This window comes from Panulirus ornatus, chromosome 17, assembly GCF_036320965.1.
Source record: "Panulirus ornatus isolate Po-2019 chromosome 17, ASM3632096v1, whole genome shotgun sequence".
Taxonomy (NCBI): Eukaryota; Metazoa; Arthropoda; class Malacostraca; order Decapoda; family Palinuridae; genus Panulirus; species Panulirus ornatus.
In genome coordinates this window covers 17,615,827-17,687,915 of record NC_092240.1, presented here as the reverse complement: position 1 = coordinate 17,687,915, position 72,089 = coordinate 17,615,827, and the positions used below count along the sequence as shown (strand labels likewise).

Here is a 72,089-nt window from a genome sequence, read left to right as displayed (position 1 = left end):
ATATATATATATATATATATATATATGCTAACGTGAATTTTTAAACCATGTTAACTTTCGTTAGGTGGACCCCCTGCCCAACCTTCAGGACACGGTGAATAGCGTCAGTCGTCCCCAGATCGTAGGAGGGATCGTATACGTTTATGTTGTGTGTGACATGTGATGATCCTCGTGAAATTAAACTGGGAAACAGTGTTGACACTGACGATACAGTTGTGTTCTGACGCGAGGCGAGTGTCAGTTATTGCTATTTCAGTGTGTCGCTATATCACGGCAAGATTATTGTGCGATTCATATCTAACCAAAACATTAAGAGAGTAACATGTCCGTAACTCAGATATGTTTCCAGCGAGGCAACGATGTATTTCCGGTACGAAAATCAAGTGATAAGTGTGTTTGTTAATTTAATGAACTTGACTAGGTCGGGAAAATGTTAATATTACGTGTAACGCGTCAATGATAGTGAAAATTCGTGGAAATATTTATCATTGTAATATATCGTGACCAATGAACAGAATGTGGAAAATTGGCAAAAATGAGTGATTAGTGAAATATGTAGAACTGTGATGTATAGCAATAATAAATGGCCTTGGCTTGAGTACGATACAACCATCAGAAAGTATGCATGTTCCTGAGATGTGTAGTGTTACCTGAAAAATTGGTGAAGTGATCGTGACTCGTGATTCGTGAATGATGGTTTTCAGGGCCCTTACACCAGTCGGCCGGGGAAAGGTAAGTAACAATTATAACTTAATCAGCTTGTGTGATCAATATTATAACTGTTTATCAGCTTGTGTGATCATAATGTTTCAACTCATTGTAATGCATCAAGTGTTTGACCATCAGCTTTCCACTAATTGAAAAGGTGTTGTGTTGAATGGTGTTTTGTTTTGTTGTTTCAACTAACTGGTTGCAGGTGACATGGTGAGTGCTGTTTGGCCATTTTCAAATATTTACAAACTGATATGTCAATTTCTGTTCGGCCTTAATGTTTCTTCTAATGATTTGTGATATGTCGAGTGTTGTATGGCCATAATGTTTTCACAAATTGTAGGTGATATGTCGAGTGCTGTGCGGTCATGATTTTACCAACTACAGGTGACATGTCGATAGATGTTTGGTCATTTTCATCTAATTATCTTGTAATATGTTGGCTGCTGTTTGGTTACTTTTAACTATCTAACTGAGTGGTGTGATGAGTGTTGTTTGACCATTTTAATATTCTAGGGTGATATATCGGGTGCTGTTTGGATACAAAAAGCTTATCATGTACGTAGAGTGCTATTTGGCCATCGTTTCAACCGTATTTCGTTTACATGTTCAAATTTGCTGGTCATGTCTCAGGAAATGATAGGTCATACGAGAACAAAAGACCAAAGGAAACTACTTAAGGCCTGTTAGCCCATCTAAGGTAGCTCCTGTGTACACTCGGCCACTGTAAACATACTCGAAGCAACGCAGTCGGCACCCGGGGTCTTAGCCTCACCCTGCACGTCCGTCAGTGTGGCCGGGTTATTAATATTTAGATACTCATGTAAAAGGCTCGGATACTCTCTAGATTATATTCATGACAGTTTAGGTTTTTATTTGAATTCCGAAACAATAAGGGTTCAATCAGAACTGCATAACTTAAGGCTGTCATTCGCTCTGTAGCCTAACGTAAGTATTTTGAGATTACGAAATGCGTTATTTAGTACTGATAGTATGAGGCGAGAGACCTGTACTAATGATAAGTTTATCCAGATCTCATGTGGATTAAACTATCGGGTTAACAAATTTCCTTGAACTCGGATACATGAAAAAGGCCAACACATCACAAAGTTTCTGAATCTTGGTCAAAATCAGGTTAAAATCGATATGGCCATGATAAAAGTAGTCAAGATATGGGAACTGGTGTGGGTAGAGTTGGAGGTTTGAGTAGACGCTTGTAAACAAGTTTATCTACTCACAGTGCAGATGGATACCTAAAATAAACATTATTGGGAATTTAAAAAATACACTCAAAAGTACCAAGATCGAGGAGAGGTAGTTGGTCTCTCCGACAGTTGTTACATTTCCAGCTTAGCTTTAGCTACAAATCCGTACTGCTAACTGTATGAATTAAGCAAGAAGACGAGCAAAAAAAACAGATCATCAGATAAAAGAACCATGTGGAATGGAAAATTGACAAGATCTTTTACAACAGTTTATGGGCGAAAGTATCAAACCCAGATAAGAACATTTCATATCCACTGATATGGTATGAAACATGTAGTGATTTCGTATCTAGTTCAATTTTAAGTGCCTTGGCAAGTGAAAGTATGTCCAAGTGTAGTGACATGCCACATAGATTTCAGAGATCCATTGAAAATCTCGAAATATATTCATATCGCAGTCAGATAAGAGTAGTCTTTGTAATTTGAATACAGTGGACTGCAAGCGTAAACTTCAGAATCTTTTAAATGGCAGTGAAACTTGAAAGATTAACATCCAGTAGTAATAAAGACCTTAAACTTTCGACTCAACCAATTTTTGAATGAGCAACAGGACATTCTGAAGTCAGTAAGGATGATTAATCCCTCTCTACCTTATATATATGGCCTCCCTAAAACTCACAATGTTCAAGGAAAGATTGCTCCATCGCATGTTGTTGATAGCTTAGAAAATTTTGTAATTAAATTGCCTGGTCATAAACTCTATTTTTATGTGAATTTCCTTTTCACTAAAGTCTCCATTGATGAAACCGTCACATCCCTAAGGAGGAAATTACTTGATCTTAGTCTTGCCTTGCCCCTGCCCATAAAGACTTCTATTGACTTTATAGAGCTTTGTGTTTCCAATAATGTTTTCCAAGATGATGAAGGTAATATTTATAGAAAAAAATTTGGTCTTGCCGTGCAAAATCCTCTTAGTCCCATCCTCGGTAACCTGTTCAAGGAATACTTTGAGACTGATATTCTGACTTTATTCGGTAATCCTTATAGGCATTTTCCCAAGACTGTGATGTTTTCCTTTAATGATTTAGATAACATCCACCTCTCCAAATTCAAGATTTAGTGGGAAAACGAAGGCAACCTGCCGTTTCTTGATGTGTTGTTAAGTAGGAAATCTGATCATTTGTCCTTTTAAGATCTGTAAAAATGTCTAGTTATGTGTATGTTAAGAGCATTACGGATATGTGATTCCATTAGTCTGGTAGACGAATGTCGTCATATAAGACGTATCTTTAGGAAGTTATGTTGTACGAAGTGGTTTGTTAATAAGGTTTACTGGAAAGCTAGGAAAACATTCTACGCATCTATAAACGAAAATGTGAAAAATGATGTTAGGTCCAAATGTTTAGTGTTGCACTATTCTCCTAACTTAGCCAATGTAAGAGGTACTAAAAACAGTGCTTTTAATGTTGCCTTCCAGTACAATAACACTGCTAGTAATACCTTGATTAAAAGTAGGTCAAATAATCAAAAATTGGTATTGTTTACACCATCAAGTGTAAGGCTTACGCCATCAAATGTAAGGCATGTAAAGATGTACACATTGGCCAGACCGGCAAAACTATAACTGAGAGATGCTATTGGCACCATCAATCATTACTTAGGGATGACCCCAAAAACGCGATCGTTAAACATTGTCATGGAAACGATCACCCTGTAGACCTTAACGTTAAGCCCGGTCACATTGTACCCAAGTTCTTTTTATGCTACCCGTAACGTCATGGCATCTGTCTGAATTTCTAATACTAAGAACTTTAATTTGCCCCATGGCACCTTTAAAGCCCATCCTGTTATCAACCAAATCATCATGAAAGAATTTGCAAGAAACCATAACATAAATAATCGAACACATCTTGTTACCCAGGCCAACCCTCTCCGCACAACCCCACTTAACCACATGTTACCCCAACTTCCCCATTCAACGGTCAATGTCGGTCAGGCTTGTGCGTTGTCCAGAATGAGAGATGAGACGGTATTTTTGTGGCGGTGACGGGATTTAAAAAGCTTCATGAATTATTGGCACCTGATGAGGCGGATTGTCTCCGTGAAATGTGTGCCACTTGTATAGAAAAATCATGTCATCATATATATATATATGGGACCTCCGCAGTGTAACTTAATATTACAGACGGTTTCGTATTCTGGTTGCTGTAGTTGGTCCACAGTTCATCCTACCCTTAGGGTTGGTCGATAAATTTGGTATCTGACTTGGATATATATATATATATATATATATATATATATATATATATATACACACACGAACAAAGTACGTAGGAACGCGCACCTTCATAGAACATACAACCCTCCAACAGCCAGGAACCCGGGACCCCTGTGCAGCAGGCGGGAATGTTACCGCTAGGCTATGGGCCGGGCCCATAGCCTAGCGGTAGATTCCCACCCTGTTGCACAGGGGTCCCGGGTTCGATCGTGGCTGTTGGAAGGTTGTATATATATATATATATATATATATATATATATATATATATATATATATATATATATTCAAATATTTTTTTATCAAACTATTCGCCATTTCCCGCGTTAGCGAGGTAGCGTTAAGAACAGAGGACTGAGCCTTTGAGGGCTCACTTGGCCCCCTTCTCTGTTCCTTCTTTTGGAAAATTAAAAACGAGAGGGGAGGATTTCCAGCCCCCCGCTCCCTCCCCTTTTAGCCGCCTTCTACGACACGCAAGAAATACGTGGGAAGTATTATTTCTTCCCTATCCCCAGGGATATATGGACATTTCCCTCTTGAATCGCAAAAAAATGTACGAAATGACTGGGATATTGTAACCTGAACTTCACAGGGTTGAGTAGAGTTCGACGTCTTAAATGTGCGACACCTGACCTAGATCAGGTTCAGATGTCCCATGGTGAAAAGAAAAAATCTATGAATTGTTGCATAGAATGAGTGTAAACTTGTTATTTGGTGTTGTGTGCAAAATGTAATCTGTTCTGTCATCATACTTGCTTTTCAGAGGAATTATCAGTTGTATAATCGCTGACTATTTTATGGTTATCCTGTCTAGCTCAGACAATCAGGAAGAGAGGGAAGGGCTTGCAAGGTGATGCAGAGGGTAAGAATGAACGAACGAAAGGGGATGAATACGTTGGAATATATAACAAGGCAACATAGTTTAGGTCTGGTTTAAGAATCGCAGGCTAACATCCTAATCGAACACCACTTGACCTATTCTAGGCTAGGTTGTAGTTTTTTAGACTAATAAGATGAACAGCAATCATACCTTATTCAGAGGGATACCGTTTGGCGCTTCATACGTGTAATTGTCATCCACCAAAGATGTGTGTTTTTCCTCGTAATGTACATATATTTATGGGTATTCAATACTTACTACACTGATACTATTTGATTATGGTATATTCGTTATGTGAAATTGTCTCTTCTTAAATATCAAAGCTCGTCACGTTACTTCGAACGTGTCATACCCAGCATCCACTTTGACAAAGTACGCAATGGCACAGACGGTCACATAACTTCATAAGCAGTTGCTGGTCAAAGTTCATTTTGTAAGCTAGAATGAAAATAAAAAAAAAAAGTAAAACTTTACAGAAGTATGTCCTACAACATTTAAGCCGTTTTCTGTACATCCAAAACACATTCGTTTTCTCTCCTGGACTGAAATAGCATATCCAATTGCTGACTGATGAGTTTATTTGGCAAAATACATATAATTGAATAATTGAAATAGTCCGACAGGACTTTGCTGCTGAGTTTATTTGGCAAAATACATATAATTGAATAATTAAAATAGTCCGACAGACTTTGCGGCTGAAAAAAGTCGAATGAACAGTTGTGCGATCACATGATAAGTGAACTAAAAGCGGTCCTTGGCACAAGGTATGAAACAATGAGTACAGTATGATTAACAATGATAACTACAAGAATATTTCAAAACCCATTTTACAGGTTAACAGTGCCCTCAGAAAGTTTCATTGCTGCATAATGCAAAGGAAGTGTTCTGCAGAATGATGAAGCATTGATAAGGATATTCATGAGTGAATATAAAAGATCCAGTGCAAGCTCTGGAAATGCTCGAGGCTGATATAGAAAAGGAATCCGATGCGTCTGACAAAGCTAAGGAATAAAATCAAGGCTTTATATGTCACTGTAAAGTTTTCTAAATGTCAGTTCTTGAAGAGCCGGCTCCATGAGTACATCACAGGAAAGGGATCTCTGTTACTAATCTTTACAGCTAAAAGATGGGGTTTCGGAGCCACTTTGCTCTTTTCGGCCCACACCTCAAGGAACCAGTGGAGTGATCTCGTCTCTACAGACCTGGCGGCATTATGGTCACACGGCAGAAGACGAGACTTGTGGCTCTGCTGGCTCCATTTTGACGTTAGCCCGCAGGAGGACTACGCCCAGCTGCGGCTGGGTGATGGCGTGGATGATAACTGCGGAGAGGGCGAGGAGGGCCAGGGAGACCAGCAGGAGCGCCGCCACGCCCAGACGCCGTTGTCACTCCCTCAGGCGCGCAGCTCGGGCCAGACGTCTGCGTCGCTCCCTCAGTAACTCGTCATAATGAACGTCTGCTGGAGGTACCCCTCGTGATGCGTGACTGTAACATGGGAAGAGTGGCCGGTACTATACATATACATGTACAATTTCAAACAGTGCATACTGGAAAAGCCAGCACTTGCGATCAGTATGTCCCCCGACATACCTGAGATATCTTTGTGCCAAGACCCATCAAGATCCAATAGAGAATGTAGCAGTAACTTAGTATTTCATGCACTCTACTTAAACCAGTATGGATTAATAACAAAAATGTATTTTGTGAATTTAGACATGTTAAAAGGAATGAAAAGGATCAGTTTGCAAATATATCATTAGCATTAATGTCTTCCACCCTCTTGCACAGTGACCAAATAATAGTGGTGATAATCGGTGGTAGATTTTTGAATTGCATGGTGTTTGACATTTGACCCCTTAAATTCATTTCAAAGACCTGGATGGAAAAATAAAAATTGGAACAGACATATGCTTCAGAAGTTTCAAGACTGTCTTTCTAAGAATAAAAGAATCTTGATGTGCAGTTGGTTTTTATAAGAAGAAACGTTTTGGATCAGTATGTCTCCCTCCCTGTAGGGAAGACATAGATGCATGGTACATAATCATTAGATGATCAACATGGCCTGCAGAAGAGGCATTAAAAAGAAAACTTTCTTTTTCTTTCTTTAGAGGGAGTACAAAACACTCGGATGGAATAATGAGACTGTCAGGTTCTCATGCTGAGCACCAGAACGGGGGATAACGGTGTCAGGGATCCTGGCTACCTACCCATGGGCAGAGGAGTGCGGGGAGTGAAGGCCGGAGGGTCGGGACGCCATCAGCGTCCTGGGGGTCTTCACCAGGCCTGGCGAACCCTGAAGAATAAACAGTTTGTCACCACTAGGGACCGGCACAGCAGCTTAGTTAATATTACTTAGATGACATAACTTCAGGAAGGCATTTGACCTGATTTTTTTTTTTTTTTTGTACAGTTTTGTTATTACGTACCGTCTAGTACTCTCGTGGAATATAAAATTAATATGCTGTGGTCAGCACCATCTTAATGCTATCTCTGACGATGAGAGTTAGTTGTGGTATTTAAATGTGGTCTTGTTAACGATGTAGGAAATATCTCTAAATTTACCTTAAGTATTTTTGTTGAAAAATATTGTGTATTATACCTTTCATTATATTATTATTTAGCCTGACTCACGTGAACACCTTTGGAATACTAATGATTTAATACAACAGCGCGAGAACCACAGCTGAGAAAAACTAAACCGCACCGATAATTTTAGAACATTTCTAATGAACTGACAAGATGAAAACAAAGTTCAGAGAATATATTAAAGACGGTCGTTTTAGAATTACTCCTTGAAGCAGCTGTGCTTGTGTGTGTGTGTATGTGTGTGTGTGTGTGTGTGTGTGTGTGTGTGCGCTCGTGATGAGATCGTCTTCTGTGTGAATATCAGTGTCATGAATCCAAAGCTTCAGTCCCTTTCTAATGCTTTCAGTTTCACGTTCCTCCTCGATCTTCCGGAAACCCTCAGCTTCCCCCTCCCTATACCCTCACACTTCACGTTCCCCTTACTCATACTTCATCTCTCCCCATCCCCCCTACCCGTTGCCGTAGCTACCCTTACCCTTAGGACCTCCGGGACAGAGGTGGGTGAGCCCTTGATTGAAGATGATCCGGTGGAGTACCCAGTGTCTTGCCTCCACCTGCCCGCCGTGCTACCCTCTCTGCTCACAATCGCCTCCACCTTCTCATCTTCCCTCGTTTTCATTTCTTCCCCGCCACTCCGGTAGGAGGGTGTGTCTTCCTCCCACTCGTTCCATTCGTTGCTGCCCTGAGAGATCTGCTGCAAGAGTAGGTCCATGTACCTGAGAAGGCGAGTTGTCATTTAAGCTGTCCACGTCGGAGTGATTGTGATAATGTTAGGGTGTATTGATTACACGAGAGAGAGAGAGAGAGAGAGAGAGAGAGAGAGAGAGAGAGAGAGAGAGAGAGAGAGAGAATTTTACCCATTACAAAAGATGGAAAATGTGCACTGGTATACAACCACTCACACCCCCGTTAGTGTCACCCACCGTGGCCGCCCCTGCAGCGCCCTTAGCTCGTACTCCAGCAGCTTCGTTGTTGTCCTCGATGTGTTATCGAGCTCCTCGTCATTGTCTTCCACCGAGAGTGACCCAGCAGGAGTAGTCTCTTGATGCCCAGGTGGGGTCAGGTCAAGGGAGGTCAGGTCGCTGACGCTACGCTGTTGATCCTGCCCAGGTTGTCATGTAAACAAGACAAACAAAATAATTAGAACATATTTATTTGAAAATGCTTTCAGACATTTATGAAATGAGACACAGCTGTTCCGCGTGGTGGTGGTGGTGGTGTTGGTGGTGCAAAACTGTAAATGATCATTCAGGATGACAGAGCTGCTGCTCTGATGATGATTCCATTATGATGTGATTCAGTCGCAGGAAGTCACTGAGAGTGGCTCGAACTCTGACACCCTGAGGACAGTTACGTGACCGGTGAAATACGTAACAAGTTTTGGCGTACTTCCGCTCGCTGCTGTTCCGTTTACGATTGCCTCACGATCGTCTCAAGTGGAAGAGTAGTCTAAGGCTTCCAGCGATTTATGCATAGCTTTTCTATGATTGTTGTAGTGTACCACCTACCTGAGTGTTCCAGGATGGGTCGTGACGCTGTAGGAGAGCGAGGAAGGGTCGACCAGGGGAGGTGGTTGGAGGATGTTTGCTCTGGGAATGTGGCAGCTGCCGCTTTGACATCTCTCGTTCCGCCCAGACTGCATAAGAACAGGAGACGATTGGGTTGCTGGGGTCGTTAGCAGATTCTGTGCAAGGCATAGTTAAGGATGCTTCCTCCCTTCTCCTCTCGCTCTCTACAATCCCTCTTTCTTCCCTCCCTAACACTTTACTCATATTTTTGTCAAAGAAAATGACGATCCTAAAATCTGAAAAATGTTGCTACTCACCTCCATCACCTTCCAGCACGTCGATGACCGCTATCTTCGATCCCACTTCCTTGACGTCCTCGCCTGTGTAGTATCTTTCTCTCTCACTTCTCTTCATTCTGTCCCGCATTATTCTTGCACTCCTTCTCTCTGATGATACCCTCACCTTCGCAAGAGGTCTGGACGTTGACCGTCGGCGCTCGACCTGACGAATTTCACAACGTAAACAAACCACCAGCTGACGCACAGTCAGTCATTCAGATATAAATGTGTTACTTCTCAGATTCAGTACGTTACAGGGACCGGTAGTCATCTGACTGCACATGAATGTGTAAACCTTTCAGTTTAACGGTATAAACTCTGGGTATAATGGCTGGGCCTTGAACCTAACCCTCAAGAGTCAAGTCACAGGTCAGACCACCATATCCGAGTAGTAACGTCGTACTCAGAGGTCGTGCTGTCGTACATAAGAGTCATACCGTCTTACTGAATGGGGAAGATCTCATTTCGAAGTCAGTTTGTTTTGCGAATCCAGAATCAGACGTGTGGGATTCATGATCAGAAGTACGTTGAACTGAGGAGAATCAGGTGTGTATTGAATATAGTATCATAAGTGTGGAAAATACTGCTGGCTATTGTATTAACATTATTATATCAAAATAGCATTTTCACAGGCACAGGATACTGTAATGACTGTTACGATGTGGTCACAAGCCTGAATTCAAACCATGATGCCTCGTATCTGTCATCGAGACCTACAATAAGTGCCCATCTAGGATTCACCATACAAACTAGTAAGGTAAACAGACAACGGACTTCATCAGTAAGACTGCAGACGAACGCACGTCGAGGAAGCACCTCTTGTCTCGAGGACATGTGAAAATGTGTTACACTTAGTTGGATGCCAGCGAGGCTGGACGCTGTCACTGAATTACAGAAGATTAATCTGGGGACTAATGGGGTCGTAGGGCAACAGTCGTAACAGGGACCCAGTAAAACTTTGCCTGTCAAAAATCGCTATTGAGTTACCACGGCCATACTAATGTAATTGGATTCTGGGCATTTAGCATATCTGGCTTAAAAAGTACTTGACTGATAAACGTGATATTTACAAGTGTAGATATATTCACTTAGGCCAGCAATTATGTAAGCCACATAGCCAAGTCGTTATAATGTGAATTATCAGTGGGATAACCACACCGTCGAGTTTAGCACACCAGTTTACCTTGGCGACGCACTGTAACTCCGGCGGTGGACTCGGCTTAAATATAGCCTGCGTTACGTTACCTAACTCACTGACGGGTGTGATGGCCTACCCTTCAAGACACGAGACAACTGGTCGTGGCTTGTAAGTGGCTCGTCGTGTCTGTAGAAGATTCCTCGTATTTGTAGACAGCGTAAACGACGCCTGTAACTACACACCGGCCTCTAGGCAGTTTGTTGCTCTTGACGGCATCTGCAGACAGCACGTCGACGGCGGTCTGTAAATGTAGGCACCCTTTTGCTTTAGGAGCTGTAGCCAAAACAGAACCACAAGACACAGTGGAGGACGCACTGGGGCAAGCAGTGCAGGAGGGTGACCAAAGCCGGTCCTTGCCGCGGTTGGTTGGTTGAGCTTTATGCCTATAAGTTGTCAAGGTTATTAAGACCGTCAGTAACGTTATAAACACCTACCGACTAATGTTTAACACTTCAGGTGTTACGAGATATTCCCAAGCCCAAAACATTCTATTTGTATACACGATCGGGAATACTCGCGGCTTCTGTATATATATATATATATATATATATATATATATACGAATAAAGTGCATATGAACGCGCACCTTCACAGAGCATACCAGGCCCATAGCCTAACGGTTAGCATTCCTGCCTCTTGCACCGCGGTCCCGGGTTCGATCCTAGCTGTTGGAGGTTTGTATGTGATATATATATATATATGATCACGTAATTTATCACTCGTGCCAGAACTAATCACAGAAATTTTTGGTTGGTCACATGATTTTAGTCACGTACACCAGTACAAAGATGTGCGCTATACCTCACAACGAGGAAATGCACCAACATTGACACTTGCGAAGTATAAGTACATAGTAGGCTACTTGGACGAGCCATTCACTCTAGTCTAAAGCATCATTGATTACCGTTTTAGGGTGAATAAGGTGCAGGTATCAACTTGGTAACATGGGAAATGACAGTGAACGTAAAAATAAGAAAAATATTTACCAGGATTAGTATTGGATAAACGCATTGAATTTGTTGCCAGGCCAGGGAGGATATAGATTCTGGACTAAAAGCCGCATATACAGGTATGGTTAAGTGTGTTGTATGTTACATAATGTGTCCGTGTGTTGGAAATGTGGTCGGCATAAAGTAATGGTTGTGTGTAAAAACGTTACAGAAGGAGAAATAACAATGAAGAGTGACATTGTGGAATACTAGATCTACTGGGGGACCGACATCCAAGTCTTGCTTCGTACCTGGACGACCACCAGACGGTAGAACTGGAGGCAGATGACCAGGGTGTTCTTGGCCGTGAAGAAAATGTTCATGTACGAGACGAGGCGGTAGTGCAGGATGAGCAAGAGCCGGAACACCAGGAAGGGCGCGTCCTGTAGGATGATGTCCAGTAGGACTCCGAACACGGTCAAGTCGCAGTCCTCGCAGGGGGCACGACAGGATCCACAGGGAGATGACTTCTGGCCGGTAATGCAGCTGCAGCAGGAGTCATTACGGTCATCACTACAGCAGACACAGCAGCACTGGTCGACGTCTCCGCTTCTGCTGTCAGCACAGCTCACAGCAGGATCATGAGGACCGTTCTCCTGGCGCTTCTGTACGGTGATGGAACGTTGCATGTATGTTTACTATCAGAGACGAACGAAAGAAGATATTAACAAATAAACCGATATAGACACCTTCAGGTTCGCAAACTTAAGCTCAGGCGCACAAAAACTAACGCGCACACACACACACACACACACACACACTCAAAATTGAACAAACTGAAGTAGCACATGTACACACACACACACACACACACACACACACACACACACACACATACACCGATGTAAACATACACAGACACCTTGGTAACAAGCTGTAAAATACAAATCCATCATATATACTTAGGTTAGAATATGCATAGTTTACTTTCGTTCTTATGTAACCATAAAGTCCTCACCACTTTTATCTGTCGGAACTTGTCTAATCTGGTTGTTTTTAATAGACTGTTATTATTTACCACGGTATCTCACATACAACTACATGTATACAGATTTAGTATAACTGTTCAAAATTATAGATGAACTTGGACAACCAAGAACCAAGTTTTATTTCTTTCTTAAGGATCATCAAGAAGATCTGCGTGCGTCTTGCCGAGAGCTTATGAATACAGTAGTTAAGTTCAACTGATGCTTACCGATAATTAAACAAGATATATAGAGATCTAAAGGTGTTTCAAATGAGTTCAGTGCTTCGTGTGGACATATACGTACACTGATTTCCGCATACATTCGTAAACATTCATTTTCTGATGTACACCCACAAACTGGTTTGTATGTCTACACAAACACACACACACACGTTCATGCACACATACACACATTGACTCGATTATACTCGCATTGATTCGCACATAAGCACAGACTGTCAAACACACAAGAGGGACTCGTGAGCGCGCAGGAACACTGAACTTGTGCAGGAATATATTAACTTGTGCACGCTCACTGAGACTTGCCCTGGAGCACATACTGCCAGACGAGAGAATGTGCACACACACAGACTTTCAGGTAGGGCGATGGCACACACAGACTGGAGGTCTGGGCCGATTATACACGACATTGTCAAGCAATGCACAGACATATAGTTACGCAAGCGCAGACATAGGCTGAGAGATAAGCACCACTTAATGTAAATACATAGGATTGTTGATAACTGTTATATCAACCCACTGGGGTCTCACTAAGACCTTTTGTGACCTCTGTGATCCTTTAGCGTTATTACTGCTTACAGGATGAGCATGGAGTGCTCAGGAAACTAGCCGGTGTTACCGGCACAGATCAGTCAACCAGTGTGCAACAGAACCCAACCGTGTCCTTCACCTTTGCGGCAGATCTCAGTTGTATCCGTAACATGTGCAGTAGGTCTCAATCTTGTCCCTTACCTGTGCAGCAGATCTCAGCCGTATCCCTCACCTGTGCTACAGATCTCAGCCATGTCTCACACTTGTGCAGCAGATATCCGCTGTATCCCTCACCTGTGAAGCAGATCTCGGCTATGGTCCTCACCTGTGCAGCAGGCCATATCCGTGTTCCCCACCTACACATCACTGGCTCACCTGTGGCGACGTAATGATAACAGTGAACTGCAAGAGGCTCCACGACCAGATAGCTAGCACCAGCAGCACCAACACCTCCTTGTCGGCGATCTTCTCGTCCTTGAAAGAGTCGAAGAACTCGATAATGTCCGCCGCTGTGCCGATGTAGACCAGGAGCAGCTGGGAGAGCTGCTCGCGAGTCAGGTCACCCAGGGGCAGGAGCCAGCGACCCAGGATGAGCGCCAGCATCAGGAATTGCTCCAGCACCGCCACCCACGTAGCCTCCGTTACCCCTCCTGGCAAACCCAGCTGCCAGGGAGAAGCGGACGCTTTCAGAGTTTCCGACTTATGTTTCTTTGGTTTGTATAATGTCCAGCGTGAGACGAAGGAAATAAGAGACAGGGAGAAACGTAGTCTAAGAGTTAAGAGCCACATACAAGGTGGCAGGCAAATAGTTAAAAGCTGTATACAAGCAGGCAGGCATTAAGCTTGGAGCTGAGACGTACAAAGAGGTAGATTGGGGAGCAGATTGATTAAAGAGCTAAAGATATTTAGGCTACATTGGTGGCAGCAACACGGGAGTTATGTGTTACAGAAAAAGAGCTAAATATTAAGAGATCAGGCAGAGCTTTGAGTTAAAATTTTAGATGCAGAGAAGAAGCTACATGAGACTGAGGAGAACAGTGAAAAAGGTAAGAGTTTGGAGCTACAGGAAAGAGGGTTATGTCATAAGAACCATATACAAACACACAGGGTAAGAGAGTTATATACAAATACGCAGGGTAAGAGTTAAGAGTTACAGGAAAGCAGGGAGGGGTCGAATTACGGGCAGAAGGTAAAAGTCGAGTTAAGGGCAGGCAGGCAAGGATGGAGTTTCAGTCTCTGATGACGGCGACATTGAAGAAGGCCACAAGTGATGTCTACAAGTATTCACGTTAACAGAAATACTGCAGGTCAAACCACTGGAGGAGCGCATAGTGAAATTTGTAACACTTGAGGAGCATCACAGTCAAACTGGCAACACCAGAGGAGCACCACAGTCAAACTGGCACACCGGAGGAGCACCACAGTCATTATGGTATCGTGTATGAAAAAACATGCCTAGTTCCCAAGCTTTATGTGCCACTGTTACATGAGAGATTGTGAACTGGTATTACTTTAAATGGAGTATAAAAGTATTTCAGAAATGAAATTTACTACTTGGTTATTGTTTGAAAAATTCACCGCATAATAAGAACGAAAGATAACGAATAAAAGAGTGAAAATATTTCATATAAAACTTTTTCTTGTTTCACTGAAATGATAATATGTTTCTCCAGAGGTGAGGCCTACATTTTTTTTTTTTTATCAACGATGATTTGAATATGTCTGACAACCTGTGAAAAGACCCAGGAAAACTCGCCCCAAGTTCCGCCAGGGAGGCAGTAAGGTTGAGGATCGACTGGTGCGCGCCAGGAAGAGTTGATGTTTGTTGTGCGTCAGGGAAGGTTGCTATCATGTCCAGAGCTGCCTGGCGGGAGGTGGTGTTGGTGGTGTTGATATGGCGGGTGGACATCCTCTTGTAAAACTTATCCAGCTCTAGGAGCCAGATGGCCGGTACGACAGAGGTCAGGTAGAAGAACACGCTCGGGCAAAACCTGGTCAGGGATAGCCAATGAAGACACTTGGAACTAAGTAAGAGACTCGTTATTAACCGTACTCTTACAACCATAACAATGACCATCTTAAAAAAATGCAAATATTTAACATGGTTAACTTAAAGGATTTAGTTTAGGAAAGTCTTCAACTTGTGAATATATTTCTGGGTAATCTGCTTGCATACTGAAGTAGCGCTAAGAACTGACGAAGAAAGGCCTCCTCTGCTCACATCCATTGTCTTGCTGTCATGTTGTGTACTGCACCGAAACCACAGCGCCCTACCCATATCCAGCCCCACAAATCTCTCCATGGTTTACTCCGCACACTTCACATTCCCTCGTTCAGTTCATTGACAGCAAGTCGACCCTTGTATACCACATCGTTCATATTAACTATATCCCATGCATGCCTTTGACAATGAACGCCCACTTCCATATGAAATACAATATTCTCCGAAAGCAGGATTCGAACCGCTGCTATTTGTGTAGAAGCCGGGTATGCTAACATGACAAGGCTGTGGCGCCCATGACGTCTTGGTTAATTTGCGCAGCTTCCACATAAGTGACAAAGTTCGTATCATACTGTAGGCATATATATATATATATATATATATATATATATATATATATATATATATATATATATATATAACATATACATATCCTGGGGATAGGGGAGAAAGAATACTTCCCATGTATTCACCGCGTGTTGTAGAAAGCGGCTAAAAGGGAAGGGAGCGGGGGCTGGAAATCCTTCCCTCTCTTCTTTCTTTTTTTAATTTTCCAAAAGAAGGAACAGAGAAGGGGGCCAGGTGAGGATATTCCCTCAAAAGTCCAGTCCTTGTTCTTAACGCTACCTCGCTAACGCGGGAAATGGCGAATAGTATGAAAGAAAAAAAAAAAAAAATATATATATATATATATATATATATATATATATATATATATATATATATATATATATATATATTCTTTTTTTCTTTTCTTTTAAACTATTTGCCATTTCCCGCGTTAGCGAGGTAGCGTTAAGAACAGAGGACTGGGCCTTTGTGGGAATATCCTCACCTGGCCCCCTCTGTTCCTTCTTTTGGAAAAAAAAAAAAAAAGGCAGCAAATATGGATGTATAAATGTGTATATATGTATATGTCTGTGTATGTATATGTATGTATACGGTGAAATGTATAGGTATGTATATGTGCTTGTGTGGGCGTTTATGTATATACCTATGTATGTGGGTGGGTTGGGCCAGTCTTTCGTCTGTTTCCTTACGCTACCTCGCTAACTCGGGAGACAGCAACTAAGTATATTAAATAAAATGAATGAATATATATATATATATTTCTTTCTTTCATACTATTCGCCATTTCCCGCATTAGCAAGGTAGCGTTAGGAACAGAGGACTGGGCCTTTGAGGGAATATCCTCACCTGGCCCCCTTCTCTGTTCCTTCTTTTGGAAAATTAAAAAAAAACGAGAGGGGAAGATTTCCAGCCACCCGCTCCCTCCCCTTTTAGTCGCCTTCTACAACATGCAAGGAATACATGGGAAGTATTCTTTCTCCCCTATCCCCAGGGATATATATATATATATATATATATATATATATATATATATATATATATATATATATATATATATATATATATATATATATATATATATATAGTGTGGAATTCGAGGTGAGCTTGATTGAGGTATACAACTAGCTGTGTCATTTTGGTTAACGTGAAAAAGTGCCTCAGTTTTTAAGCATAGAACTGCCACCTTTTATAGACGTAGAAATGAAAATCCACCAATATATTGTTTCTCCTGGCAGGAATGATTCAGTAGATGACACAGAAACAGGTGAGACAGTCAGATTATGGCTGACATGAAGTGATATTGAAAAGATATTTGTTGTTCTGGAAACATCGACAGTGGCGGGGAGGGACAGGACGAGCCCAGGCCAGCCAGCCAGCCATGATGGTCACATCTATAAAAACTTCAATAAAAGGTTGCGCGACAACGGTTGGCTAGGCTGTAAAACCGTTATTAGTTGCCATTTATCTGATGTTAACGTTATGTTACCTTATTATTTAGAAACTATTGTCGCAGTGATCAGAAATTTATGTTACTTAGTGATGTATAATCTTGAGTGTAAGGTAGACGAGATAATTCTGTTTTGCATGTGGTAATTATATTTATCCGCTGTAGAGGAAGATAAGTATATCAGTTTTCTAGGTAATTATTGCCAGTGTCCTGTGTAAGATAAGAAAAAAAAAGATATAGTATATTTAAGCGAATACGACCCTTAATGTAAACGCGGCTTAAATTGTAGATCCAATTTGTTCAGTATTCAACTTACATGTGTGATGCACACTCGTGTGGTGCTCAACGCCTCCTCGATAGTTATCCATAAAAGGCTAATAACACATGAGTTGTTCAAATTGTTTGCTGATCTGAGCAACAATGAAAAGATCATTTGACGAAGTTTAGTTGAATATCGAATCTGAAATGCTTACAGACGTTAAGCATGCTTTCTCCTAAGCCTGTAATTCATTAAGTTATCCTGGGATCGCTATGTAGAAGTATGATTATGAGTGTACTGTATGATGGGAGTTTTAAAACGATAGGAATATCCCCCTCGTATTGGATACACGATATTACCTTCTTAAATGAATACGATAGGGAAAGTTAGAGAAAAGAAAAAACTGAAGAAGTGAAACAAAATAGGAGAATTAAGATATGATAAAAATGAAATTGATAGTAATGAATAGAGGAGAGATAGGATTAAGAAAAAATCAAGGAAAAATACAGAAAAAGATACGAGCAATGTAATATATAAAAGGATAAAGGAATTAAAGGTGGAAGTGAAAAAGATGAATGGTAATAATAGTGGATAAAAAACGCAGAAAAATACCGACCTAATGATATTAAAAGAACAAATTTGGACAAAAGTCAAAGAAGAAATAGGAGAAATATGTAAACTGAAGATTATAAGAAAAGTTTGAAAGAACTGGGAACGTTTAAAAGATGAAACAAAAGAAAATGTATGTACAATAAACTAATAAAGACTAGATAAGATAGTTAAAAATGTAAAGGATTTTGAAACAAAATCTTGGGAGTAAAATTGGAAGGTTAAAGAAACAGGACAAGAAGCAGAGATAATTGACAGAAATGAAATCGGAAAAAAATCTGAGAAAATAAGTTAAAAAAGATCAGTATAAGAATGTGATATTGGAAAAAGAAAATCTCAGACCAGCACATGGCCACTCACCACTTCCAATCTTGGTTTTGCCTGATGACCAAAGTAAACAGTGCCTCTAACATCAGCACCAGCAGTGACACTGTCAGGTACCAGTAGCGCGGCTCCTCCGTCGTCACCACCACTTGCCAAATGGCCAGGAACCCGTGGCAGCCGAAGATCATCCTCGTCAGGATGGCCTTCAAGATAATCAGGCAGCCCATGGCTTCCACCAAGAACGATCCTGTAGGGTTATGTTGCCGCACGTCGTTTAAGATTTAGACGCAAGTTAGAGTGTAGGAGAGAGGCCAGTATGAAGAGGTCTGTCTGGGACCTACAGATTAACAAGTTCTTTGTGGGTCTTCAAAAGTTCTCAAACACTAGCGTGAGCTGCCGCGATTTTAGTACTGTACAGCTATACTCCCGTTGCCAAGACATGGTGTAGAACTCAACGCTCTTGAGGAATTTTGCAGCTGCATCTCTTCCTTTTCCCTTCGGTTTCAAAGTGCGAATCCTAATATTGCACTACTAGTAGAAGGGCATTTTTGTACCATGTGAAGAATGGTATGTGTTTCACCCTCTCTGCGCTGGATTAAAATATACAAGTATGAAAAAAGAATTCTGTACATGCAGAGACAAATACTAAGTATGAGAATACCCGAGTTGTCAGGTGTCCATATCTTAACATGAGTTCAACGTTCCACTGTGTCTTAAAATCATTATACATGGAAACTTAGATTTCCACAGTAACTTAATATCATGGGTTAAGACAAGAGGTTATCACAACTCACCTGGGCGTCCACAGTAACTGAGATGTGTAATGATATAAGCGGTACCATCCACATTACATGATATATGTAAACCCTACCCCAGCACTCAAGGATCCATGGTGAAGACACAGAACTCCTATTATGGAGCAGGTAATAGGTGTCCTGTACCGACGCTGACCCAAGACTGTCCGAGCTGTAAACGCCGCAGCCACCAATCACCACCAAGTCACGCCCACTGCCTTTCCCGCACAAACACACACACACACACACACACACACACACACAGATGCAGACACAAAGATGCGTGCACACACAGACAAATACACATGTTGCACACACACTAGCATACAGACCATAGACACAACGAGAAACATACATAACCTACACTGTAAAGTGCACAGGGCAAGCGCAGTATATCGACACAGACAGCAACCTTTTAGAATATATATCACAATGGGGAGGTGATAACAAGTAGTGGTGATGTGAGAAGGAGATGGAGTGAGTATTTTGAAGGTTTGTTGAATGTGTTTGATGATAGAGTGGCAGATATAGGGTGTTTTGGTCGAGGTGGTGTGCAAAGTGAGAGGGTTAGGGAAGATGATTTGGTAAACAGAGAAGAGGTAGTAAAAGCTTTGCGGAAGATGAAAGCCGGCAAGGCAGCAGGTTTGGATGGTATTGCAGTGGAATTTATTAAAAAAGGGGGTGACTGTATTGTTGACTGGTTGGTAAGGTTAGTTAATGTATGAATGACTCATGGTGAGGTGCCTGAGGATTGGCGGAATGCGTGCATAGTGCCATTGTACAAAGGCAAAGGGGATAAGAGTGAGTGCTCAAATTACAGAGGTATAAGTTTGTTGAGTATTCCTGGTAAATTATATGGGAGGATATTGATTGAGAGGGTGAAGGCATGTACAGTGCATCAGATTGGGGAAGAGCAGTGTGGTTTCAGAAGTGGTAGAGGATGTGTGGATCAGGTGTTTGCTTTGAAGAATGTATGTGAGAAATACTTAGAAAAGCAAATGGATTTGTATGTAGCATTAATGGATCTGGAGAAGGCATATGATAGAGTTGATAGAGATGCTCTGTGGAAGGTATTAAGAATATATGGTGTGGGAGGCAAGTTGTTAGAAGCAGTGAAAAGTTTTTATCGAGGATGTAAGGCATGTGTACGTGTAGGAAGAGAGGAAAGTGATTGGTTCTCAGTGAAAGTAGGTTTGCGGCAGGGGTGTGTGATGTCTCCATGGTTGTTTAATTTGTTTATGGATGTGGTTGTTAGGGAGGTGAATGCAAGAGTTTTGGAAAGAGGGGCAAGTATGAAGTCTGTTGGGGATGAGAGAGCTTGGGAAGTGAGTCAGTTGTTGTTCGCTGATGATACAGCGCTGGTGGCTGATTCATGTGAGAAACTGCAGAAGCTGGTGACTGAGTTTGGTAAAGTGTTTGATGATAGAGTGGCAGATATAGGGTGTTTTGGTCGAGGTGGTGTGCAAAGTGAGAGGGTTAGGGAAGATGATTTGGTAAACAGAGAAGAGGTAGTAAAAGCTTTGCGGAAGATGAAAGCCGGCAAGGCAGCAGGTTTGGATGGTATTGCAGTGGAATTTATTAAAAAAGGGGGTGACTGTATTGTTGACTGGTTGGTAAGGTTAGTTAATGTATGAATGACTCATGGTGAGGTGCCTGAGGATTGGCGGAATGCGTGCATAGTGCCATTGTACAAAGGCAAAGGGGATAAGAGTGAGTGCTCAAATTACAGAGGTATAAGTTTGTTGAGTATTCCTGGTAAATTATATGGGAGGATATTGATTGAGAGGGTGAAGGCATGTACAGTGCATCAGATTGGGGAAGAGCAGTGTGGTTTCAGAAGTGGTAGAGGATGTGTGGATCAGGTGTTTGCTTTGAAGAATGTATGTGAGAAATACTTAGAAAAGCAAATGGATTTGTATGTAGCATTAATGGATCTGGAGAAGGCATATGATAGAGTTGATAGAGATGCTCTGTGGAAGGTATTAAGAATATATGGTGTGGGAGGCAAGTTGTTAGAAGCAGTGAAAAGTTTTTATCGAGGATGTAAGGCATGTGTACGTGTAGGAAGAGAGGAAAGTGATTGGTTCTCAGTGAAAGTAGGTTTGCGGCAGGGGTGTGTGATGTCTCCATGGTTGTTTAATTTGTTTATGGATGTGGTTGTTAGGGAGGTGAATGCAAGAGTTTTGGAAAGAGGGGCAAGTATGAAGTCTGTTGGGGATGAGAGAGCTTGGGAAGTGAGTCAGTTGTTGTTCGCTGATGATACAGCGCTGGTGGCTGATTCATGTGAGAAACTGCAGAAGCTGGTGACTGAGTTTGGTAAAGTGTGTGAAAGAAGAAAGTTAAGAGTAAATGTGAATAAGAGCAAGGTTATTAGGTACAGTAGGGTTGAGGGTCAAGTCAATTGGGAGGTGAGTTTGAATGAAGAAAAACTGGAGGAAGTGAAGTGTTTTAGATATCTGGGAGTGGATCTGGCAGCGGATGGAACCATGGAAGCGGAAGTGGATCATAGGGTGGGGGGAGGGGGCGAAAATTCTGGGAGCCTTGAAGAATGTGTGGAAGTCGAGAACATTATTTCGGAAAGCAAAAATGGGTATGTTTGAAGGAATAGTGGTTCCAACAATGTTGTATGGTTGCGAGACGTGGGCTATGGATAGAGTTGTGCGCAGGAGGATGGATGTGCTGGAAATGAGATGTTTGAGGACAATATGTGGTGTGAGGTGGTTTGATCGATTAAGTAACGTAAGGGTAAGAGAGATGTGTGGAAATAAAAAGAGCGTGGTTGAGAGAGCAGAAGAGGGTGTTTTGAAATGGTTCGGGCACATGGAGAGAATGAGTGAGGAAAGATTGACCAAGAGAATATATGTGTCGGAGGTGGAGGGAACGAGGAGAAGAGGGAGACCAAATTGGAGGTGGAAAGATGGAGTGAAAAAGATTTTGTGTGATCGGGGCCTGAACATGCAGGAGGGTGAAAGGAGGGCAAGGAATAGAGTGAATTGGAGCGATGTGGTATACCGGGGTTGACGTGCTGTCAGTGGATTGAATCAAGGCATGTGAGACGTCTGGGGTAAACCATGGAATGCTGTGTAGTTATGTATATTTGCGTGTGTGGACGTATGTATATACATGTGTATGGGGGTGGGTTGGGCCATTTCTTTCGTCTGTTTCCTTGCGCTACCTCGCAAACGCGGGAGACAGCGACAAAGCAAAAAAGAAAAAAAAAAAATCACCTATGAATTGTCTTTGTAAGACATCCTCAGTACAATGTACCGTTACGCCACATATTTACCATCCATAAAGATCCGTACACATTAATGTAGAGTTCCATTGCCCTACAGTATAGGTCGAGCTTCAGAATCCCGTGCCTTTTGAGTACAGAAAATCTCCAGTCCTGTAGAATAGCACATCAATGTTCCCGTCAGCTTGGATCGTGAGTGTTCCAAGTCTGCTTCGTTTGTTTACCGGGCCTTTGCGACGAATACACACATACGATCGTTGTAAGCGTGAACACATGGATGAAAATATCGTGCATTTCTCAGGTATTTTCCTCTTATTTTCATAACTCCGGCCTGTATATCGTCATTTAAAATCATTGTGAGTGATAGTGCTAAGTGTATTGTTGCAAAGAGGAATCACATTGCTTAACATTTTGCAGAAAGTGGAAACATTGAAAAAAAACTATATTATATAGGTTCGTGTCAATGAGTCACCTGAGAATTATTATGGTATTGGTAACAATACAGTTGATGATATCAAATGGAAGCGTCACATGAGTATCATGGTGTTACTATGACGTTTGATTAAGATATCAAGAGGAAGCGTGAAAAGCTTTTAAGCTTCTACACTGACAGTGTATCAAAATGAACCAGTTATAATCATAAATCAGTACGCTAGAACGTTAGAGCTTGACATATTTTGTATGAGTGGTTTTTGGTTAGTATTCTTGACCCTGACGCATTCACAGACCACCCAGGGTCCAATATACTTAGCTCCGAATCCTAGTCGCCGCAGTGGGTCTACAGTTCATCCAGCTGTTCATCCTCCTGAAAAGGCTATTCAATAAATTGGGGACCTGGCTTAGGCTAGGATATATGATTGCCCGTGCTCTCCCAGCTAGCATTACAAGACAAATAATGTTGCAGTGAAGGTGTACCTATTTCTGAGTCATTTTGTGTAAAAAGGCTAAATAGTTCTTAAAAAATTTAGACATATGCCTTTTGACACTTAGGTTGGTTGAACTGATGTATGAATTTAAGTTTCGCCATAGCATTAGCTACTTCAAACTTTAACGAGATACTTTCAATAGAAAATGAGGCCACTGAAAAAGTACGTTGATTTTTCTGAGTTGGTGAATGATGAGAATATATATAATGAACAAAACAAAGTACGACGCCTATGACACCGTTTTTTCTTACACTGGTGTGTCTTACTGGGAAGCACGCTTGCTGCAGTATTTGGCGTGAAGTAGAGAGTTACTACGCTTCTATGTGCAAACGTGGCTGGAGCACAAGTGTATTTCGTTTGTGGTAGGCAAGAGTGATCATCTTTGTGAACTGAAAGAAACAGCGGCGTTGCGTGTTATTTACAGCGATGATGAACGGGCCCAGATACTAGGCAACTGACCGCTGAGTGGCGTAGGAAGTCCTTTTGTGGTAGAGGTTCGGCTAGGCAGTAAGATTGTTCTTTTCGATAGTTATTCTGCCCATTAATGTGTTACAGAGTACGAATGTTGTAGCAGTATTCCTTCCCCCAACTGTACTTCACTGATACCGTCCATGAATGAAATAATAATTTGCTGCATGAAGATCTGTTGCTGGAAGGAAGGATTTCATGTATAGTGTATATAATGAGTCATCTGCTGATGAGATCAGTACTTTCAGGAAAGAATTCAACATCAAGAAATACGCTTGCTTTTTATCCTGGCCTAGCAGTCAATTGTTGACCCGGTCGGCACTAACCAGTGCATGGAGCAAGTTAGATCTGATTTTAATGGTCAGTGATTCACGAGGGCGACGACAGTATGAAGGGTTCATTCTTACACGTGGGCAAAGGAAACATTTAACCCCCCCCAACCAATTTTAGAAGGTCCATAGGAACCCAGTGGCAGGACGCAACACAAAACATGTGCCCTTTGACTATAACAATGACAAACCAAGTAAGCTCTCAGCTGTTGGGGAAAGTTGGGTGAGGTTTTCATTGGTTCCTTTGATTTCTGAAAGTGTTTCACATAATTAACCCTCATCAATGGAAACCGTTCTAAACTTTCCCAGGCAGCCGATGTTTATCTCAATTTTCACTGTTATGATTGATATGTATTTAACGTCTGTTGCGTCATGCCAGAGAACCAGAGGGAATGAATGAGATTACTTTTTCTTGATTAGAAGCGGATCTTTTAGTGCTGCTTATCCCTACGATTATATTTACGCTGCAGCCTCTTTCATGATCCGGTGACACTGATTCCTATGAAGGAATTAGCAACTATTAGGATATGACTAGTTAGGGTCCTCATCACTGAATGATTTTTACGTTGATAACCAATTGTTTACCAGGAATCACTGCTTGTGGCCAATTGATATATTTAGCAACTTGCTGGGCTGAATTTAGAGGATATTTTGTGGAAATGTACAATATGTTATTCATAAATAATGGCAATATTTTCACTCGTAAGAGGTATCACGGTGGTGGTGGCAGTTGTGCTGTACACTAAGTGAGGACCATGTATGGTATGCAGTCTGTGCTGTGCTCGGGGATCCGTAAGCTGTAGGTTGGAGTTAATCACGGTTTACACAACACATACATCCACCTAAAAGAGCACACTTGTGTTATTGATTGATATGATAATACCACATAACATTTAGTGTCTCTGTTTCGCCCGTGCATTATATTTTTTGATGGATGTGCTTAGAGCTAACTGATGCTACGTCTCCTTGGATTTTTCATTAGGAATATCAAAGGATATAGGAGAGAGATTTCGTATGCATACCTTTTTTTTTTTTTTAAGGGTTATCTATTTAAGTTAGTGTTAGCAATCTCATGATATAGTTTTCTGTGAGATACAATTTTTATAGAAAAAGATATCGTAGAAGATGTATGAGTAACTTAACAAGAAGCATTGTCATGTACTAATGAATTCAGAGTTGAGAAAAATCTGTTACACACCGTGTAAGATCATGAATGTGTGTTGTGTAGTAACTCCACCACTCTCTCTTTCTCCTTGTTTCGATTGTTCTCACAAGACACTTGCTGTGAGGACTTGCAACTGATGTTTTTTAATCAGTGTCCTGTTATGTACTTTGATTTCCATAGAAATGCATGAAGGTAGGGGTTTTAGAATTGACGAAAAGAATCCGTCAAGATCTACAGAGAACGGCAAAGTTAAGCTGTAGTATAGTACTGAAAATCGCCATCGCTTTTCCAAAGATGAGATGACATGAGAGCGTCACTCAGACTTGAAATGTTTAAGGTTTATAGCTTGTTTACATGATAGTTATCGTCACATCTAAGACTGGAATTTCCAGAGATCATCCAGTGCCCTGTTTTGTTCAGTGTGAAAGGGTAATTAAATGGTCAACACCATACTTAACAAATTTGATAGCACCTTACTTATCCTAAAAAAGTAAAGCACAAATTAGGAATTGAACTCCAAATGTATGAAAACTAAACAGTCTGGCCACCGTTCAAATGAGTCTGTGAGTCACAGATAAACTTGGACTTCATAGTTGTCACCCCGACTGAATCTACACTCATACATGCTCCCAGCTGTCTGTAAGGGATATATATATATATATATATATATATATATATATATATATATATATATATATATATATATATATATATATATATATATATATATAGAGAGAGAGAGAGAGAGAGAGAGAGAGGCCAGACCGGAAAAACTGCAACGGAAAGATGTTATTGGCACCATCACGCAATACGTAGGGATGACCAAAAAAATGCGGTCGCTAAACACTTTCGTGAAACCGATCACCCCATAGACCTTGAAAATCCCGTTATTCTACACCCCTTAGCTCACTATGCCACACATAACGTCATTGTCTTAATTGCTAATACTAAGAACTTTGATTTGTCTCCAGGATAATATTTAAAGCCCATCCTATCATTAACCAAATCATTATGAGAGAATTGACAAAATACGAAAACAAAGAAATTGTTCAAGACACCCAGCTACCCAGGTCAATCCCCGCCACGTTACCCCTCTTGATCACTGTCCCTTTAAACGGTTACTGCTGGTCAAGACAGACAGTGTGTTGTCTGTACTGGTAGACGCTCGACGGCGGTACTTCATTGTGATGTTAGGATTTAAATAACCTTGTTAATTACCGGCACCTGATGAGGTGGATTGTCTCCATAAAACCCGTCGTGCCACATGTAAAGAAAAAATTACATTTTAGATAAAATTATATGAACTACTGAAGTGCGATTACACCTTCATAACTTTCATCACGGACTAGTGCGATCATCATTATCTATCTATCTATCTATCCGTGTATCTATCTATCTATTTATTTATTTATCTATCTATCTATCCATCTATCTATCTATCTATCTATCTATCTGTATATATATATATATATATATATATATATATATATATATTGGAAAGGATCACAATTTTGCGCGTGATCATGTATATTACTATTCCCATTCATTTTCCCCGTGGACTCATAGGAATATATATATATATATATATATATATATATATATATATATATATATATATATATATATATATATTCATTTTATTTATTATACTTTGTCGCTGTCTCTCGCGTTAGGAAACAAACGAAAGAATGTCCGAACCCACACACATACACATGTATATACATACACGCCCTCACACGCATATATACATACCTATACATCTCAACGTATACATACATATACATACACAGACATAAACATATATACACATGTACATATACATGCTGCCCTCCGCCATTCCCGTCGCCACCCCGCCAAACATGAAATGGCACCCCCTTCCCCCCGTACGCGCGCGAGGTAGCGCTAGGAAAAGACAACAAAGGCCACATTCGTTCGCACTCAGTCACTAGCTGTCATGCGTAATGCAGCGAAACCACAGCTCCCTTTCCACATCCAGGGCCCACAAAACTTTCCATGGTTTACCCCAGACACTTCACATGCCCAGGTTCAATCCATTGACAGCACGTCAACCCCGGTATACCACATTGTTCCAGTTCACTCTATTCCTTGCACTCCTTTCACCCTCCTTCATGTTCAGGCCCCGATCGCTCAAAATCTCTTTCACTCCGTCCTCTCACCTCCAAATTGGTCTCCCACTTCTCCTCGTACCTTCCACCTCTGACACATATATCCTCTTTGTCAATCTCTCTCTCTCTCTCTCTCTCTCTCTCTCTCTCTCTCTCTCTCTCTCTCTCTCTCTCTCTCTCTCTCTCTCTCTCTCTCTCTCTCTCTTCTATACTATGTGGTGATATCTATATCATGATATTTGCTTCCATAAGTAAAAAGTGCCATTTTTTTGTGTAGAAATAAAGTGTGACGCATTGCCCCCACTTGCCGTTCTGTTTACAATGCTGAATTATTCACATAAATTGCTTGGTCTCTGGTGTTGTTCGCACTCAGCTGCTGATCTGTTATTCTTTCCATTGTAACTGTTTCTACATGCATAATCCACCCGTCTTTCCTGACATCCAATAAAATGGAAGGTAAAGTCACCAGCCCACGTCATTGTCGGGTCAGGTTTCCCTTTATCCAGCGGCCTTCGAGCCACAGTGTTCTCTCAGCGGCACGAAACAACCGGAGAAAAGAATACTAAGTGGCTGCACATGAGAGATTGTAAGTAGTAGTCATAAGTATAGGGGAAAATACTGTGATATTTATCGATCTACGACATATTGTGTGCAGAGGTTTCATGTAATTTTGTATATGTCGTGTATCTTTTGTTGATCCAATACTTCTGGATGTTTACGTTTTTAGAAAGCCTTTACTGCTCGATTGAAATTTCCTGTTGGCCTAATTGGCTCTCATTTTTTTTTTCCTGGTGAACAGCAGTACAGTGTAATCCTTTCAAAATTTTGTCAACTTTTGAGAGAAATACGTCATAGCCGCGTCTGCCCACCGAAGGTCGGCTTACCTGGCTGATGACAATGATAATTATGATAATACAAGATAATAATGATAATATGATAATACAAGATAATACCACAAAAGGAGGAGACGAGAAACTGGAAGGTCGGTGTAGTGAGGAGAGGTGACCATACAGACGAACTGAAGAAAGATACATGTAAAGTTTGCAGGTAACTAAGGAGGGGCAAGTGACGTCGGTCGTGAATTTCAAGCCAGGTCTTTATCATGTCTTTTCTCTCAAATGTATCTTCGGTGCTGTGCTTTCCACTCATCTAACTTGTAGATCATGCCACCAGATGTTGACAATCCTGGTGGAGAAAAAGATGTTTCACCTCATGCGAAGTAAGGCGCTTTCCCAAGCGGCTATATCCATTGCTACAAGAAAAATCAGACAGGTGTAGCCTTTTCAAAGAGTTCCTAGATCGAGATGATCAAAGCCGCGGGTCATTTTGAACGTGTGTATCAAATCCTCTCGTCACCTTCTATTATCTAAGTTCGTGAAGTCTTTGTTGTTTTGTTGGCTCTAAAACGATGTGTTTCTCAGTTCGGGAATCACTTTGGTAGCTCGCACATGTACACTCTCTCTCTCTCTCTCTCTCTCTCTCTCTCTCTCTCTCTCTCTCTCTCTCCATTCTTGTCTGTGTATTTTTTCAAGTAGGATGACCAAAGCTGAATACAGTATTTAAAGTGGGGGACGAACCACTGAATTGTCATGAATGAGGATGATTGTCGTACGTCCTAATGTCCCACCTGTGAATCGAAGACTGTGGTTCTCATTTCCCACTTGGCTTTAAGTCATCAGTAATGATCACACGTAAAATGTTTTCCTCATTTCCCTTTTTGTTGCTCAAGAGAATTCATATTGTAGCTTGCCTTCTCGTTTTGACTAACGTTGTGTAAAACTTTGCACTTATTGATCCTGGAATACATTTGCCACGTGTGAACCCAGTCCACTAATTTGTCATTTTATTTTTGAGCTTATATTATACTTTACCACCGTTTCCCGCTCTCCCGATGTAGCGCCAGGAACAGACGTCTGAAACAACGGCCTCATTTTCTCACATGCACTCTCTAGCTGCAATGTAGTTTCATGTAATTTGTGTTATGCAGAGATGGATGATGAAATGACGTTCTTGGATAATCATATGTGAATAAGGCAGCAGCATCAGCCACTCTGAAGACGAGTGTGGTCGACGGGGAAGTGTGTTGTTCATGTCAGAATGTTGGGTCACGTGGTACTGTGTGTGTGTGTGTGCGTGCGAGACGCAGGAGTGTGTGGGGACGTACAGTTATAGTGATGTGTGAGGTACATCGATACAGAGAACCAAGGCCCAAGCGAGATGCTCTGGCCTTAACACCACTTAAAGATAGGGAGAGTCCGCACTGGGCCTCCTACCACAGAGCTGATGAATGTGTATTTGATTAATACCAGATACATTACTAAGGAAAATATGTTTTATGCATTAGCCCGTTACAAGTGGCTTGAGAACCAGTTGGTCAAGCTTATAGACGTTACAGGTGGCTTGAGAACCAGGTGGTCAAGCTTATAGACGTAAGTCGGTCTTGTATTAACTCACTCAGTCTTTCGTCGTAAAATGACTAAAGGAACTTCTCGGAAGTTTATGAAAACAGTGTAGGGCTCTCCAGATTATCTGTGATTACACACCATCACACACTGACCACACACACAGCCAGTCATCATCTGGTCGGTTGATCCCTTTCGCACCACATGAGAGCTTTGTTGACAGGATTAATCAAGAGGCGTTTTCTGGTAAGATTGATCCAGAGTGGCTTCTGCGGCTTACTGCCGCGTGCTCAGAGTGTGCACTTGATGACGCATTCTGTCGCATCACATTCTTTGGTTTCAGTGTTGAACATTGTATCGTGAGGACACAGGAAGCCTGACATGGTGGGCGGTGTACACATGTAGAACCTGTGACAGTCAAAAGGATCTATGATCAGCTGGCCATCGTACGTACAGTGAGGTACACAAGGATCACAGTAGTCGTAACAGAGAGTGATGTCCGCTTGACAGAAGCCCGTCATGAAGTCGTAATACGTGTTTGGAGGGCAGTTCTCCTCCAAGAAATGACCGTCTTTAGAGTCCTTAGACAGACAGATGTAGTATTTGTTGCAGTCCTGGGGATGAGGCTGGAGGGTGCCAGGGTTGGTCCCGTCACAGTCGGGGACGCAGGGGTCACACAGCGGGGAGCAGAAGCCTTGTGGGGCGCCGGTTATGGAGTCGCAGCGAGGCACAGTGTGATCCGTGTTGAAGTACTGGTTATCCGGGCAGGGAACTGGTTCATCAGATGGTATCACCTCGCCTGTAATGGAGTCATCATATCAGATACCTTCAAACTATAGTTTTGTTCAGTTGTCTGCCTTACGGTACACATGTATCAGACACCTTCAAACTATAGTTTTGTTCAGTTGTCTGCCTTATGGTATACATATAGAGGATGTGATCACGATAAAGCCATAACTTAAGTACCATTGACCAGGAGGCAGACGTAGTACTTGGTGCAGTCGGTGGGGTCCCTCACGCTGGTCCCAGGGTCGGCGTTGGTGCAGTCCGGGGCGCAGATCTCCACGCTGGGATGTATCTGTGAACATGGGCATGTGAGAATTACAAGCCGGGATAGAGAGAGAGAGAGAGAGAGAGAGAGAGAGAGAGAGAGAGAGAGAGAGAGAGAGAGAGAGAGAGACCTACTAAGAGATTATGCCATTCGATTCTATGGCGTATTTTTTTCCTCTTAGATTCTGATATTAATTCATCCATCTTTGACATAAAGCAGAAGTGAACTATCCTGTGTTGTTTATAAGAGAATCGATGCAGTATTTACAGATTACAGAGTGATCATGTCGATCTCATATTGCTGAAAATCTACGAAGTTCTGAGATTGTCGTAAAACCGAAAATGGCGTTGGTCAGGTAACCCTGGACAAGACGTGATCACGTGGTGGTTCATTGGTGACGCCCTCAGGAAGTTCAAGTCTCATCCAACCGGTGGGACCAAAGGCTGAGAAGTGTGGTGGTGTGAGGCTGAGTGAGGTGTGTGTAGGACACCTGAGGTGTGAGTGTTCAGTGTCTTCGGGATGGAAGTTGCACCTTGATTGTAAGGTGTCTTGTGATGTGTTGAAATGGCGTTTGTAATGACAGTGAAATGGGAGGTGTACAGAGTACAGATGAGGAAGTGTAACTCGGACGTGCCTGAGGAATGTAGTTTCATATCGTTTAATGTCTGGTGGAGCGGAGTTCAAGACCAGGTTGGGAGGGCTGTTGTTTAGCGCTTCTCGAATCATTACTGCTTGTCTGTTTTGTCATCTCATGTTTGCTGGGGGAGGGGAGACGAGTCAGGCCCTGTGCAACAAATGTGTGTCTGTTCCTGAGCCCTTGACGGAACGTGACCTCTTGGTGCTGAACTCGGATCTATATCGAGAGGTGGAAGTTTGAGGATAAGGGTAGAGTACTCACTGGCATTTGCTACGAGACAGCGAGGCTTCTCCACGAGAAGGCAAAATATGTGATGTCTTTCGGATCTGAACTCCTGTCGTTTTTCAGGAAACTTGACAACCTTTACTGGCTGTACGAGGACCATGTGCGACTGTCTGTATGTAGTGACCAAATTAGATAAAGACAGCAGTGTCAATAGTCATCTATCCGGAAGGGTCCCATAATTTTATCTAAGTCGATTGAAATAATTCAAAGAAAGTACTACGAAAAATATAGCACGGAAATTATATGGGTAATTTTCCTTTAAAACATCATAATTTAACCCTCTAAGGGATAAGGATTAAAATGATCCACTTGATTTTCTAAGTCCTCCATAACGTTCAGAGGCAAACAGCGAGAGGTTATCATAATTTCAGAAAACAATGAAATTACATAAACCTACCTACTGCCATATGAAATATATTTGTTCTCTGCAATACACACTTTTGATACTAGTGTGGTACATTTTGATACTAGTGTGGTACATTTTGATACTAGTGTGGTACATTTTGATACTAGTGTGGTACATTTTGATACTAGTGTGGTACATTTTGATACTAGTGTGGTACATTTTGATACTAGTGTGGTACATTTTGATACTAGTGTGGTGCATTTTGATACTAGTGTGGTACATTTTGATACTAGTGTGGTACGTTTTGGTCCACCTGATAAAAACTGTATCACTATTACGTCATGTTTGTTTATATGAAAGACCCAGACAATGTCTCCCTAGTAACTATAAATCATGCAGATATTGTCTCTGTTAGCGGATGATCAGCAGAACATGTGTGACGCCTCACGATAAACTACTGATAATGTTTACCTAACTTAACCTATAAAGATATAGCAAACATGGAGTTACGTAAACATTTTCATATTCAGAATTATCGAATGGATCTTACTGTCTCAAGATGAAAACAGTAACGCCTTCCGAAATGACAGACCAAACGTAATTAGTTCCGAACCACTTCAATAACAGCATCCTCTCTCTTCACAACAAAAAAGGGGTTTTAAGTCTCTTTGAATTAGGTCGTTTGGAGTGAAGTTAGGTGTACCAGGAGGAGGTGTAGAGTGTGTGGTGTCTGGTACAAGCGCACAGGTCATACAACTACTCACCGCCAGAGCCAAGAGGAGCAGGAGGGTGTGAGTGGTGGCCGGAGCCGTCATGATGGTGTTCCTGGTGACGCGGGGTGAGCTGTGGCCATCGTCTTATATTACCAAGCTATGTATTGCCTCCTGCTCTCGCCCTGTGGCTCCCGAGGTCTGGTTCCCACCACCGTCGCACATGTTGCGTCACACGTCTTGCTGGACGCAACCCTGGGAATGCCAGGCTGGCGTCGCTGTGTGAAGGTGTTCAACGGTTTTTTAGTGCGGGGTTATGGAGTGTCAGTTGATACATCAGGCAAGTGTGTCATCTATCAGTTTATGGTTTAGCAAGTGTGTCATCTATCAGTTTATGGTTTAGCAAGTGTGTCATCTATCAGTTTATGGTTTAGCAAGTGTGTCATCCATCAGTTTATGGTCTAGCAAGTGTGTTATCTATCAGTTTATGGTCTAGGTGTACCATGAATGTGTATTACTACACTATATCAGACTCACGTGAGAGTCTACCTGTCAGTGTACCGTTCAGAAATATGTTTCAGGTGTTGTGTCGTCTGGGTCCCTCACGTGGGCCAAGTGTCTCTTCGGGCGTCCAGGGAAGTGGCACCAGGAGTTCGTAGGCGATCATGTCATATCCTTATCTGTTATCATGCTAATTCCTTGCTTCTGCCACTCCAATATTCCTCACTCGTTTCTTATCCATACTTGCATTTCGTTCGTATTTCTGCAAGTGCATACGAGCGATGACTACATCCATCGAACGTTACTTCAAACCCACAGTGGAGAGACTTGACCTGAAGACTGGGATGTGTCTTGCTCCACCTGTTTACGGCACTGTGGTGATGGTCAACACTGGGAATGAGTCAAGATTATGTTTTGGGTTATTTGTCGTGACACAGAAATTATCCGGGCAAAGTTATATCATCCGATTAATACATGACGATGTTGATGAATATTTATACGAGAGAGAGAGAGAGAGAGAGAGAGAGAGAGAGAGAGAGAGAGAGAGAGAGAGAGAGAGAGAGAGAGAGATAATAGATACAGCTGTGGTCAGGTAAGGTCACACATGTACAATGACTGGGAGAACCGTGAGAAAGTTGGCAGCCAGAGGTGAGGAGCCACAGAGCCTGCAGGGGTGATGGTGGTGGTGTCCGTGGGCCCTGAGCTGCATCGTCACCCACCACACAGGGGACCCACGTTAACAACGCTACCCATGAAACCCATGGCGCTGGCTGGCATGGTAAGAAATAACCAGGAACAAATACCCTTGGTTGGGTTCCTGCTGCCTCGGCTCACACGGACCTTCTGGTCAATGCTTCCCTCTCCTTCCTGGTAACATGAGATGGTATGTTGGGGGAAAGACATGACGGTATCCTGAGCGAGGGTATTTAAGTTCACAGTGTACACGACTTACACCGAATATTGAATGTATGAATACGGCTCTGTGGAGTAATAGAGTTATCTGGTAAACGATAACATTGTGTATTATGTGCTCTTGCCTATAAGGTGTTTAGCTTAGAAGTGTAACGGTTTAGGAGGTTACTTTGGGTCTTGTATATATGTATGTATATATATATATATATATATATATATATATATATATATACAAATATATATTTCTTTTCCCCCTACTATTCGCCATTTCCCGCGTTAGCTAGGTAGCGCTAAGAACAGAGAACTGGGCCTTTGAGGGATTATCCCCACTTGGCCCACCTTCTCGGCTCCTTCTTTTGGAAAATTGTATAGAGGGGGACGGATTTCCAGCCCTCCGCTTTTAGTCGCCTTCTACAACACGCAGGGAATATATATATATATATATATATATATATATATATATATATATATATATATATATATATATATATATATATATATTCCCTACGTGTTGTAGAAGTTCGCTGATGATACAGCGCTGGTGGCTGATTCATGTGAGAAACTGCAGAAGCTGGTGACTGAGTTTAGAAAAGTGTGTGGAAGAAGAAAGTTAAGACTAAATGTGAATAAGAGCAAGGTTATTAGGTACAGTAGGGTTGAGGGTCAAGTCAATTGGGAGGTGAGTTTGAATGGAGAAAAACTGGAGGAAGTGAAGTGTTTTAGATATCTGGGAGTGGATCTGGCAGCGGATGGAACCATGGAAGCGGAAGTGGATCATAGGGTGGGGGAGGGGGCGAAAATCCTGGGAGCCTTGAAGAATGTGTGGAAGTCGAGAACATTATCTCGGAAAGCAAAAATGGGTATGTTTGAAGGAATAGTGGTTCCAACAATGTTGTATGGTTGCGAGGCGTGGGCTATGGATAGAGTGGTGCGCAGGAGGATGGATGTGCTGGAAATGAGATGTTTGAGGACAATGTGTGGTATGAGGTGGTTTGATCGAGTGAGTAACGTAAGGGTAAGAGAGATGTGTGGAAATAAAAAGAGCGTGGTTGAGAGAGCAGAAGAGGGTGTTTTGAAGTGGTTTGGGCACATGGAGAGGATGAGTGAGGAAAGATTGACCAAGAGGATATATGTGTCGGAGGTGGAGGGAACAAGGAGAAGAGGGAGACCAAATTGGAGGTGGAAAGATGGAGTGAAAAAGATTTTGTGTGATCGGGGCCTGAACATGCAGGAGGGTGAAAGGAGGGCAAGGAATAGAGTGAATTGGAGCGATGTGGTATACCGGGGTTGACGTGCTGTCAGTGGATTGAAGCAGGGCATGTGAAGCGTCTGGGGTAAACCATGGAAAGCTGTGTAGGTATGTATATTTGCGTGTGTGGACGTATATATATACATGTGTATGGGGGGGGGGGGCCATTTCTTTCGTCTGTTTCCTTGCGCTACCTCGCAAACGCGGGGAGACAGCGACAAAGCAAAAAAAAAAAAAGAATATATATATATATATATATATATATATATATATACACACATGAATCTCTCTCTCTCTCTCTCTCTCTCTCTCTCTCTCTCTCTCTCTCTCTCTCTCTCTCTCTCTCTATATATATATATATATATATATATATATATATACGTGTATGTATGAATATGTGTGTGTGAATGTAGGTGTTACCGGACTCCACCTAACAGTGTTTACACCGTAAGCGAGGTGTTACCCTTGGCATGGATACATTACCATCAGCGGAGGGAGGGAAGAACACTCTCGTCGAGAATCCCATCACTTCCCTGCTCCTGCGTGGAATGCAGCTGTAGAGGCCACATAAAGCGGGTCCTGGCGTAGTGTGATGTGTGTATCATACGACTCCAGAACCCCTTTAATGGGGCTCCTGCAGAAGAGACCCCTGCGGCACGCCACTGACAATAAGCACAACCCATTTCGAGAAGGCCCCCGTGAGGTTCTTCCTTTGTTCCTTAGCACTAAGATGATTGATCTGTCTGTTGGAACAGTCATCCCCTTATTCGTGTTAGAAGATCCAGCATGTTTACCAGTCTCTCTCGTGGCACAATATCAAATGTCTGGCTCTTTAAATACAGACTGTATCCACCCTGCCTTTTCTTTTGTCTACGACAGAGCTCAGTCTCTCATGAAAATCTAATATGTTTGTTACGCAAGACCTTTCCCTGATACAACATCTCTCACTTCGGTAATTTCTTCTTTTACAGAAAGTCATCCATTTGCTTTCTGATTATTTTTTCCAGTACCTTGCAGACCACACTTGTCAGGGGGCCAGTCTTTAGTTCAGTGACTTCCCATTCTTCTTTTGATTACATTTCAAGCGCTATTGTGAAGTGTACCTGCTCACATATCTTTAGCTCAAATGGAAGAATTTCGTCAGGCTCATGAGTCGTACTTTATAGGCCCGGATCCTTTAGTATTCGGTTTCTGCCTTCTGTAGATATTTCGATGCTATCCAACAACTCTTCTCCATTCCATGTGACAGGTGTTGGGGCCATAGCCTGGAAAACACCTTTGAACTTGTTAATAAGTTCCACACACATTATTTCATCATCCTACATAACTTTTTTACTTAAATCCGTTAGCCTGGTTAGCTGTTCTCTAACTTACAATTTACTCCTGATGAATTTATGGAAAAGTTGATAATTTTCCTTTGCCTTGTCCTCAGTATTATTTTCAGAGTTAAGTTGTTCCTCCTTCCTTATCCTGCTGCAGTAGCTCCTTGCTCTCTTAAACCTTATAGATACTGGCTGTCTGCAGAGTTGCCTGTATCACTGTCAGAGCGCATCGCGAACCTTCGCTTTTAAGCATCTTTTGTTGAACCAATCCTTCCTCTTTCTCAACCTTCCTTCTGTGTCTGAGGCTAAATCGTCCAGCATCACAGACATCCTCGAAGGCACCCAGTGATCTCATCTGTTGCTGTTTGGGATAAAGGCCCCCATGTTCGTACTCCAGTGTAAACTTCGCATAGGCTTCTGCCAAAAAGGCCCAGTTTCCAGGCTACTGAACTCCATTTCCCTGTTTACGTAAACTTACAAATTGTTGAAATTGTGTAGTTTCCTCGTGGTGTTTGGTCTCAATTTTGCATTTATTTTGTCCCCATTTACAGCATAATCCTGAAGCATTACATGATCACATTTCCCCATTTTTCCTCAATTTTCATGTGAGGTGAAAAGCTATAGTTAATGATGGCGTGTCATTCCCTCTTATCCTGTTGTGTTCACTGACGTGCCGGTGTAGGAAGGTTTCCTGTATACACTGTACGAGCTTGCGCCTTCATGACTCTCCATCCTTATGAGGATCCCAATTTCTCTTTATGATTAAGATCCCCACTTGCCAGAACTTTGTAAGTTCTGAGAAGCACGTGTTTTACACCTTCATGTATCAACCTGATAGCTCCTTCTTTGTATATTCGTTCTGCTTTGTTGAGAGAGTCTTCGGAGACTTGTATGTTATCAACAGCACTATGCACTTCTCTACTACGCTTACCCTTCCTAGTATATATCGTTTGAATAGGCCATCTTCCGGTATTTTCTGAAACTTAAAGTGTTCATATTAAGAAGACCAATCCTCTTCCTCTGTTGTCATCTGTTTCCTCTCCCTTGCTACCACGTATACCCTTGGGAAGAGCAGGTGTGTGATCTCGTCTCTCTTGGAAGTTTTTGTTTCCTTAACTCCAACAATATCAGGCGAGATTTTTCTCATCTTTGAATTCCAGCTCTTTACCATTTACTTCCGGTTCAGCAGCATTAATCAATGCTGCTCTCGTCTAACATTTCCATCAATTGACATGCCTGAGGTCTCTGCGGCTCTGGACGTGTCGTTTTGTTCTCTTGCTTCATTTGGTGTCGTCTTTTCTTGTGTCTGGCTGTATATTCTCTCTCTCTCTCTCTCTCTCTCTCTCTCTCTCTCTCTCTCTCTCTCTCTCTCTCTCTCTCTCTCTCTCTCTCTCGGGGTATCGGCCTCTGACGAAGACACTACGAAATTTTTCCTTGTCTCTAGCTTTTCGTGCCTCCTTAAGTAACTTCTGTTTTCATTACTCGCATTCAGATGTGACCATTACTTGATCGTCTCATCATGTGAGTGTATGATCCACCAGTTCTTCTTATTTCCTCCGTGACGAAAACTGCACTTTGCATCAGCATTCCTTCTTTCTTCATCCTTTTATCTTAATTTCAGGTATGGTCTTCTTCTACTTCAAAAATTGTCAGAGATTTTCGTCCGCCATCCTACCTCCTGTTGCACTGATCCACCTCATCTCGGGTGAGACCCAGCTCTGTATCAGATCCAGCCATTGTTGACACGCCAACCTCCATCTTTCTAATTATCCGTGAAATCTCCATTCTTTCCCATGAGTATTGATCCTGTATACTGTGCACTGTCCTAAACCTTGCACATCTGCTGGACCATTGATATCCACGATTATTTTGATGCCCTGTCTCTGTCTTTTTCGCAATGTACCCAGGTCCTTTTTTCCGCCATTGCGGTCCTTCTTATTGCTCTGGCTGTGTTTGACGTTCCCAGACACTGTTCCTGCTCCCCCTACCCGCTCACTGTTAGTGATAGTCTCTGAACTCTGTGTTATGGGCATTTCCTGTTGTTGATCGGTTAGCTGGATATCCAGTAAATACCCATGTGACCCATCTTGATTTTCAGTCATCATCCCTTCCGTGGCTATATTTCTGTTAAATACCTTATTATGAACTAGTTCCGCGGTCGTGCCCTTTAACTAAATGTATCAAATTCTTAACTTCTTCTTCGTCTGATGACACACATCCCGTTCTTTGATTGAGTATCTGTGTCTTTGTCTCCTCCTCCAACTGTGTTAACCTCTGATCCTCTTTCCAAATATTTCTTCTGTTAATTCCTCCAGTCTTATGGTTTCTGTTGACTTATCCCTTATTACTTTGCCTTGTCGCCTGCCTGTGGATGTGTTTACCACCGGACTGTTCAGGTTACACGTCTGATTCATTTATATAAGACAACAACCACGCAACCACGACGGAATTTTTGCCTCACTTATCTGTGTGTGTGTGTGTGTGTGTGTGTGTGGTGGATAGCAGGGCTCAGCCTAGCCAGAGCTAACCAACTGGCTTGTATATCTTTCCATGCCCTTGCTTATGGTTCGATTATTGTCTTATTCATACAGTACTAAAGGTCTTCGAGTTGGTCCCTCAGACTATGAATAACGTGTTGTAGGTTGTCGTCTTACTGGCCCCTAAATAATTAATTTTTCTCTTTATTTGTTGAGCTTGGCAACTCTCCTCACATTCTGACGATATCAAGAAATGTGTGTGATTAATGTTTAGGATTATTGTCAGTGTGTTACGGTAATTTGTGCTACCGTGTTGCTAACCCTGTATTATGTACCGTCTCTACTGCTATGTGTACACACACACACACACACACACACACACACACACACACACACACACACACACAAACCATCTTAAGCCAGGTTTTCATAGTCTCCAGATGGAAGGATGAACACTTGGGTTGGGTTTGGGCTGACTGCCGCTCCCGGGATTCGAACCCCTACTGGGCGGTTCCATGCTGTCTCATGCTCAGTAACGCTCACAGCTACCCTGTGAAGGCCTGTGTGTGTGTGTGTGTGTGTGTGTGTGTGTGTGTGTGTCAATAGTTAACCTTAGGCCTCAGTCGTATCCATTAGGTCTAAGGTCATTAAGATCAAGGAAGAGGTGATGAGGGTGTAGCAATAGTTACCTTAGATACTGACGATGAGGGTGTAGTGATGATCGCCTTTACAGTGAAGATGAGGGTGTAGTGATAGATCGCCTTTACAGTGAAGATGAGGGTGTAGGGTAGCTTAGGAAAAATACGGTTATGTGAAGATGAGGGGTACAGTGAAGGAAAGAATAGTGAACATAGCTTATTGATGATAAAGGTATTGTGATGATGAGGGCGTGGTGGAAAAGATTGTAGTGATTCTAGCTTCGTAAAGACAGGAAGTAGTGAAGGTAAGGACGTAATGGATAGAAGAGGGTAATGAAGATTATGGTTCAGCTCACTTGTCGACGAAGTTCCTCAGTAACGCGTTATCACAGCCAGTCGTACGTACCCAAAGGAGGGGACCTACGTGTTTGAATGGAGTGTGAAGTGTTATGGAAGCCAGGCGCCTCTTTTATACCTCGCTGATACTATCATCATCAAGGTCATACAGGAGTCTCTCATTGGTTTATAAAACCCAGTTGCGGAACAGAGCAGATTGTATAGAATTACATGCAAGACATACTGAACATACATTCACTAAATCTTTGGTCAGAAGACCAGTTTTATGATCTAAGCAGTTCACCTGAGTTTCGTTCGTACACATGGCCAAGTGGTGCTTTTTCGACTGGCTTCTGGTCACCCTACTACTACAGATTTATCACCGCGTCTTCCTCCGCCGCCTCCGCAGGTAATATAGCATTCTGATGCATCACATATGTTGGTTTTTATGTTAAACATTTTCTCATGAGGACACAGGAAGACTGACATGGTGGGCGGTGTGCACTGATAGAACCTGTGACAGTCTAAAGGATCTATGATCAGCTGGCCATCGTACGTACAGTGAGGTACACAAGGATCACAGTAGTCGTAACAGAGGGTAAGGTCCTCTTGACATATTCCCGACATGAAGTCGAAGTAGGAACCTGAAGGACAGTCCTGTTCCAAGAAATGACCGTCTTTAGAGTCTTTAGACAGACAGATGTAGTATTTGTTGCAGTCCTGGGGATGAGGCTGGAGGGTGCCAGGGTTGGTCCCGTCACAGTCGGGGACGCAGGGGTCACACAGCGGGGAGCAGAAGCCTTGTGGGGCGCCGTTTATGGAGTCGCAGCGAGGCACAGTGTGATCCGTGTTGAAGTACTGGTTATCCGGGCAGGGAACTGGTTCATCAGATGGTATCACCTCGCCTGTAATGGAGTCATCATATCAGACACCTTCAAACTATAGTTTTGTTCAGTTGTCTGCCTTATGGTATACATATATCAGATACCTTCAAACTATAGTTTTGTTCAGTTGTCTGCCTTATGGTATACATATAGAGGATGTGATCACGATAAAGCCATAACTTAAGTACCATTGACCAGGAGGCAGACGTAGTACTTGGTGCAGTCGGTGGGGTCCCTCACGCTGGTCCCAGGGTCGGCGTTGGTGCAGTCCGGGGCGCAGATCTCCACGCTGGGATGTATCTGTGAACATGGGCATGTGAGAATTACAAGCCGGGATAAAGAGAGAGAGAGAGAGAGAGAGAGAGAGAGAGAGAGAGAGAGAGAGAGAGAGAGAGAGAGAGAGAGAGAGAGAGAGAGAGAGAGAGAGTAATTAGAACTGAAATTCATTTTCAAAATTAGGATATGCCTCTAAGTAGAAAATCTGAAATCGCTTCATCCTTCCTTTACACGGAGTAGAGAAGTCAGATATCATCCGTTATTTGCAGAAGAAATGAAACAATCTGACACAGTAGCGGCCTCTCCCACGAGCTTTCCATCTCTGTGAGACCTTCCTCCTTTTCTATTCACTACACCAACATTCGTGGTCTCTCTAGTAACCTCTCCTCAGTTGAACACCATTTGGTTTGCACCTCTCCTAATATCTTGCTTCTCTCTCAGACACAATTGTCAAATGATGTTCTCACTAGTCCCTTTTTCATATCTTACCATAACCTCCAGTCACGAGTCCGGTTCAAAGGTGGTGTTTGTGCTTATTCCAACATCAACACATCTGTTACACGCCTCGAGAACTTTGAGTCCCTAAATTTTATGTTATGTGGCTCAAGGTCTGTTCCCCTACTACCACACTTTTCCTCTGTTTCGCTTGTGGCTCTCCTAATTCTGCAAGTTTTATATCTTTCATGGACCATCTAAACTCCTGCCATGATACTGTGAAATCCACTCACCCGTAAGCCAAAATCCTCCACCTCGGGGATTTCAACGTTCACCATAGGGAATGGTTGAATTCCTCCCATACGAATGGTAGAGGGATTGAAGCCCTCGCGTTCTCCATTCTCAGTGATCCAGAACAACTTATCTCCCACCATACTCATATTGCCGACCCCTGTTATCATTCTCTTAATATTCTGGATTTGTTTTTAACCTCTGATCCATCTCCCTGTAAGTGCATAAGCTCTCCCCGATGCCCCTAATTTGTTCAACTGATACACTCTCATAAATGTATCTATTGTAACAGTAGCCCCTTCTAAGCGTAAATATTGGCACCTCAACAAAGCTGACTGGAATATCTTACAAAAATTCTTTTCTGACTTTCCTTAGGTAAAATAATGTCTGTTATGTAGTGATGCTTCTGTCTCCGCCAAACGCATAGCAGAGTCTTGCGGGAACGCCAGCATTTATCCCCTCTTCCTCCAAGACGACCTCATCTTCTAATCCATGGTTCAACCGTTCCTGTTCTGAGGCCATTCAAGCAAGGGATCAGGCATATCGTGCTTGGAAAAATTCCTCTTCTTCCGATTCCCTTTCAGCTTTGTCACTGCCCGTAATCACTGCAAGCACATTTTCAGTGAGGCAAAGCGTTCCTTTATTCAAAGGAAGTGCGAAAACCTCTCATCGTCATCCACTCACAGGTCTTTCTGGTCTTTAGCTAAAGGCCTCCCTAACAACTTCTGTCGCTCTTCCTTTCCTTCACTTTTCCGTTCCTGTAGACAAAGCAACTCTGGTTCCCGTTTCTCCTCTGTCCGAAAAGCGCTTCCCTTTCAGGCCACAAGCAAGGCTTATGGTCCCGATGACATCCATCCCCATGCACTGAAATTGTGTGCTTCTAAATTTGCACCTGTGCTTGCTCGTCTGTTCCGTTTCTGTTTAAAGACCAGAACTTCTCCTTCTTCCCGGAAGCATGTGTTGATACATCCAATCCCTAAAAAGGGTGACCGTTCTAACACCTCGAATTGTCGTCCTGTTACTTTGACATCCATCATTTCCAAAGTCTGAATCCATCCTCAACTCCCATATCCTTAGACATCTTGAATCTCACAGTCTTCTCCCTGATAACCAGTAAGGCTTTCGTTAGGCGAGTTCCACTGCTGATATTCTTTCCTATGTATTAATGTCTGGTCATCATCCCTGAAAGATTTTGGGGAGTCGTATGTGGTTGCCCGTGACATACTCAAAGTTTTTGGCAGGGTGTGGCAGGGTTGTGGTGGGTTGATCGTGTAAGGAACGATAGTGCAGGGGAAAGTTACAGTAATAGGCTGGATATGGTTGAGAGAGCTGAAGAGGGTGCGTTGAGATGGACTGGACACGATGGAGGGGATAAGAACTCAAGAGGCAACATTGGTCATCATAGACTGTCCTGTCACGACAAGCAGGCTAGATCATCTGTACACTATAGAACATTTCTACAAAATATAAAATGCGAGGAAGCGAAGTTAGATGTACCAGGAGGAGGTGTAGAGTGTGTGGTGTCTGGTACAAGCGCACAGGTAATACAACTACTCACCGCCAGAGCCAAGAGGAGCAGGAGGGTGTGAGTGGTGGCCGGAGCCGTCATGATGGTGTTCCTGGTGACGCGGGGTGAGCTGTGGCCATCGTCTTATATTACCAAGCTATGTATTGCCTCCTGCTCTCGCCCTGTGGCTCCCGGGGTCTGGTTCCCACCACCGTCGCACATGTTGCGTCACACGTCTTGCTGGACGCAACCCTGGGAATGCCAGGCTGGCGTCGCTGTGTGAAGGTGTTCAACGGTTTTGTGTTGACGGGTTCTTAATTATCAGTGCATAGATATCATGTGTGTTATTCATTGTCTAATGTTGTAGGTGTACTGTGTATTGCCTATGTGTAATTGATTGTCTAATGTTGTAAATGTACTGTGTATTGCTTATGTGTTATTGATTGTCTAATGTTGTAAATGTACTGTGTATTGCCTATGTGTAATTGATTGTCTAATGTTGTAAATGTACTGTGTATTGCTTATGTGTTATTGATTGTCTAATGTTGTAAATGTACTGTGTATTGCTTATGTGTTATTGATTGTCTAATGTTGTAAATGTACTGTGTATTGCTTATGTGTTATTGATTGTCTAATGTTGTAGATGTAGTGTATTGCTTATGTGTTATTGATTGTCTAATGTTGTAAATGTACTGTGTATTGCCTATGTGTTATTGATTGTCTAATGTTGTAACTGTACAGTTATTGTAGCCTGTGTATCATGAGCAATCAGTGCCTTATTGATGGTCGAGGAAGGTGGCACCAAGAATTTGTAAACGAGCAAATTACCCTCACCTAATGTGATTATGATCCTGACACCTTTCCCACATTTTCAAGTCCTTTTAATTGATTTCGAACACATTGTTACGTCTGCTGTCGACTGCATTATGAGCTGTTCTCAAATTTTTGTCAGATATTCTTCATACACTTGTGGATGACACTGGTTGTAGCTGTCCAGGGTATCTTAAAACCATAATGGAGACTTGACCTGGAGATCGACACCTGAGAATCTGTACCAGTTAATATGTGAGAGACCCACAGGTGTGGGACTTATTCATATATGATGTTGATAGTCTATACTAGAAATGAAAGTTCTAGATTGCATTTCGTTTATTTGTTGGATCCTAGAAAACCTCCCGGCTGAGTTTGTTGGCCAGATAACCTGACAGCGTTGATGGGTAACGATGGATAAGCAGATAGAGAGAGCACGGACGACGAGATTTTCCCAAAGGCAAGACTTTGCGCGTATCGCTCACCGCGCACGTCTTGCTTGATGAATAACATCGTTTCCCCCTTCACCGTCGAGCGCATTACATGATTCTGGTATCCTGAGTTAATGTGACGTGAGCCATGTATCAAGTTTCTGTAGTTGATCCTGGCAGGTTTATTACCCCTCCCGCTGGTGCTTTGTATGGTCATCCTGGCTGAAGACCTGTTTGTTATACTCCATGGTATCCTTGCCGGCTAACTAACTCTGCCTCTTCCTTGTTCAGAGGATCTTGACTTCATAACATGGCCCTATACCCCTTCAGTTTCTTGCCACACGAAGGTCTTCACCGATCTCTCACTCTCGCCTGTAAAGTTCGGGTTCGTTCGGCCTCTCATGGTAGTCCTATGTTCGGGCCCCTCGATTTTCCTCGTGAAGTACCTCTGAGATCTCACTTGGTTTGTCCATTTTCATTTGGTTCGTAGGTGATCATATGTGAGAGAGAGAGAGAGAGAGAGAGAGAGAGAGAGAGAGAGAGAGAGAGAGAGAGAGAGAGAGAGAGAGAGATAATAGATACAGCTGTGGTCAGGTAAGGTCACACATGTACAATGACTGGGAGAACCGTGAGAAAGTTGGCAGCCAGAGGTGAGGAGCCACAGAGCCTGCAGGGGTGATGGTGGTGGTGTCCGTGGGCCCTGAGCTGCATCGTCACCCACCACACAGGGGACCCACGTTAACAACGCTACCCATGAAACCCATGGCGCTGGCTGGCATGGTAAGAAATAACCAGGAACAAATACCCTTGGTTGGGTTCCTGCTGCCTCGGCTCACACGGACCTTCTGGTTTTTGCTTCCCTCTCCTTCGTATCTTATCCTGGTTATAAAGATAATTGTTTTGAAGGAGATACGCGACGGTACTGGGAACGACGGAGGTCTTAACTTTCTAGTGTAAGAAATTGACGATTATCCATTACCGTTGGCTTAGCTGGATGGAGAAGATGAAGAAGCCAGTCCTTTGACAAGACTCCGTGGAAAACTTTCATAACTCGCACTTGGGATGAGTCTTAAGAAGCACTTAATTTCAGTAGCATTCAATTGCCTTTTCAGTTTCCAGTCATTTTCAGCATGGTGCAGAAATTCACTGGTTTCCAGGGTTGAAAAATTTTGCGATTTCTTCATTTTCAGTCGCGCCTGTTGACTTCTGTATAATGACAGTATGTACTGACACACGTCTTGTGTTGGGCACAGCTTCCCTCGCGTTACAGTGCTCCTGTATCATACTTATCATTTACACATCCATATATATGTCTTGTTGTGAGTCACATGTAAAGCTTTGGAAGGAGGAAATGAGAGGTGGTGGTGACTCCACTCTGCCAGGCTCATCTGGTGGTGGTGATGGCTGTCGTGTGTCCCGCTCTCTGGTGGTGATGGTGGTGGTGATGGCTGTCGTGTGTCCCGCTCTCTGGTGGTGATGGTGGTGATGGTGATGGCTGTCGTGTGTCACGTTCTCTGGTGGTGGTGGTGGTGGTGATGGTGATGGCTGTCGTGTGTCACGTTCTCTGGTGGTGGTGGTGGTGGTGATGGTGATGGCTGTCGTGTGTCACGTTCTCTGGTGGTGGTGGTGGTGGTGATGGTGATGGCTGTCGTGTGTCACGTTCTCTGATGGTGGTGATGGTGATGGCTGCCGTGTGTCACGTTCTCTGGTGGTGATGGTGGTGGTGATGGTGATGGCTGCCGTGTGTCCCGCTCTCTGGTGGTGGTGGTGGTGATGGCTGTCGTGTGTCCCGCTCTCTGGTGGTGGTGATGGTGATGGCTGCCGTGTGTCCCGCTCTCTGGTGGTGGTGGTGGTGGTGATGGCTGTCGTGTGTCCCGCTCTCTGGTGGTGGTGATGGTGATGGCTGTCGTGTGTCCCGCTCTCTGGTGGTGGTGGTGATGGTGATGGCTGCCGTGTGTCACGTTCTCTGGTGGTGGTGGTGGTGATGGTGATGGCTGCCGTGTGTCACGTTCTCTGGTGGTGATGGTGGTGGTGATGGTGATGGCTGTCGTGTGTCCCGCTCTCTGGTGGTGATGGTGATGGTGATGGCTGTCGTGTGTCCCGCTCTCTGGTGGTGGTGGTGATGGTGATGGCTGCCGTGTGTCACGTTCTCTGGTGGTGGTGGTGGTGATGGTGATGGCTGTCGTGTGTCACGTTCTCTGATGGTGGTGATGGTGATGGCTGCCGTGTGTCACGTTCTCTGGTGGTGGTGGTGATGGCTGCCGTGTGTCACGTTCTCTGGGGAGGAGTGTTGGATGTACCAGGTCTCGTTCTCACGCCAGCCAGATATGGCGCCGCTCCCGACGTATTTTCTTGAAAAAAATGATCCACGTTTTTATCGTAAATCTTTAAGGACATATATTCCCAGTCACACCTTAGCACACCCAGGAAATATATTTCCACGCATCATTGTCTTCAGTATCATAATGCTGGCAGGAAACAGGTGTTCTCAGAGAGGGAGACAGAGAAAGAGAGAAAAACGTTTCCTTCACAGTAACATTACGTGAGAGTCATGTGAGGTAGTTTGAGCTCATTATAGCGAGATTCACTCACTAAGAGCTCCCTGTCATTTGAGTAAGGTAATTAACCTCTGAAATTCTTCGGCTGTCGTCAGCTTTGACCTAGGAACATATCAGGGTTAACGCTTATTACCGTAAGAGTCCCGAGACACATATAAATCATTACTGGATGTTATGTTGCTGTACCTTACCAGCAGATGTAGTGGACGCAGACAGACGAACAGAAAGACAGATATATTCCTTTTTGCATCTATATCTACATCTGTGTATCTATCTATGTATCTATCTATTCATAGACCACGTAGAAAAAACCTCACAAATATATGTGAAGATAAAACCACACTTCTTCAGAACTTTTTTTTTTTTCATTCTGTTACAGTTTTAACCCATCACGGACCGTTCTCAGTTGAAACTAACGATGACAGAAATGGAACAATTTACATACAATCTTAGGTAACTGTAATGAAGGGAACTCCAGACTGATGTGGGGAGAAATGAAAGTGGATTGCGAGAGGTGGTAATTACTGGTGCTTATACACTGGATATGAGAGGAATTAGGAAGATAGGCGAGTGTCTTGGGAGGAAGTGAGTGCAAATGTTAGCAGTGGTGTGAGGGATCAAGTGATGGGTGATTTAAATGCGAGAGTAGGTAATGTGGCAGTTGGGATATATATGAGATTCATGGGTAACCCAGAGATGTGGATAAGAATGGTGAACAGATCGTTGAGTCGTGAGTTGAAGCGAACCTGGTGATTGGGAATACTTGGTTGAAAAGAAAAAGGACAACATACATGAATATACCTGGGTGAGTAGGATAGATGGTAAGCGGGCAATAATGGGATAGGCGTGCAACAGAGGCTCTTGAATGTGAATGTGTCAAGGCGGCCAGTTGGTGGGATGGCCAGTCATTACTTGAAGGCGAGGGTAAAGGTTTGCAGAGACTTTAGGGAAAGAGGAAATTATATGGGTGGAAAGAGGGTGGCGAAACTGAGTGAGCTTGGAGAAGAAGCTTGTGTGAAGAGATAGCCGGAGAGATTGAGTGTAGAGTGTCAAAACGTGAGGGTAAATGAAGCTAAGGGAGTGGGTGAGGAATGGGAAATATTTCGGTAAGCAGATTTTACATATCAGAGAGAAGTGTGTGGCACGCTGGAGGTTGGAGGTGGCATGGGAGAAGTGTAAGAGCGTGCGTTGCCTGCAGGGAAGGATTACGAGTGATTCGGAGGAGTACAAGTAAAGAAGCTGTCAGGAGACCAAGAGGAAGGTTCAGGATCTGAAAAAGTGGGCGAATGAGAGTATGGGTGAGGGAGTATCATCATACTTCAGGGGCAGTCAGAAACAGCTTTGTAAGGAGTTTACCAGTGTAAGGAAGACGGGAAAAATATGGGGACATCGTTGAAAAGGATAAAAGGGGAGGTGGTAACAGTCAGAGATGAGGTGAAGAGAAAGACTGAGCGAGTATTTTGAATACGCTCGATGATAGAGTGGGAGATGGAGGATGCGTTGGAAGTGGAGGTATGCGATGTGAGAGTATGTGGTGTTGAAAACTTGCGTCAGATGAAGTGCAGCAAAGCTGCTGGAGTGGATGGGTTTGCAGTTGAATTTCATAAGAAAGTGGTGATGGTGTTGTCGACTGGTTATGTTGGATACTCCTTTCATATGTGGCTCATGGTGAGTGCCCTAGAATTGGCAGAATGCCTGTATAGTACCATCGTACAGAGCAAGGGGAACAAAAGTGAATGGTCGAATTTCAGAGATATAAGTCTGTTGAGTGTGCTTGGTAAGTTGTATGGGAGAGTCATGATTGAAAGGGAGGTGGCATGCCCACAGCATCAGACTGGGGATTTCAGGAGTGTTGGAGAACAGGTGGATGTGGTGTTTGTTTCGAAGACTGTACGTGAGAACTAGCTATAGAAACAAGGATTTGTATGTGGCTTTTGTGGATCTGGAGGAAATAAACAGTATGATATGGTTGACAGAGACTACGGTGTGGGAGGAACGCTACGGTTTAAAAACCAGAACTTTACCTTCTTCTTAGAAGCATGGCGTTGATACATCCCATCCCTAAGAAGGGGGCCCGTTCAGACCCCTCGAACTATCGTCTTATTGCTTTGACATTTACCATTTCCAAAGTCTTTGAATCCCTTCTCAGGCTCTGAATCTATAGACACCTTGAATCTCATAGTCTTCTCTCTGATCATTAGTATGGCTTCAGTAAGGCAAGATCCACTGGTGGTATTCTTTTCTATCTTACTAATGTTTGGTCATCATACCTGAAAGATTTTGGGGAGTCATGTGTAGTTGCCCTTGACATATCCAAAGCTTTTGACAAGGTGTGACATCGGGATCTCATCTCTAAGCTCCCGTCTTTTGGCTTCTCTCCCTCACTTTGCTCCTTTATATCTAGCTTCCTCTCTGGCCGATCTATCTCTGTGATTGTTGATTGATGGATCAGCCTCCCTCCCTTTCTCCATCAACAGCGGTATCCCTCAAGGTTCTGTCCTGTCCCCTACACTTATTCCCCTAATTTTCGATTTCCTGTCTTCAACAAGTAACCGAATGCACTCATACACTGACGACTTACCACTGCATTCATCCACATCCTTCCATTCTGCTCCTTCTCTCATTCTATCTGCATGTCGTCTTGACACAGCTTCCTCAGTAAAGTCAGATTTGGACAAGATATCTCACGGGTTAGACGAAATCTGGTTAAGTTTGATACTTGCGAGACCCAGTTTTCACCATCTCTCTATCGAAAACTCCACACAACTCTCGTCCCTCCTTTGATTCTGTAATTCTGCCTCTTGACTCAGTGAATACCCTTGGTATTACTGTAACATCCTCTGTTTCTTGGAAACCCTACTTTACAGGAATAGCTAAGTCTGCCTTTAAAAGACTGGGAGTCCTATTTAGATGTCGAAATTTCTTTTCTTCTGAGCAATTGTTCCGTTTATGCAAGGGATTGATTCGTTCTTGTTTGGAGTGCTGCTTTCACAGCTGGGAAGGTTGTAGCTCTACATCCTTACTTGACAGAGTTGAGTCGAAAACGGTCCAACTTATAAATTGTTCCAGGCTAACTTCAAAACTTGACTCTTGCCATACGCCGCAATGCTGGTTCACTTTCCCTCTTCAGTAGGTATCACTTTGGTTTTTGCTCTCAGGAGCTGGCTGCTTGTGTGCCCCCACTGCTAGATAGACCACGCAATGCTCAGCAGCTGCTGCGTCACATGATTACTGTGTGGCCGTGGCACCTTGAGGGTGGGCCGTTTTGATAGCTATGACCTGGCACATTTCAAAAGACAGTCTTCTCTTTTCCTCCCCAATACGTAAATGCTTTCCCTTGTCTCTTCTCTTTCCCTTTCATTAACCTCTTTATATTTCAATTAAGGCCAGGCCTTGATGTGGACTTTTGTCCGTGGCTGGAGCCTTCAACATAAAAAAAAAAGAAACAATGAAAAGTTTTTACTGGGGTGGGTGGGAAGTGGGGTGGGGGGTTGGGGGTAAGTAAGAAGAGAGGAGGGTGAGTTGTTCCAAGAGAAGGTGGGTCTGTGGCAGGTGTGTGTCATGTCGCCATGGCGGTTTAGTCAATTTATAGATTAGGTGGTGAGGGAGGTGAATGCCAGGGTTTTGGAACGAGTTTCACGTCTGCTGTTTGTCGGGAGTGGTGGAGGAGGACCATGGAGTTGGAGTGAGGTGAATTTGAACATTGTAGACAGCATGGTTCACACAGTCAGTCTCACGGATTTTCTTAGCTCTGCGAGATAACAGGTTGAGGGCAGACACTTATCGATGAACACATGTTCTCAAAGCTGGAATTTCCTCTGAATTCGAGGTGTTGAATATTTCATCAGATATTATCCAGAGAGGAAATCGAAATGTAGCTTCAGCGAAACAAACGTGTATTTCATGACTGGTTTGAGGGAGTTTGTTGATTACTTGTGTTGACTTCATTCTTCTGTGAGACAAATGGAAACTTACATCCTGCATATAGACTACAGAGCGGTAGAATTATTATTTGTGTAGAATGAATGTGTGTGGCTCCGTTGGAAGACATTTCTGTTACATCAAGGCTTTTCACAAGTAGTATATATATATATATTTTTTATTTTATTCTATTTTGCTTTATCGCTGTCTCCCGCGCTTGCGAGGTAGCGCAAGGAAACAGACGAAAGAAATGGCCCAACCCACCCCCATACACAATGTATACGCACACACGTCCACACACGCAAATATACATACCTATACATCTCAATGTACACATATATATATATATATATATATATATATATATATATATATATATATATATATATATATATATATACATACACAGACACATACATATATACCCATGCACACAATTCACACTGTCTGCCCCCATTCACCCCCATCGCCACCTCGCCACACATGGAATACCTTCCCCCTCCCTCCTCATGTGTGCGAGGTAGCACTAGGAAAAGACAACAAAGGCCCCATTCGTTCACACTCAGTCTCTAGCTGCCACGCAATAATGCCCGAAACCACAGCTCTCTTTCCACATCCAGGCCCCACACAACTTTCCATGGTTTACCCCAGACGCTTCACATGCCCTGATTCAATCCACTGACAGCACTTCAACCCCGGTATACCACATCGATCCAATTCACTCTATTCCTTGCCCTCCTTTCACCCTCCTGCATGTTCAGGCCCCGATCACATAAAATCTTTTTCACTCCATCTTTCCACCTCCAATTTGGTCTCCCACTTCTCCTCGTTCCCTCCACCTCCGACACATATATCCTCTTGGTCAATCTTTCCTCACTCATTAATTCTCTCCATGTGCCCAAACCATTTCAAAACACCCTCTTCTGCTCTCTCAACCATGCTCTTTTCATTTCCACACATCTCTCTCACCCTTACATTACTTACTCGATCAAACCACCTCACGCCACACATTGTCCTCAACCATCTCATTTCCAGCACATCCACCCTCCTGCGCACAACTCTATCCATAGCCCACGCCTCGCAACCATACAACATTGTTGGAACCACTATTCCTTCAAACATACCCATTTTTGCTTTCCGAGATAATGTTCTCGACTTCCACACATTCTTCAAGGCTCCCAGGATTTTCGCCCCCTCCCCCACCCAATGATTCACTTCCGCTTCCATGGTTCCATACGCTGCCAGATCCACTCCCAGATATGTAAAACACTTTACTTCCTCCAGTTTTTCTCCATTCAACTTACCTCCCAATTGACTTGACCCTCAACCCTACTGTACCTAATAACCTTGCTTGCTCTTATTCACATTTACTCTTAACTTTCTTCTTTCACACACTTTACCAAACTCAGTCACCAGCTTCTGCAGTTTCTCACATGAATCAGCCACCAGCGCTGTATCATCAGCGAACAACAACTGACTCACTTCCGAAGCTCTCTCATCCCCAACAGACTTCATTTTTGCCCCTCTTTCCAAAACTCTTGCATTCACCTCCCTAACAACCCCATCCATAAACAAATTAAACAACCATCACACACCCCTGCCGCAAACCTACATTCACTGAGAACCAATCACTTTCCTCTCTTCCTACACGTACACATGCCTTACATCCTCGATATATATATATATATATATATATATATATATATATATATATATATATATATATATATATATATATATATACATATATATATATATATATATATATATATATATATATATATATATATATATATATATATATATATATATATATATATATATATATATATATATATGTACATATATATATATATATATATATATATATATATATATATATATATATATATATATATATATATATATATATATATATATATAATCGCCCATACACGCACGTATACATACATATGCATATCATCAAATACATATACATATTCAGACTTGCTTGCCTTCATCTATTCCCGGCGCTACCCTGCCCCACAGGAAACAGCATCGGTACTTCCTGCTTCAGCGAGGTACCGTCAGGAAAACAGACAAAAAAAGGCCACATTTGTTCACACTCAGTCTCTAGGTGTCATGTGTAATGCACCAACCAATCAACAACACAGTCACCCCTTTTTTTTGATAAATTCCACTGCGATACCATCCAAACCCGACGCCTTACCGGCTTTCATCTTCCGCAAAGCTTTCACTAGGTCTTCTCTGTTTACCAAACCATTCTCCTTAACCCTCTCACTTCGCACACCACCACTACCAAAACACCCTTTATCTGCCACTCTGTCATCAAACACATTCAACCAACCTTCAAAATACTCACTCCATCTCCTTCTCACTTCATTACTACCTGTTATTACCTTCCCACTTGCCCCCTTCACCGATGTTCCCATTTGTTCTATTGTCTTACGCACGTTATTTACCTCCTTCCAAAACATCTTTTTATTCTTCCAAAAATTTAAAGATACTTTCTCACCCCAACTCTCATTTGCCCTTTTCATAACAACCTTCCTTCTTCATCCCCCTCACTCACTACCCTTTCTAACCTGCCTACCTCCCACCTTTCTCATGCCACATGCGTTTTTTGCGCAAGCCATCACAGCTTCCCAAAATGCATCCCATTTCTCACCCACTTTCCTCACGTCATTTGTTCTCGCCTTTTATCATTCTACACTCAATCTTTCCCGTTACTTCCTCACACACGTCTCCTTTCCAGGCTCACTTGCTCTCACCACTTTCTAATCCCCAACATTCTCTCTTCTTTTTTGAAAACCTCTACAAATCTTCACCTCCTCTTCAACATAGTGATCAGACATCCCTCCAGCTGCCCCTCAGCACATTAACATCCAAAAGTCTCTCTTTTACACGCCTGTCAATTAACACGTAATCCAATAATGCCATTTGATCATCTCCTGCTCACATACGTATACTTATGTATATCTCTCGATTTTTAAACTAGGTATCTAGTCACCAATCTTTTTTCAGCACACAAATCCACAATCTCTTCACCTTTTTCATTTACAGCTCTGAACACCTCTTGTACACCAATATACCCTCAACTGCCACATTACTCACCTTCGCATTTAAATCATCCTTAACTATAACTTGGTCTCGTGCATCAAAGCTGCTAACACACTCACTCAGTTGCTCCCAAAACATTTGCCTCTCACGATCTTTCTTCTCATGACTAGGTGCATAGGGACCAATAATCATCTATCTCTCTCAGCCACGTTCAGTTTTACCCAAATCAATCTAGAATTTACTTTCTTACCCTCTGTCACATAGTCCCACAACTCCTTTAGCTTGTTTAACAAAGATAAAGAAACACTTAAAGTTATATGTTCTTTGTTTATACTTTTAGACAAATATCTTGAAAAAAATTTCTTTGCGAACTGAAGTGTAGCTCTCGCCCGTATACTCCAGACAAATGTACTTTACAGCTCTAGAACAGAGGCATATCTGTCGTGTCAGGACAGTCTATGACGCAAGGGGCGTTTGCCTCACACTCTCCAGAGTCCCTGTTGAAAATCTCATTGTGTGGGCACAGGAAGCTCACTACCTCGGGCGGGTTACACACGTAGAACTGGTGGCAGTCAATAGGGTCTGGGACGCGCTCGTTCGCTGCGGTACAGTGAGGGATGCACGGGTCGCAGTACGCGAAGCAGAGGGTCGGGTCGTCGGAACACTCCCCCGTCATGTAATCGAAGAAAGGTAGGTTCGACTCGCACCCCACTTCCATGATTCCTTCCTGCAGGCAGACGTAGTAGGTGGAGCAGTCGGTGGGATGGGGCGTGACCCCACCGTCGGCGATGCAATGAGGCTTGCAGGGGTTGCAGAGGTTGGAGCAGAATCCCTGTGGGGCGCCAGAGATAGGGTCGCAACGGGGCACCGTGTGGGCGTCGTTGAAGTACTGGCCAGAAGGGCATTCCACAGGATACTCCGAGGGTAGCGGCTCCCCTGCGCAGGAGGATACCGTTACATGTTAAGACTCGTGGTAGACAAAGAGATTTTTCAGTTAACATAGTATTGCATCACTATAGAGTTACTGTGGTATTAAAGAATGGATTCACGAACAATGCCGTAAGTTGGGATGTGGGAAACACTCTTCTATTCCGGCTACTCTACCATGTCTGCAGGTATGAGTCGGCTGCAGCGACGGGTTATGAACCAGAAGTATGGCTACGTTTGACGTCACCGTATACGTACTTAATCATACCAAAGTTAAGGTGGTTATTGCCTTACCGTCTCCCAAGTCGAGGCAGACGTAGTACCTAGTGCAGTCGGTGGGGTCCCTCACGCTCGTGCCAGACTCCACTCCGCTGCAGTCTGGGGCGCACACCCCTCCACCCCGCCTCACCTGCACACCATACCAGATAGATAACAAAATATGCTCAGCTTATCTGCAACATGAAGTTTTATAGATAGTCAGTATTATGTTAACATCATGAATGTTACATATCCTAAGGGGAGTTAGTAAACACACACACACACACACACACACTCTTATGTATGAATGGATATGTACTTTATATATATTTATCATTATACTTACTCGCTGTCTCCCGCGTTAGTGAGGTAGCGCAAGGAAACGGACGAAAAAATGGCCCAACCAACCCAGAAACACATGTATATACATAAACGCCCACACACGCACATATACATACCTGTACATTTCAAAGTACACATACATATACATACACAGACATATACATATATACAGATGTACATATTCATACTTGCTGCCTTTATCTATTCTCGTCGCCACCCCGCCACATATGAAATGGCTCCCCCCTCCCCCCCGCGCGCGCGATAGGTATCGCTAGGAAAAGACAACAAAGGCCAGACCATGTTCGTTCACACTCAGTCTCTAGCTGTCATGTATAATATATATATATATATATATATATATATATATATATATATATATATATATATATATATATATATGGTTCACATACCCATAAGGAGAGGACGAGTGCCATGGGAAGTAGAGGCAACATAGCGACGCTGCTGTTGTGCTGTGCTCAGTGTTTATGTCCTTGGTTCTGGTGACGTTAGCGTTCATGACGCTTCATATAGATGCCGGGACACGCATGCGCAGTCACTCGCCAGCACCTACCGCCCACTTCTTGCTCCCGTTAAATCATAACACTTTGTTGGACTGGAAAAAAGTGCTGCTTAACGGAGCAAAGGTGACAGTCATGGAGGGAGATGCCAAACAGACATAATTAGATACCACGTAGGGAGTACTTATGACCAGATTCTGTCAAGAGGCATAACACTCACCATAAGAAAATACAAATTTAAGAAGAACGAGTCATGTGAGTTGACTTCTTTTCAGTTGTAATGTATGATAACGAGAGACACATGTTTGGGGACTGAATGCCAGCAGCCTGCGTGTGAGTGAGGTTGATAGAAAAAACGGGTATCTGGGCCAAAGAACTGACGCTTGACAGCCACCGAAGTGATGGCTCATTGCGCAGTCGTCGCTCACCCTCCCGATACCCAGGCGGGAGGGAGAACCTCCCTGGTCGGTGGCTGCCTCCCTCCAACTTTCCTATAGGGATAGCTAGATGGATGGGCAGGAAGAGAGAGAGAGAGAGAGAGAGAGAGAGAGAGAGAGAGAGAGAGAGAGAGAGAGAGAGAGAGAGAGAGAGAGAGAGAGTCTTAGAGATAAAGTCGATCTTCACAGTAAGCCTATCCTGATTACATTTCGAGTGAGACAGAGAGAGAAAAAAGAAAAGGAACGTTAAAAAGTGTATTATGATTGTGATTGATGTATGCCAGTTCATGAAGAAACGTTTGAGAAGTAGCATGTTATTTACGAAATTACGTCAGCCTGTGATTATGATTTGCGCGCACACACTCACACACACATTATATATATTTCTTTATTATATTTATTATACTTTGTCGCTGTCTCCCGCGTTAGCGAGGTAGCGCAAGGAAACAGACGAAAGAATGGCCCACCCACTCACATACACATGTATATACATACACGACCACACACGCACATATGCATACCTATACATCTCAACGTATATATATATATATATATATATATATATATATATATATATATATATATATATATATATATATATATATATATATATACACACACAGACATATACATATATTCACATGTACATAGTTCATCCCGTCTGCTCTTATTCTTTCCCGTCGCCACCCCTCCACACATGAAATTGCAACCCCCTCCCCCCGCATGTGCGCGAGGTAGCGCTAGGAAAAGACGACAAAGGCCACATTCGTTCACACTCAGTCTCTAGTTGTCATGTATAATGCACTGAAACCACAGCTCCCTTTCCACATACAGGAACAGAACTTTCCATGGTTTACCCCAGACGCTTCACATGCCCTGGTTCAATCCATTGACAGCACGTCGACCCGGTATACCACATCGTTCCAATTCACTCTATTCCTTGCACGCCTTTCACCCTCCTGCATGTTGTGGCCCTGATCACTCAAAATCTTTTTCACTCCATCTTTCCACCTCCAATTTGGTCTCCCACTTCTCCTCGTTCCCGCCACCTCTGACACATATATCCTCTTTGTCAATCTTTCCTCACTCATTCTATCCATGTGACCAAACCATTTCAAAACACCCTCTTCTGCTCTCTCACCCACACTCATTTTATTACCATACGCCTCTCTTACCCTTTCATTACTTATTCGATCAAACCACGTCACATCACATATTGTCCTTAAACATCTCATTTCCAGCACATCCACCCTCCTCCGCACAACTCTATCTATAGCCCACGCCTCGCAACCATATATCATTTTTGGAACCACTGTTCCTTCAAACATACACTTTTTTGCTTTCCAAGGTAACGCTCTCGACTTCCACACATTCTTCACTGCTCCCAGAACTTTCGCCCCCTCCCCAACCCTATGATTTACTTCCGCTTCTGGTTCCATCCTCTGCCAAATCCACTCCCAGATATCTAAAACACTTTACTTCCTCCAGTTTTTCTCCATTCAAACTTACCTCCGAATTAACTTGTCCCTCAACCCACTGCACCTAATAACCTTGATGTTATTCACATTTACTCTCAGCTTTCTTCTTTCACACACTTTACCAAACTCAGTCACCAGCTTCTGCAGTTTCTCACATGAATCAGCCACCAGCCCTGTATCATCAGCGAACAACAACTGACTCACTTCCCAAGATCTCTCATCCACAACAGACTTCATACTTGCCCCTCTTTCCAAAACTCTTGCATTCACCTCCCTAACAACCCCATCCATAAACAAATTAAACAACCATGGAGACATCACGCACCCCTGCCGCAAACCAGCATTCACTGAGAACCAATCACTTTCCTCTCTTCCTACACATACACATGCCTTACATCCTCGATAAAAACTTTTCACTGCTTCTAACAATTTGCCTCCCACACCATACATTCTTAATACCTTCCACAGAGGATCTCTGTCAACTCTATCATATGCCTTCTCCAGATCCATAAATGCTACATACAAATCCATTTGCTTTTCTAAGTATTTCTCACATACATTCTTCAAAGCAAACACCTGATCCACACATCCTCTACCACTTCTGAAACCATACTGCTCTTCCCCAGTCTGATGCTCTGTACATGCCTTCACCCTCTCAATCAATACCCTCCCATATAATTTCCCAGGAGTTCTCAACAAACTTATACCTCTGTAATTTGAGCACTCACTTTTTATCCCCTTTGCCTTTGTACAATGGCACTATGCAAGCATTCCGCCAATCCTCGGGCACTTCACCATGAGTCATACATACATTAAATAACCTTACGAACCAGTCAGCAATACAATCACCCCCTTTTTTAATAAATTCCACTGCAATACCATCCAAACCCTAGGGATAGGGGAGAAACAATACTTCCTCGTATTCCCTTGCGTGTCGTAAAAGGCAACTAAAAGGGAAGGGAGCGGGAGGCTGGAAATCCTCCCCTCCAGTTTTTACTTTACCGAAAGAGAATACAGAGAAGGGGACCAAGTGAGGATTTTCTCTCCAAGGCTCAGTCCTCTGTTCTTAACGCTACCTCGCTAATGCGGGAAATGGCGAATATGTATAATATGAATAAATAAATAAATATATATAAATAAATATAAATATAAATATAAATATAAATATAAATAAATATAAATATATATTAAGAATATATGGTGTGGGAGGAAAGTTGTTAGAAGCAGTGAAAAGTTTTTATCGAGGATGTAAGGCATGTGTACGTGTAGGAAGAGAGGAAAGTGATTGGTTCTCAGTGAATGTAGGTTTGCGGCAGGGGTGTGTGATGTCTCCATGGTTGTTTAATTTGTTTATGGATGGGGTTGTTAGGGAGGTAAATGCAAGAGTTTTGGAAAGAGGGGCAAGTATGAAGTCTGTTGGGGATGAGAGAGCTTGGGAAGTGAGTCAGTTGTTGTTCGCTGATGATACAGCGCTGGTGGCGGATTCATGTGAGAAACTGCAGAAGCTGGTGACGGAGTTTGGTAAAGTGTGTGGAAGAAGAAAGTTAAGAGTAAATGTCAATAAGAGCAAGGTTATTAGGTACAGTAGGGTTGAGGGTCAAGTCAATTGGGAGGTGAGTTTGAATGGTGAGAGGCTGGAGGAAGTGAAGTGTTTTAGATATCTGGGAGTGGATCTGTCAGCGGATGGAACCATGGAAGCGGAAGTGGATCATAGGGTGGGGGAGGGGGCGAAAATTTTGGGAGCCTTGAAAAATGTGTGGAAGTCGAGAACATTATCCCGGAAAGCAAAAATGGGTATGTTTGAAGGAATAGTAGTTCCAACAATGTTGTATGGTTGCGAGGCGTGGGCTATGGATAGAGTTGTGCGTAGGAGGATGGATGTGCTGGAAATGAGATGTTTGAGGACAATGTGTGGTGTGAGGTGGTTTGATCGAGTAAGTAACGTAAGGGTAAGAGAGATGTGTGGAAATAAAAAGAGCGTGGTTGAGAGAGCAGAAGAGGGTGTTTTGAAGTGGTTTGGGCACATGGAGAGAATGAGTGAGGAAAGATTGACCAAGAGGATATATGTGTCGGAGGTGGAGGGAACGAGGAGAAGAGGGAGACCAAATTGGAGGTGGAAAGATGGAGTGAAAAGGATTTTGTGTGATCGGGGCCTGAACATGCAGGAGGGTGAAAGGAGGGCAAGGAATAGAGTGAATTGGAGCGATGTGGTATACAGGGGTTGACGTGCTGTCAGTGGATTGAATCAAGGCATGTGAAGCGTCTGGGGTAAACCATGGAAAGCTGTGTAGGTATGTATATTTGCGTGTGTGGACGTGTGTATGTACATGTGTATGGGGGGGGTTGGGCCATTTCTTTCGTCTGTTTCCTTGCGCTACCTCGCAGACGCGGGAGACAGCGACAAAGTATAAAAAAAAAAAAAAAAAAAAAAAATAAATATATATATATATATATATATATATATATATATATATATATATATATATATATATATATATATATATTCTTTTCTTTCAAACTATTCGCCATTTGCCGCGTTCGCGAGGTAGCGTCAAGAACAGAGGACTGGGCCTCTGAGGGAATATCCTCACCTGGCCCCCTTCTCTGTTCCTTCTTTTGGAAAAAAAAAAAAAAAAATATATATATATATATATATATATATATATATATATATATATATATATATATATATATATATATATATATATATATATATATATGTACATATGCAAGAGTTTTGGAAAGAGGGGCAAGTATGAAGTCTGTTGGGGATGAGAGAGCTTCGGAAGTGAGTCAGTTGTTGTTCGCTGATGATACAGCGCTGGTGGCTGATTCATGTGAGAAACTGCAGAAGCTGCTGACTGAGTTTGGTAAAGTGTGTGAAAGAAGAAAGTTAAGAGTAAATGTGAATAAGAGCAAGGTTATTAGGTACAGTAGGGTTGAGGGTCAAGTCAATTGGGAGGTAAGTTTGAATGGAGAAAAGCTGGAGGAAGTAAAGTGTTTTAGATATCTGGGAGTGGATCTGGCAGCGGATGGAACCATGGAAGCGGAAGTGGGGGAGGGGGCGAAAATTCTGGGAGCCTTGAAGAATGTGTGGAAGTCGAGAACATTATCTCGGAAAGCAAAAATGGGTATGTTTGAAGGAATAGTGGTTCCAACAATGTTGTATGGTTGCGAGGCGTGGGATATGGATAGAGTTGTGCGCAGGAGGATGGATGTGCTGGAAATGAGATGTTTGAGGACAATGTGTGGTGTGAGGTGGTTTGATCGAGTAAGTAACGTAAGGGTAAGAGAGATGTGTGGAAATAAAAAGAGCGTGGTTGAGAGAGCAGAAGAGGGTGTTTTGAAATGGTTTGGGCACATGGAGAGAATGAGTGAGGAAAGATTGACCAAGAGGATATATGTGTCGGAGGTGGAGGGAACGAGGAGAAGTGGGAGACCAAATTGGAGGTGGAAAGATGGAGTGAAAAAGATTTTGTGTGATCGGGGCCTGAACATGCAGTAGGGTGAAAGGAGGGCAAGGAATAGAGTGAATTGGAGTCGATGTGGTATACAGGGGTTGACGTGCTGTCAGTGGATTGAATCAGGGCATGTGAAGCGTCTGGGGTAAATCATGGAAAGCTGTGTAGGTATGTATATTTGCGTGTGTGGACGTATGTATGTACATGTGTATGGGGGGGGGGGTTGGGCCATTTCTTTCGTCTGTTTCCTTGCGCTACCTCGCAGACGCGGGAGACAGCGACAAAGTATGAAAAAAATATATATATATATATATATATATATATATATATATATATATATATATATATATATATATATATATGGAAAGACAAATGTATGTGCCCAAGGGTCGGATTCGAAGTGTTCAGGTTACCTCGGCCACATGGAGGTTAAGAGACATGCACCTCCGTGTGGCCGTGGTAGCTGGCCGCTTCTTCAAAGGTATGAACCCAACCCGTTTATATATATATATATATATATATATATATATATATATATATATATATATATATATATATATATGGAGTCTAGGATACGAATTTGTGTACATGAGTTTGTCTCCTCCGTTGTGGATATCGCCTACAGCACTGTCTTCGTGCGAGTCCTTACGGCAGCGGGACACTTTGGGCCTTATGGAGAGGTGATAGCAATACGCCCTGGTTTGACCTACCTCTTTGCACCCAGTACACAGAGGTCAATACTGACGCCGGCGGCGGAGCCAGTGCTTCTGTGGCGTCAGGTGAGGTCAGTGTGTGTGTGTGTGTGTGTGTGTGTGTGGGTTGAGGGGGTGGAGGAGCCAGGTGGTGCTGGGAAGGACTTGGTTATCGGCCGGGTTATACCCCAGCGTCATATCAACAACTCAACTGGAGAATTTCCGACACGATTGCAACGCAGGAAATGCGCAATACGTTTCCAATATGATATTTGTAGTCCTGGGATAAGTTTGCAGCTGCTTCACAAACAACTGACTAACATTTTTTTTTTTTAATTTCTTGAATATTCTTTGTATGATGAGATTTTTTCCCCTCCAAAGATTGATATTATCATCAACAAACCCGGCCAGAAAGTCTCACGTTCGTATTTGCGACTGAGCTGCATCACAGACTTAATATTAAACTGAAAATGTAAACTTACTTTAAAGAAAACAGGAAGTCTCGAGTAATTTGAAAGTTCTGTTTCTAATATGAAAATATCACTTCATTAAGAAAACTGCTGCTTAGACTTGACGTGTTGCTGCTTACGTCTGATGGACTACTGTGTCCTGTGGAACCGTAACTCCAGCGAACCTCAGACGTGCGTCATGGCTTTACCTCAGAATAGATTTTTCGAACCCGACCGACGAAGGGTTGAGCGTATGATTATATTCATCGTGACAGAGATTCCCAACTGTGACAGGAAAAGCTTCATCTTCTGTGTGGATGATTATCCATATTATTGTGAGACGTGAGCTTGTGAGTGTGAACCATGACTAAGACTTAAATGAATATTTTCTTCTCTCGACTCATGTGTGGAAATTCCTCGTCTCCCTCTTTCATGTTGAGTCCACATGAGTGAGCAGATGTGATGGTGTCTTGAACAACTCCATACAACAATCGTTGAAAAAAGCAGAATGGAACAACTCGTTGCCAGGGTTAAAACTGAGAATATCACAAGGTCAGAAATATGGAGGATCATCATTATGTTTATGACGATAGTGCTAATGATGATAATAATGATGATAACATTAATAGTTATTTTAGATAATAATAAGTATAATACTAATGATGATAATGATGTTACTACTACTACTACTACTACTACTACTACTAATGATGATAATAATAATATTGATGATAATAATAATGATAATGATAATGGTAATAATGATAATAATAATAATAATAATAATAATAATAATAATAATAATTATAATAATGATAATAGTAATGATGATAATAATGATGATGATAATAATGATGATAATGATAATGATAATAATGATAATAATAATAATAGTAATAACAATAATGATGATGATAATTATAGTACCTTCAATCAACGACAGACAAGTGGGGCCTGTTAATGCTTTTTGTGATAGTGGGTGTCAGAAACTCAGAGATTGTTGTGGTAAAAGTTAGAAGGTATACAAATCATTTAGAATAACCTGCAGATTGTCAGTGTGGTTAATGAGGTGTAAATAGTGTAAGTCGTGGATTTGAAGCGAAATAGTTATCAAGTCTGTTCTTGAACATAACTATAGTTCTGCTTTCATGCTTTGAATCACTCCTGATTAGCAAATCGTTCCGTGTTAACAATCATGTTGAACAGTACTTTGCCTCATTCACGGTCAAAGGTTTGCCCGCGGTTTGTATCCATTAATCCGAGAGAAATTAGACAAAATATGTCTTAAGTAACTTGAATACTGGTATCAGATCACCTCTTAGCCTTCCCTTTTCTGGGCTAAATAGATTCAGATCGAATCATCTGCTCTCGTAGGATTTGTTTCTGAGGCTGGAAGTCAATCTTGGTAGCTCGACGCTGCACTGTTTTCATTATCTTTATTTTATGTAGGATGATCAAAACTGAACACAATATTCAAGATGGGGACAAACCAGTAAATTGTAGAATAAAGATGATTTTCCTGGACTCAAATTCGAAGGCCCCTTCCTATGAATCCAAAGATTTGTTTATGTCTTTTCACTGCTTCTGTGCACTGTTTACATAGTTTAAGGTCACCAGAGTTTATAACGCCCAAGTCATTTTCCTTATGTACCTTTTGCAGTTTAACGGAATTCATACTATAACTTGCCTTTTCGTTTTTGCTACCGATATGAATGATTTGCACTTATCTATACTAGACTTTATTCGCCACCTGTGATCCCATTTCATCAATTCGCCACCTGTGTCATTTTGAAGCTGTATACGTTCCGGTTCATTTGTAGATTTCTTTCCCAGCATAAACGAATTCTTATGTCTTGCAATGCAGCCCATTATCATTATTGATCATATATTTAAAAAAGAGAACCTGTCCCAAGACTGATCCTTGTGGCACTCCACTTGTTGCGTCTCACCATTCTAAGGCTCATTGACCATTCATTACAACTCTTTGTTTATGGTCAGTCACCCAATTTCCTATCCACCGAAGTACAATCCGATCAGTGCCACGTGACCTGATTTTTGCTGGTAACCGTTTGATGTGGAACCTTCTCGAATGCTTTCTGAAAATCTAGATAGATGACGTCATCTGCTTTACTTACGTCATACAAGTCGATTTTTTTTTAAATCATTGTTACGTTGGAAAACTTCCATTCATCTGGAACTTTTTCTGTAGCAAGTAACTTACTGAAAAGGGCATTCAGGGGCTTAACTATGAGGGGTTGCCGCTATATTTATTTTCATTCCGTTCATTGCTGATAGCATGTCTTCAACTTTTATATCAGTTTATTCGAGAGTGTTCTCCTCCGTTATCAGGGGGACTGGGTTTGGGACATGTGTTGTGTCTTCGATCGTAAATACAGGTTTTTGCTGTGGCTTTGTTATATTGAACCAAACCACCTGTTTCAGTAACTATTGGACCAATTGACCGGGTAATGACCCTCTTGCTTCTAACTCCTTAGGATTTCTTTTGCTATTTTCAGCACTATACGCTCCGTGTTGACGTCCACTTCGTCGTGTGACGCTCTTACTTTCTCTCCGCACATTTCCATAACTTACTCTGTCATGTTGGTCTCTTTTGAGTCACGGATGAGGTATAGTGTCTTAGTGACCAGGCACTTGGTTTCACAATACCACCACTTTGGCTTCGTTCTAGAAACAGGCCGTCCGCTCCGCATTGACACGCGGGTTCCCTCTCGTCTGAAGTTTACCAAGCTACGTCCATGTCGTTTTCGTTGGCCACATCATCCCACGTTTGCCTGTCGGAAGAGCAGTGCGATCATGAGTATCTGCGTGTTTAGAATCGAGTATTTTGTCGTGACTGTTACGTTGTTCAACATTATACGTAGTGTTGATCACGACCTCAGCAGTAAATTGTGGATGATCATTTGTACCAAACTTTTCACCAACATTATGAGCGAGATCCTCAGTTGTATGTACAACCATATCTAATATATTGTCGTCGCGAGTAGGTTTCTCGCCTGTTTGGATTTGGGCATCATCAAGCAAATCTTATTAGAATTTTGTTAATAATGATAATAATAATGATAATAAATAATAATAACAATGGTAATAATAATAATAATGAATAATAATAATAATAATAATGGTAATAATGATAATAATTATAATGATAATATTGATAATAAGGAGAATAAATGAATGAATGAATGTAAACCTTAGCATTAGCGAGCGACTGCATTATGTCTTCCTGTGCTATCACTCAACATCATGTTCACCCTCACTACACTCTCGGTGTCCCTAAATTTACCTCAGCCTCGACAGACGCATCTTCACCACCCTGGACCCACTCGGTCCACTTAACAGATACATGTTCACCTCGCCCTCGGGAAAGCTTTGCATGTATACCTCACACTCTACAAGCGCGTCATCACTACACTCTCGACACCTACACCTGCGGTCAGACTCATTTCTATCTAAGTACACTCTGGCCTCTAACCTGAGCCGTACACGTTAAGCTAAAGTCCAGGTTTAGGATGCTGATTCATGGAAAGAATAAAAGTGAAAAATGAAGGTAAAAGTAAAGAAAATGAGCAAAAGGAAAGAAAATATAATTATACTCTACTTCTGCTGAGGGGAAACATAGATATAGAAAATCTATATAAAAGATGAAATATTTCTAACAGTTTTAATCTTCCATGAGAAGGTTGCTTCAGTTTACATGTAGACTCCAAGGCCCGAGCCGTGACGCAGGTAGATAACAGGCCTCTGTGAGGTGTTATCTTCCCCCTGAGAACAGAGCCAGCTGGGAGGAGGATAAAGGTGAAGATAGTTAGGGGTGGCGAGAGAAGACGTGGCGACGGATGAACTGGGAAGACGACACAGTAACATAAGGAGGACTGATAACTGGAGACCCGTCGGTCCCTAGTCCAATTAGAGGGTTTCTCTTCTTCTACAACTACATGTAACATGAAGGTCGAGAGAGGATGGTAGTAGAGCAGAAGTTTGGAAGTTGAATGGGACCGATGAAGGATTCTAGTGGATGGCGGACTTGACGCAGTAGGTGAGCCCTGAAGGATGTAGGTTCATGAAACTGCCAGACGTTAAATATGGTTGTTGATAATAAGTATGTCACCGCTGCATAGAAACTCACTTTGAAGGATGAAGAAATGGACTGAACATGTTGAGTGTCAGCGAGTATGTGTGTGTATGTGTGTGTGTGTGTGTGTGTGTGTGTGTGTGTGTGTGTGTGTGTGTGTGTTTGTGTGTGAGGAGCGACCAGTGGGACAGAATGGGTGAGAGAAGGATGACTCAGGCGGCGTAAGGATGGAGAGGGACGGGATTCATATGGGACTGGTAGTAGGGGTGAGACGAGGTGTAGGGATAGGCCTGAATGCACTGAGCCTGGCTGTGAGGATCAAGCCGAGTATAGGGATGGGAGTGGATGTAAGGGTGCGGTGTGAGGGAACTAGGGAGGTCGGGAGGAGCGAGACGGTTGCTGCCACCAACAGAAGGACGCTCCCCGACTCTGCCAGTCCCGTGTTGCTGTCCGCGCTCTACTCGTAAGTCTCCACAATCTCCAGCAAGCAACTTACAGTATCCACATCAAAGATTGCTCACACGAAAAATAAATATCTTTAGGACTTTGGATGGAACACTGCAAGGGTCAGTCGTCTTCACATCACTTGGCAGTGGGAAAGAAGGGAAACATTAGGAAACTAAGTCTCCAGAAACGCTAAGCTACTTTGGAAACGGCAGCAAGACAAACCAGTAGAAGCTGAAACTTACGGTAAATACAGAAATCATGTTCATGTAGGGAAGCAAAAGTCACGACATATCTCGCAAGGTAGAGAAGTAAAGCCTTCGTGTGAAAGATAAATGTTTTTAGAACTCCAGCGAGTAGGCAGACAGATTAAGGTGGAAGACTGTCTCCACAACCCTTGAGAAGGGAATCTAAATCTGAGATACACAGTTCAAATGATACTGTCCTCTTGAGTGTCTTCATATATATCATGTTCAATTGTTGTGGTTGCATTGTAGACGATAAGAACGAGACTGCTGATACTGAAGATTGATGGAAAAAAAACGGATAAAACCGTTCATCACGTGTGTCTTAAACATACAGAATATTTGAGTTTGCTGTGAGAGAATTACATGAGAGGAAGATAGCGAAGGTGGAAGTGAAATTTTGCTGTTTAAGGAAGGATACGAGCGGAGGTGCAGGTGATGATGACTGGGAACAGTTTGTCACTGGACTAAGTCAACACGCACCCCTTTAAGCCAAATCTGGAAGAGTATTAACAAAATCATTGGAAAGAAAAATGTACAAGTATCACATCCCGACCCGCTGCAGAAGGCTAATGAACTAATCATCAAATGGGCTCATACTTCTAGCTATAACAGGCTGCCTCCTGACACTAAGGATGTTTTGTACAAGAAATCCAAAGAAAGAGAAGATCTTACCCAATTCATGCTAAACAATCAACATGATGCATGTGGTGTGCCATTCACTAAGTCTGAACTTGATGCAGCTCTAACCAAGCGGCAGAGGGGCATTACCCCTTGGGGGGATGGTATCACTCGCGACATCATTAGACATCTAAGATGTGTACCTGATAATCCATTATTAAAGTTGTGTGATATGAGTTATGCCACGGGTCATCTGCTCATGGACCAACAGCCTAATGATATCAATACTTAAACACAATCAACCTGATGAGTTATGCCTCATCTCCCTGACGAGTTGCCTATGCAAAACGTTTGAGAGGATGATGCTCAACAGACTACTACACAGAATCAGAGAACATATGTCACATAATATTAGTGGTTTCACACATGGCAAAAGTGTACACTACTGCATCACTACATTCCTAACAGTTCATGGGAACAGAGGGCATAAGTACACCACTTTACTTGACCTAAAAACTGCCTTTCATTTTGCGTATTGGCAAGTGAAGTTAAAGACATGCTACTTGGCACTCCTGAAGGTGGAGTACTTAGACCCGCTTTGTTCAGTGTTCTAATCAATGCATTACTGAGATCGATTCCATATTGTCCCAGAAATATCACTATTATTCTTGCCGCTGACATTTTTGTACATGCCAGAACATTTAATGAAATGCAAGCTAGTCTTAACTGCATACACATAGCCTGTGAAAGCCTTGATTTCATTATATCTGCAGATAGAACTATAGTCTTCAATAAACGAATTGGTAACGGCAGGAGCGGACCATATCAGTTGGCAATTTGGTGGAAACCCGCGAGACTATATCTCCTTTGAATGTCTTGGTGTCTCAGTCCCATGTGCTGCAGCTCGTGTGCGAAAACTAAATCGAAAGAATGTCTCAACATCTTATTGTTAATAACACGATACCTGAAATGTTATGTGTGTATCCACTTTTTGCATCGCGTCGGTAAAACTGACTACATGAAACTGTAATGTACGTAATTTGTGAATTGTAACATTTTACGTAATATCAACCTTCTGAGTCTGACTGAGACCCTTTGTGACCCTTGTAATCCTTTTCCGCTACCATTAACAGGATGAGCATGGGGTGCACAATAGAATTGTTGGGGTTACCGGCACAAATTCAAAATTCATTGGCGCTCATGGGCCGCACATTGGTCATCATGTCGACCTTATCTCTCTCTCTCTCTCTCTCTCTCTCTCTCTCTCTCTCTCTCTCTCTCTCTCTCTCTCTCTCTCTCTCTCTCTCTCTCTCTCTCCAGCTTGATGTTTGGATGACGCCTGATTGGACGTACCACCCGCACACTAGGGTGTCTACATTCCAGTGAATGTGGTTGTGAAATAGATATCCAAAGCAGGGAAATATTGTTGCCTTCCCTGGAGAAACGGTAGCCTCAGTGTGAGCAACAGGCCACTTCCTCTAACCATGGTGGGAGTTGTCCTAGCTGAACACAGCCACTCCATAAATTTCCTCGAAGGTCAGATGGGCGATCGCCTGACCGACCGACACCCAGTGCTCGTACAGATACAAGAATTGTCCCATACCTGCTACTCTGGATGTGGTAAACAATATATGACCAAGTGCACAGCTAAGCAAGCAAATGACTTGGTTTTTCCATAGATATGTGTATGTCACCTTCTGTGTTACTATAACACAACCAACGTGATTACAAGTATTACTTAATGTTCACTATTAAATTCATGATACGTGTCAGCACAGTTTTGCTGCAGTTCAACAAATATGTAACTTTACACCATGGGATGATCACCATTATAAAAATGTTTGTCATCATAATACTAATGCATTTAATCCAGCAAGTAACTTTATATAGCTTTTTAGTGTTCATCCTGAAATGCATAATGTACATCAACACAGTACTTCTGCAATTCAATCAGTATGTAACTTTACATCACGCAATGTTTGAATAATTATCACTAAATGTATAATGTATAAGCTATAAAGTTTGCTCTGTAAAATGTCCTATGCTATGTACACAGAGTTCACTCTTGTGCTTATCCAAAGCGTACAAGTATCAAGCCCTTCCTTGATCTTGAGCTCTTTTGTAATTAATTAACTAGTTGCTAAAATGAACGGCTAGTTATGTAATTCCTCTAACTGTATTTTCAGCTGAATATCTGGTTGAATTCAGTGAACCATTCCATATGTATTGTTTGACAGATTCATACCAACAAACACACAGTACATATATACACAGAAGAAAACACCTCGAACCCCTTTACTCAGGTGTTTCAGCATGACGCGTCACAAAGGCAAGAGGCAGCTCACCTCAGTGTCTCTCTCCCTCGGCCAATCACAACACAAGTCCAACACGCGTGAGTTTGTCACACGTACCCTAAAGGTGTGTCCTAGTGTACAGGTGTTGAGCCAGGGGCCAAAGTGAGGGAAGCCGCTGACTGCACCAGGTACTACACCTGCTCCAGTGTCACAGGTACAGCGGCCCCGACGAGCGAGCGCTGCTGGCATACATTTGTGTTCTGATCCTGGATGGTATAGTTACACGACCGTCACCGTACAGCCCGACCCCCATGAACTGCCCTCATGCTTGCATCTGTTTAGATCACCCATGACATCGTTTGAGCCACGATTGTCCTTCCGAGCGTCCCTACTTCGATTTCACGACGGGCCAGTGTCAGACGGACGATCCGTCGCTCTCTCTTGCCGGTACTTCTACCCCTGCGTCTCTCACTGTACATACGACTGTTACAAGTTCTGTGTTGACAGCCAAATATGTTCTTATTTCGGTGTTCTCACAGGCTTGTTTGTGTTCAGCGCGGAGACTAGGCAGTGTGAGGAGGATATCTCGTGTTGACCAACCCTGTTCATCGTATCAATGACTCAGGAACCGTACATTTTATCAGACTTTTAATCTGTAATGTGTATTTCAAATTCTACTTCTACCATGAAGTTTTTATGGATTCAGGTTTGGTATTTGAATCATTCTCTTGTGCAGTGAGGTATAGATGGTTTGAAGTCTTCCTGCAGCGGTGCTAGAATGATTCCCCCTCCAGCTTACTCTTATTGTCTGGCACGGATCTGTCTACCGTACGTCAGCTGCTCATCAGATAAAATATAATCAGTGACCTTATCTAGCTTACCTTAGAGTGAGTGAGACAGGCTGACATCAATGCCGGTAGCTGCATAGGAGGCGAGTCGAAATGAATTCCATATCTGGAAGATGAATTAAAAACTCAATTAAGGAGAGAAAGAGAGAATGAAAGAAAAATGAATATTCTCAATATTCATAATTACTTGTGTTCTCTTGATAGTACAGCATTCCCTGAAGGTGGATTACAACAAGACCTTGAGTGTGGGAACATGTGAGG

At 42.6% G+C, this 72,089-nt stretch overlaps 4 protein-coding genes across 4 annotated transcripts; all 4 read right to left on the bottom strand.

Annotated features, from left to right (window-relative positions):
- Nucleotides 1–10,780: 10,780 nt before the first annotated feature.
- LOC139754414 (transmembrane protein 26-like) lies at nt 10,781–18,962 on the bottom strand. Its single transcript, XM_071671692.1, has 5 exons — nt 18,676–18,962; nt 15,185–15,419; nt 13,804–14,091; nt 11,910–12,322; nt 10,781–11,084 (listed from the first exon to the last, which is right to left on the bottom strand). Exons 1-5 carry the CDS (start codon nt 18,864–18,866, stop codon nt 10,781–10,783), a joined length of 1,431 nt encoding a protein of 476 aa, XP_071527793.1. The 5' UTR covers nt 18,867–18,962.
- Nucleotides 18,963–29,994: 11,032 nt separating this feature from the next.
- LOC139754588 (uncharacterized) lies at nt 29,995–33,325 on the bottom strand. The gene is made up of 3 exons (XM_071671995.1): nt 33,168–33,325; nt 31,051–31,162; nt 29,995–30,883 (listed from the first exon to the last, which is right to left on the bottom strand). Exons 1-3 carry the CDS (start codon nt 33,216–33,218, stop codon nt 30,375–30,377), a joined length of 672 nt encoding a protein of 223 aa, XP_071528096.1. The 5' UTR covers nt 33,219–33,325; the 3' UTR covers nt 29,995–30,374.
- Nucleotides 33,326–40,748: 7,423 nt separating this feature from the next.
- On the bottom strand, nt 40,749–44,149 carry LOC139754587 (peritrophin-1-like). The gene is made up of 3 exons (XM_071671994.1): nt 43,993–44,149; nt 41,621–41,732; nt 40,749–41,453 (listed from the first exon to the last, which is right to left on the bottom strand). Exons 1-3 carry the CDS (start codon nt 44,041–44,043, stop codon nt 40,906–40,908), a joined length of 711 nt encoding a protein of 236 aa, XP_071528095.1. The 5' UTR covers nt 44,044–44,149; the 3' UTR covers nt 40,749–40,905.
- A 10,884-nt stretch (nt 44,150–55,033) lies between these two features.
- Nucleotides 55,034–56,817, bottom strand: LOC139754586 (uncharacterized). The gene is made up of 3 exons (XM_071671993.1): nt 56,659–56,817; nt 55,943–56,057; nt 55,034–55,657 (listed from the first exon to the last, which is right to left on the bottom strand). Exons 1-3 carry the CDS (start codon nt 56,698–56,700, stop codon nt 55,143–55,145), a joined length of 672 nt encoding a protein of 223 aa, XP_071528094.1. The 5' UTR covers nt 56,701–56,817; the 3' UTR covers nt 55,034–55,142.
- Between the last annotated feature and the right edge of the window lie 15,272 nt (nt 56,818–72,089).

Excerpts from the sequence above, each read along its gene's own strand:
- LOC139754414 (XM_071671692.1), bottom strand. The coding sequence starts at position 18,866 with ATGGGCTGCCTGATTATCTTGAAGGCCATCCTGACGAGGATGATCTTC. Across the intron at positions 12,323-13,803 it reads TTATCATTACGTCGCCACAG|TACATGCAACGTTCCATCAC; the intron begins GTGAGCCAGTGA and ends TGATAGTAAACA. Across the intron at positions 11,085-11,909 it reads ACTTGGATGTCGGTCCCCCA|GCATAAAGCTCAACCAACCA; the intron begins GTAGATCTAGTA and ends GACAACTTATAG.
- LOC139754588 (XM_071671995.1), bottom strand. The coding sequence starts at position 33,218 with ATGACGGCTCCGGCCACCACTCACACCCTCCTGCTCCTCTTGGCTCTG. Across the intron at positions 31,163-33,167 it reads TGCTCCTCTTGGCTCTGGCG|ATACATCCCAGCGTGGAGAT; the intron begins GTGAGTAGTTGT and ends CCATGTTCACAG. Across the intron at positions 30,884-31,050 it reads CGTCTGCCTCCTGGTCAATG|GCGAGGTGATACCATCTGAT; the intron begins GTACTTAAGTTA and ends ACTCCATTACAG.
- LOC139754587 (XM_071671994.1), bottom strand. The coding sequence starts at position 44,043 with ATGACGGCTCCGGCCACCACTCACACCCTCCTGCTCCTCTTGGCTCTG. Across the intron at positions 41,733-43,992 it reads TGCTCCTCTTGGCTCTGGCG|ATACATCCCAGCGTGGAGAT; the intron begins GTGAGTAGTTGT and ends CCATGTTCACAG. Across the intron at positions 41,454-41,620 it reads CGTCTGCCTCCTGGTCAATG|GCGAGGTGATACCATCTGAT; the intron begins GTACTTAAGTTA and ends ACTCCATTACAG.
- LOC139754586 (XM_071671993.1), bottom strand. The coding sequence starts at position 56,700 with ATGTTGCCTCTACTTCCCATGGCACTCGTCCTCTCCTTATGG. Across the intron at positions 56,058-56,658 it reads CACTCGTCCTCTCCTTATGG|GTGAGGCGGGGTGGAGGGGT; the intron begins GTATGTGAACCA and ends TATGGTGTGCAG. Across the intron at positions 55,658-55,942 it reads CTGCCTCGACTTGGGAGACG|GGGAGCCGCTACCCTCGGAG; the intron begins GTAAGGCAATAA and ends CCTCCTGCGCAG.